Source organism: Lutjanus erythropterus, chromosome 23 (genome assembly GCF_056507025.1).
Source record: "Lutjanus erythropterus isolate fLutEry1 chromosome 23, fLutEry1.hap2, whole genome shotgun sequence".
NCBI lineage: Eukaryota > Metazoa > Chordata > Actinopteri > Lutjaniformes > Lutjanidae > Lutjanus > Lutjanus erythropterus.
This window is the reverse complement of record NC_139339.1, coordinates 7,320,750-7,392,838: the sequence shown is the minus strand read 5'-3', so window position 1 is coordinate 7,392,838 and position 72,089 is coordinate 7,320,750. Positions and strand designations below refer to the sequence as shown.

The window sequence follows — 72,089 nt, the reverse complement described above, 5'->3', positions numbered from 1 at the left end:
TGTTTCAAATTATGCCACCTGTCTATGAATAGACAGACAAATAGACTTGGCATGCTATACAACCTGGCTGAGCCAACATCTGACTTATTTCTTTGTCTGAAAAGACCTATCCAGTCAAGTAGAAATTCACTATAAAAATACTGAGCAAGTTTATCCAAAATCAGAGCACCGTCCAAACTCCAGCACTTGTAAGAACCCTGGGTTTGTCCATTCTGGGCTCCTGTAGAAACTCTGAAATTCAAATCATCAGTTGGAGACTCATACACAAGATGTGTGGCCTCAAGTCAAGCAGTCGATTTTTTCTTTTTCCTTTGTCAGTCAGTTTGCATTGAAATGACAGGATAAATCAGAAGCTTACAAAAATGCACAGGGAGAAATTTCAATGAGGAATTATAAATAAGGGGAATCATAAATATATTTTATATTAGCTGGCGCACTTATTTAAAAAAGTCCTCACGACAGCATGCACTGATGAGAGAAGGTGAAATGAATGGTTGGCAATCAAGTTTCAGCTCTTGTTTCTCAGATGCGTCACTGTACACAGAGCAATGCAACAGCATGGCAGGCTGTAAACTTTACAACCCGAGTCTCTAAATCACCACAAACCACAAAACTAACTGTGATGGACGCAGAGCAGAGTGATAGAAACTGAGCGCAGGCGACGCGCTACAGTGGCTGACACGCAGCGGTGAGGTGGGATTTTATACCTGAAGTATGCCTGAAGGATGCACATTTTTTTACTTTTTCTGACTGTGTGGAAATCTGATGTTTTCACATCATAAGAGAGGAAGAAAGCCATTAAAGCAAACTCACAGGGTTAAATAATAGATGTTAGATATTTTGAAGTGATACAGAATGCCTGAGAGTCTTAATGCATTATGTTCCAATATAGTTTGAATTGACCGGGCACCTGAATTTTGTGTTTTTCTGTATTTGACATGACACTACATATTCCACAGCAATACAGGAACACTATTGTACGCCTTTAAGTACGGCAGCTGTGCTGGAACATGTAAGTTGGCTGGATGAAGCAAATGCATTTGGACATTTCGCAGCATCAAACAGCTTGTTACATTTTCCCCCCAGTACAACATTAGGACTGTGTTTCCTGGGGAATATAAGTATCAAAGTAGGCTGTCCATTTGCAATGTGTATTACCCTCGAGATCCATAATACGATTTATCTTTACGCCATCTCATTTCGTCACTTTACTGTGTGATCATTCGGCGGATTGGCCTTGAATTTTTCAGCATCTTTTCCCTCTGCTGTGCTAATTTAGCCACATTAAAATACACAGAGAAGGTACTGTTCTGACTAATTGTTATTCTGTTATCCTCAAAGCTCACTGGCACCGGGAGGTTCATATTTACATTCGCCAAGCTTGTAAAGTGTAAGTCTTAAGCACACCGTTGACAGAAAGCTGACAACTTTAGAAAAAGAGAAATGGAAAGGACTTCGACTTTGTTTGCAGTTTTTCTGCAGCTATTTTAGTTGGAACGTGTCTGCATCATGACAACAAATGATGGTGGTGCAGTTTTTGGTGTTTGTGGAGGTGGAGGGTGGGGTGGGGTGGCTGCTTTTTCCCTCTGACTGGCTGTCACTGCAGCTCTAAATCAGGCGTCATAGCCTCTTCTCATTAAAAACCATCCATTAGACACATGGCACTGAAAGCCATCCAAACAGAGCTTGTTTTGACCCTTTTACATCCCTTTTTCTTCATGTGCCAGCGAGACGAGCAGAAAACTAGTCTGCAGCTGGTACCCGATTGACAAGGTAATTTTAGATGCTCTACTAAGGGACCTTCTGCAGTATTTTCTCTCCGTGGAAAAATACGAGCATATACATATATTTGAGATTTTTCTAATCCCTGCAATTTTCGTCTCTGAGCTCAATCCTACAGACTGGCTCTAATGCAGCGTTTCAGTCTCAATTACATTTAATGGATGGATTAGACATCTAGCCTATTCAGTTTGTATGTTATGCAGTTGAGCATGTGAATTGGGTTGGAACTGCAGGGGAACACTGCTTGTTTTCTTGGGACCAGCCTCTGAGGTGTACTAGGTCTGGCTGCCAAAACAGGCGATGTTTGCCTCCATCAAAATTCCCTGAAGTTAACCTTGTAGCAAGTAAGGTGGAAAAAACGACATGTCTTGCATCTCTGCACAACAGCACAAGACATGTCATACTGCTTTCCCCTCTGCTTCGATGTTCTTAGCTTCTTGAAGAGAAATTTTACAAAAAGCAATGCTGCCAAAGTGCTGAAGTTATGAGTCCTTTTGTGCCTGAAGATGAAAGACCGTCTCATTTTCCCATTATACCCTCAAAAGCAGAACAACTCTGTGTTTCAGGAAAGTCAAAATTTTGGGTCATAAAATTAATAAACCCTTGATGTGGACGTTACTTCTGAATGTTAAGGGTGCACCATCCTATTTTTGACACAATAGTAATCTATAAATAATGAAATTTTGCATTTTACTCAATTTTGTTTGAATAAAATCAGCTTTGAATCACTCAGTAGAATTTAATTGTATTTTATTTAAAAAAATCAAGTGACACATTACTCATTTGGAGATGCGGAAACAAATCCAAACATTTTTTGACTTAGAGAATTAGTAAATATAAATCATTTTGGTGAAAATAATTAGTAAGTTTAAATCCATTTCAACCAGATATTTAGGAAATTCAAATTACTTTTCAGCAGGCTATTACTAAATCCAACACATTTCAACTGTGGATTTTATTGCCATGTATTTATTGTGTGTGTGTTTTTTTAATTAAGTTAATTTATTTTATAACTTTTAATCAAACTTGTGGTTCTTAAAATCTATTCAATTGTATTTTGTGTCACTTTCTTGCCATAATTTTTTAAAGTAACCGTTGGTCACAGTATTTGATTAAAGGCACAGTTTGACATTTTTGGAAATATTCGTATTTGCTTTCTTGCCAAGAGTTGCGTGAAAAGAGCAACACAACTCTCATGTCAGTACAGTAAATATGAATATACAGTTGTCCATTTGTTATTTTTTAACAGAGGGCACGGCCCAATGGAAGCAAAGACCAGTTCTTTTAAGTAATGTCGTTCTTTTCATTCATCCACCAAGAACACGGGAAAAAAGCATAATAAACTGTTAATAAGTGCACAATAAAGTATGTATTAATCTTAATAATAGCAGTTACAAGAAGTAGAAATTTATAGACGTTTTGTTGCTTTATTAACATAATGTTAATAATTATCTTATAAGGACTTATAAGGGCCTTATTCCCTATTAATTAACACTTGTTACAAGGACCTTAAAATAAACCCCTACCGTTGCTCAAACCTCAGTCAGATGAAGGATCAATGAGTCGGGCAGATGAGACTAACCGAACAGAATCTGCCTACCAGCACCTCTAAAGCTCAGTGAGTAACACACCGTATTGTTTGTCTTTAATCCATGCAAACACCCAAGTGTTAAAATGACAATTTGCATTGTCCAGGGGCTTATGTGTCCGACTATTTCTTGGCTGGGACCAGTAAGTTCCTGGAGACTCAACTGGCTGCCCGGCTCGAGCCAAGAAATAGTTTGGCACGGAACCACCTATAAAACACCCAACTGCCAGTTTAACAGTTCAGTTTTGGACCATATAGACATAAGAACTGTATCAATATTTTATCTTACTGTCAGGAAGACAGTGAATAAGTGCATTTTCCAAAATGTCAAACTATTCCTTTGTGAGTCATTCATAATAAAATCATCAGGTGTGGGAGGCTGGAGCCACTTCTGCTCATAGCAACATTAGAGATGTGACTGATTTAATCCAATGTATCAGGAGCCAATATTGATGTAATTTACTTGTCCAAAGTCATACACGTTTAGTTTTGATAGATGCACATGTAAACTCTATGCTATTTGCTTTGCATATCAAAGCTACATTTATGTTTATCATAGGGGAATGGCATTCTAAATTACTGTTTAAAAATGCAGCTGGAGTAAGAAAAAATGTACTCACTCATGATTACAATAAACCAGCACAGAAATGACAACAAACAAACCACCAATAAAAACGAACTCTGTAAAAGTTGCATTTCAGAACATAAAAGAGCAAACTTAACCCCTCAGCAATGCATCATGGGAAATGAGCGCTGCCTATCAGCACTGCACAGGATCAATCAGCGGCAATCATCGCACAGCGCATGCCGGTTAGATTTGTGTCCAATTTGCTCTGACATCACGCATGGGCAACAATAACCTCACAAGATCAAGGCGGCCAACTGTGAATGCATAGTTGTCACCTGTTTGATGAGCTGACAGGCTCTGATTGGCTCATAATTTTGACAACAAACACCACGTTGCATAAAATACTAATTTTTTGTCACCGCCTCCTGCCGCGGCCGCCTGATCTCGTCTGCTCTCCTGGCGAGGCACAGTTCATCTCAAATGAGCCTATTATCTGCAGCATGTGAATGTCACAACCCACAATCCTACAGCGCCCCACACTGGTCGGAGGATAACATTACAGATGTTCAAGGATCTGAAGCATGAATAATAATAAAATAACAATGATAAAAATAAAAAGAGCTCTAGTATCTGTATGGTATTGATATCAACAGATCCATATTCAGGTATTGGATTCAGCTCAGTACTGACAAAAGTGGACTGGTGCATCTGTAAATAATATGGTTTATCATCAGTCACCGCAGTGTGTGAGTCACCGCTGTGTTGGACAGCTAGCTTCATGGAACATCTCTGGCTAAATAACAAAGAGAGTCAAAGCATCACGATGCTCAGTCATGCAAAAGCAGTCAAAGTTTGCAAACAAACCAGTTTGTTTACTTCCACTGATAACTAATGTCTACAACTTGCAGAAAATTGAAAAAGCAACTGACATCTCTTTTTAGGCTGCATATGATCAAAGCTCAGCACCATTTTGAACATCAAATGGAAAATCTTAAAAGGCTGGGTAATGAACAGTCAGGTTTTTTTTTTTTTTCTTTTGGGCCATTTTTGGTGCGGACACATATTCATTACGTTGCGTGGTGAGAGACGTGCTGCAGGACATGCGACAGGGTCCTCTGTCTGCAAATAGACTGAATACACATATTACTCACACTCTGTCTTTTCTAATCAGTCTTTGTGTGTGTTTGAGTTTTATCACAGTCATGGCCACCCTGGCCCATGTTGGTAAATTCCACATGAAACAAGAAAGAATTTCAAACACTGGGAGTGAATTATGAACAAATACAACAGTGGCAGATATGCAACATGGCATGACAACGAAATGAGGCTTTCCTCGACAAAAAAAAAATGAGGTGACTTTCAGTGTAACCCTTTTAATTTGTTTCATTCTGCGATGGGAGGGGTGGTTGTTATCATTCCAATTCAAGTAATTAAAACATCACTCTGCATGTGCCAAAGAACTGCTGTTTTTCCCTTTTTTTTTGCCTCTGCACAGGGTCTCCAAAGCATCAGCACATTACAAACCAATTTCCCTATATCAGCTTATATTCACATTTGATTCTGTCGCAGTGCTGATGGGAGTTGGAACACGGGTCTCTGTACACAGGAATCTAAATAACGTTATGAAGCCTGGCGCAGACCTCATTTATAATCCAATGCCTTGGCTGAATTCCATTATGAGTTTTTCCCCTCCTTTATTTGTGGGAAAATAAGGGAAAACTGAGATTATAAAAATGGCATCAACATACAGTAGCTGCTTGGAAGCGGTGGCTCCAGTGTAAAAAGTGACTATGTGCACAAAAGGTAGCAGAGGACAAGGTTTTATAAATTATCCTCCCTTTGGGGACAGCAACAATATATCAGCTTTGCTTGCTGAACTTTTATCACGGGCTATTGATACTTGATACCCACAGGTCCTATTTTGAACTTGGGTCTAACTGCCTCATGTAAGATAGAGAGGCTGTGTGGGTGCGCCAAAAAAAAAAAAGAAGAAAAAAGCTGAAATTACATCTTTCTCTATGGTATAAGAAAGAGCTGCAACAAGAGCTGCAACAACTGATCAATTATCAAATCACTTGCCAAATATGTTGAAAGGTTTGAGACATTTTTCAGCAAAAAATGTCAAAAGTCTCTGATTTAAGTTCATCAAATGTGAATATTTTATAATTTATTTTGTCCTCTATGACAGTAAACTAAAGGTCTTTGGCCTGTGGACAAAACAAGACTTTGAGGACGTCATCTTCGAGCTTTGGGAAACAGTCTTCAGCATTTTTCTCCATTTTCTGGCATTTTATGGACCAAATAACGATCAAGTAATCAAGAAAACGAACAACAGATTAATCAATGATGAATATAATAGGTAGTTGCAGCCCTACCTACAACTAATGATTATTTTCAGTATCAATTAATCTGCCATTTTGTCACATTTAATGGAATAATTGTCTATAAAATGTCAAAACATTGTGACAAATGTTTTTCGTAATGCCCAAGAGCTCAAAGTGATGTCTTCAAATTGCAACAAACAATCCAAAAACCCAAAAATCAATGACTGAATGGTAAAGAAAAGCAGAAGATACTTCCATCTATGAAGCCGGAACTAACAAATATTTGACATTTTGTCTGAAAAAAAATAACTGAAAGGATTAATCACTGACTAAAATAGTAACTAATTTTCTTTTGATAGTCTAAACTATAAAAAAAAAAAAAAAAAAAGGCATACAGAAATTTAGTGGATCAACAACAAAATCTTAAGCTTAATGAACATCTTTTCTCAAGTGCAGCTGAATTAATAGAAAGTTTATTTGACCAGAAAGGTTTGATTCATTTTGAATCATTACATAATTACTTCAGTTTCTCTTTTCAAATTTCAACTGAACATTTTAAGGCAGCTGGACACTAAATTTCTTTGAGGTTTAAAAAAAAAAAAAACTTAATTTTTACAGTGTAATTGTTTAAGTGACTAATTTAGAGATGTGCTGCAGTTCTAAACCAAACTGAGGAAGCTAAAAACACAAATTCATCTCAAACCAAACCATCATCACAGGCAGCTGCCTTTATCACAAAAACGCCTCGAACACCTGCGAGCCAAATCAACATCTGGAACAAAACTGATAAAGCGTTTCCTGCTGGCGAAAACTGCTTTGATACACTCTGAACTTTGCAGCAAAGTTATCCAAGAGACTCAGGTGTCACAAACACAATGTCAGGATAGTGATTTTGGCGACAGTGACCCCTGCACCGCGTACGGAAACCTTGGAACATCTGGAAAATCCCTTGGTGAGCGGGGCTGGCAGCCGGGCTGGGAGAAGGTGTCAGACCTGAGTGACACACAGATGTGTGGCCTCTTGCCCGTCCGAGGCTACGAGGCTGGGATAACTCATTAATCAGAGGATGCTGCCAGCCGGAGGGCGCTACCGCCGCCAAGTGTTTCCCTGCACACTGGCTCCACAGCTCACAGATATAAACACATTATGGCCTGCAATGCATACTGTATATTAATTGACATACTGCGTATATTTCCTCTTCTTTTCTGTCACATTCTCGGCCTGAAACTCTTCAATAATTGGCACAAATGACCACGGTTGACAAATACTAATGCAATCCTCTGCTGCAACCACAAAATATGATCCATTCCCTTTATAGTATCAGACACAAAACAACAAGCTCTGCGCTGTATATCATCATTACAGAGCTACTCCACACAGGGGGGGATGACAAAGAGTTACCTGTCACCTTGTCTTGGGTAAAGGCTATTTAATTACTTATCAAATAGCCTTCAATGTCAACAGACTAAATCTGTTTCATAAATGTGCAAGTAACAATTTTTGACTTTTTCCACTTCCCAAGGGGAGGAAAATCAATTTTAATCTAAAGTCCTCAAGCCGTTCCATATGTATGTCCCAGTGCAGCATACTGTACATCATCTGAGGCAATAAATGGCTGTGTGACAGAAGAGGAGGAGGGGGGAGAGGGGAAAAAAACATAATTGAAGTTGTTGTTTGCATTGCTTAGTGAGGCACTTTTTGCTGAGCGCTGCCACAGTCGTGTTATATTGTATTGTCAACATTCCTAATGATTTGCGCTCATAATTTAGGAGCTGGGCAGCTGATGAAAGATGGGAGAAAAAGGTGGAAAAAAGAAGAAAAAAAAAAAAGAAACCATCATAGTTTATTTTACAGTACACTAATAAGATGTACTTTGTATCAAATTAGGCAAAAACTAGAAATAATATGTTCTTTATTAGACAGTATTATAAACTTATTAGACTTTCGAGGGTAATTAGGGAAAAAAGAGCTGTACTGTAAACTAAAATGTATTGATGTAGAGGTTAGACCCTTATTAGAATTTCTTAAAGGGTAAAGTGAGACACATTACAAAAGAACTGTACTGTAAACTAAAGTAATTTTTTAGTTTTTGTCTTATTTGTATTTGATACAAAGTACTACCTGTTACATCTTACTGGTGTACCATTAGGTGTATGGTGTCTAATAGGGTACAGCTCTGTTTGTTTACTGATAATAAAAAACATATGATCAGTGATGGAAAGAGTACTGAAAATCTGTACTCAAGTAAAAGTACTGTTACATTGCTAAAATAATACTCACAAGTAAAAGTGCTGGTGTTAGAAATATAAGTAAAAGTACAAAGTGTCCGTCGCAAAAACTACTCAGAATATTGGTTACTTTTAACTGTTGATGTCACGTCTCCACAGTAGGGAGACGCAAATTTTGTGCATTTTCCCCACCTCATAATTCAAAATGCTAATACATTCATATATTTTTAATTGGTTAAATTCTAAATGGCAATTAATCAATTAATGATTGATCATTAACACCCGTACTCCAAATGTGAATGCCACAGCATTTGGTTTTGTTTTTTCGTCTGTATGTCCTGGTTTTCATTGGCCCATCTGTGATCGGATCACCTGATTGGTTACTAAAATGCATATGACAGGTTTGGATATTAATTCTATGATTTTAAAGGTAACTAAGTAGATTACATCTTGTAATGCATACTTAAGTACAGGTAAGTGCATGTACCCTCAAAAAAACTACGTAATTACAGTAATTTGAGTATTTGTAATAAGTTACTTCCACCCCTGCATATTATGTATAGTTTTTGTCTGATTTAATACAAAGTACGGCTTGTTACATCTTGTTAGCGGACTGTAAAATAAAGTGTGGCCAAAAATATCTTTGTGTTCCCCCATCTGCCATGTTCCTGGATGATTACAGCGACTGCACCCCCTCTTTTTGCTTTGAAACAACCCACTCGTTCTGATGCATTTCTGTACATCACTTAGTCACTCCAAAAGCTCTCCACAACACTTGATTTATATATAGGAACGTTATGCAAATGCAAGAATGCTAATGCTCTTTTTTTCTTTTTCTTTTTGAGAGTGTGTGTGCTCTCTGCGAGTATGACACTGAGGTTGCTTTCCTTAATTCAACTCAGATTGCATTTTCTGACCCTTAATCCTGACAATGGCATTCGGAGGGAGGATTTCACATCCAGTTAAAATACATATATATTAATAGAGAGTATGAATTTGTTTATTTCTGTCTAAATGCTAAAGGGGCTGACTCCTTTCATCACCAGTTGGACTCTTGGCAGGCAAAATCCCAACAAATTAGCTGGAATGACAACTCCGCCTTAAGCATCGGAGGAAACTCGTTTGAGGCCACCATCTAGAGACTAATCTATTTATCACACTTGGCATTAACTCGACCGAACGGCTCAGACCAATGCATCAAAACATTTGTTGGTTGTTACGTATTGAATCACGGCGCTACACAAAGCTTTTTTTTTTTTTTTTGCATTTTCATTTTTTTTCCTCCCCCCGGTGATAGAAAGTCAGGCATGTTTATACATGAAATGCCCAGAGAATATTTGCTCTGAAGGGTTTCCTCCGTGAATCACAATAGCCTTCTTAGGGAGGAGGGGGAGAGGAGAGAGAGAGGAGAGGATGGACAAATCTGCTTACTTTGGAGCTTATTGAGCAGAATGAGTCATGCACAGAGATGAAACGTGACTGCAAAGCAAAAGGTAAAGGAAAGCCTGACGAGAACAGAGGAGCGAGGAGATGAGACGGAGTGGGAGAGGAGGGTACGGAGAGGTGAGACAGACAGGAGAGAAACATAGACACATGGAGACAAAAAGGGGGGGGGAGGCATGAGAGGTAGTGGGAGTAAAGACAAGGAGGCATAAATATGTGTACACGTGTGCGCAAGAGTGTGTGTGTGTGTGTGTGGCGGGTGGAGGGGGGGATTGGGATGTGTGAGTGAACGAAGGGAGGGACGGGAACATTAAAGGCCAGATGAAATTAGTTCCATCAGGCCACTCTGATTGTTCTTTTTATAGTGTGACCTGCCACCGGGGGAGCCGCTGCCTTCTGGGAGTGTCACCGGCAGGGTTGCTGACACACAGCACTTTCAATATCACTGACTGAATTGTTCAAGGTGTCACTATTGATAGTGACACAGCCCACTGAAAAGGAGCCAGCCTTCACATTTTGTTTTTTGCTCCCTCCGTCTCTGCCTCCGCCGCTTTCGCTCCCGCTTCTTCTACCGAGGACGATGGAGCTGTTTTCTCTCTCTCTCTCTCTCTCTCCGTTTTAGGAATGACTGTAAACAGGGTTCCCACGATATTTCAGGAAATTGTTTTCCAGGACTTTTCCAGGACATGCTCAGTGATTATCTGGTTGCACCGTGCATTAATATGTTCCTCTCACTGTCTTCCCATAGGGGACAAGTGTTATGGAGACTTTTCAGTATATCAGCATAACATTAAGATGATTTTGCGATGATGATCCTGAATATAATGACAATATTTTCCATTTTGGGGCACCCTGATAGATAGCCAAATAGTCTCAGCTAAAAGAAAATAGGTGAATGATTAAATAATTTTCAGGACAACACAAGATGTTTTCCAGGATGCTTGGGAACGCTGTGTAAAGTCAGGCGGTGAGGTGGGGCTGTCTGAGAAGGTGGCGTCCTCTCTTTAAGCTTTTTACGTGCGGACGGTGTCAGCGTGGCAGCAAATCATCCAGCCCCCCTCCACCTGTCAATGTCATGACCCGACCGTGGCAAACCTCAAACCCTGCATTGGATTTCCTCTCATTCAGAAGGAACAATGCTAAGGGGTTTCCAGGCTACTTGAACATTAATGACTCAGGGGCCTTTAATTGTCAATGGGGACCAAGTCTCAGGCACAATAGACCGGGGACGGGGGAGCTCTTCTTAATGCTATCGATTATTTATCCTGACCTTCAGCCATGAAAAGAGGAGAAGGCAACGGAGAAAGGGAATGTTTCCTGAGCAACCGAACACCTCCTTCTCTCTGTTTCTCCATCTTTTATACACTGCTACACCCCCCCGTTTTATCCTGTCCTTAAGCCCAGCTGCCTCTCCCTCTCTCCTCTTCCCACTGTAGTCTTTAAAGCTCGTCCAAAAGAGTAATCCCCATAACTAAACCAAAAAATAAAAAAGTCCAAGTCCAACAGGATGAGGTAGCCAAAGCACTGGCTTGATAGCAAACAACAGCCCTTCTTTCTTCAGGACCACTGTGTGGGATTATCATGCACATGAAAATGATTATCGCTTAATATTTCCTGAATAGCAACTAGAAACAAAGCTATTGCATTGCACTGGTCCACTGCGTTAACCCTTTCCAAAAAGAACCGACTGAGTTTTTATTTCCTATATCATTCAGTAAGTCAGTTGTTCTTAAATTAGCTTGTCTTTGATTAACAGAAATAAGTTTTCCTTCCTTTTTGTTTTCACCCTTTCACTGATTAAAAATGGCCCATAGTCTTTGCCTGTTAGTTTATAAATGCAGGGTGTTTCTTTGCTATATATAATAAATGTCTTTTATCATTTAATAGTCCAGATAAATATTAAATATCCTGTTTTTGATTATCAAAAAGCATTATTTTTGGCACTCAGTAGCCCACAATGCTAGACTGCCTTGACCTTTGACCTCAAAAGTCTAATCAGTTCATCCTCGAGCCCAAGTGGACTTTCATGGCAAATCTGAAGGAATCCCCTCCCAGAGTTCCTGACATGAGGTCACAGTGAACTTGACTTTTGACCACCAAAATATAGCCAGTTCATCATTGAGTCAAAGTGAATGGTTGTGCCAAGTTTGAAGAAATTCCATCAAGGCATTCTTGAGATATTGAGATGTCGCTGCCTTGGAGGCATAAAAGCTATTTTTGTTCATAATATAAGAAAGGAAAAATAAAATTGATCTGTGGCAATCCCAAATAAGATCTATTATGAATACTTGGAATATTTAATGATGAAATACATTGATTTCAAGAGATACGGCAAAGAAACAAGGCATGAAATAACAGAAAATGAATACAGCTTGTGCATTTAAGGGTCTAACAGAAGAAACCGTTGAGTTTCAGTCACGTTGGGACAAGGATCAAAATTTCAAAAGCAACATTAATCAGGTGTTATTTTCATTAAATCGATCTTCTGCGTTGAGGTTACACGTTGGAAAAAGGCCAGCGCTATCATGTAAAGGACTGCACGTATCATTGTGTGAACCATATGCTTAAGAAAATGGAAATTCACCAACCATCAGGGGAATTACAAAGGCAGAGAGGCAAGTTTCAAAGCCAGCAGTTAAGCTTGTTGACACATTTTAATCTAGGAAAGCCAGACGTGCGCCTCCCAACCCATGACTTTGTGGGGAGATGTAAAGGCTGGAGTGTGCTTGAAACAGATGTCAGGCTCTTTTTTTTCCCCGTCCCTCTGAGTGTGATATGGATGCCATCAACATCACGGGCTGCATTCATAACAGCGTTATTGTACCTGGGTTCGGCTCAATTGGAATTCACCGCCACGCCACGCTGTTAAGGCTCTATCTTAAAACATGCACCTGGCTACGTATGGAAAATAAGCTTGTTACCCGCTGGAGGGAGATGAGGAACCCCACTGGCTCTCAGCAAACTCACCTTGATGGCCAAAAGGCTTTTTCGGAAACAAAGTCTCTATATTTCCTGGAAAACATGGAAATGCAATTGATCTTTAATTTGCATAATCCATTTGTGATTACAAGGCTAATTTTCACCTCAGGTTTATCGTAACTCTGCCAAACTTTGATATGACCAAACATGAGCACATAAATATTTATCAAACTAAGCAAAGTCCAATTTCAAATTAAAAGTTCTTATTGCATTATGCTGGAATAGAAAAATCATTGAAACAGACCCAGAAACTCTACATTTACAGTGAGGCAACTCACAACAAGAAACTATCTGTTATGTTTTGTTATTATCTAGTCAAATAATTCCTTCCTGAGCGCACACAAAGGGAAGCTATGAAGCTGAGAGAAAATAACAAAGAGCCCCAGCACATTGGCAAATATAAAAATATCAGTACATCTAAGTGGGACAGTGTGTGACTCAAAAGGTGACACTACAGGAATCTACATCAAACCCTGGCGTGTTTGTTCGTCTGAATTATTTGTAGTCGCGCATCCCTCAAATGACTGCTGTGAACCAACCTCAAATCAACAGCTAAATTAGCATCCTGTCAATTAAGAGAAAATGATCAAAGTTGATTTTCATAACAGTCTACATGGGTAGGACAGTTCCTGCCTAATTGTCTTGGTGGCTGCTGGGATTGAGTGTTCCCTTATGTAACAACTACGATGACTAACACAGCGATATTACTGTAGGGGGATAAAAAACAAACCAGGAAAACCAACAGAGCTCTGTGTGGAAGTTCCAGTCTGGAGATTACACAAGCAGTTCAAGTAATATGTCGGTTAAATTAAAGTTGAAATGAAATGTTGTGTGCCAACGACTTTAGAGAAGGATGGAGGTTTGCTTGTGGAGTGAATAAAATGCTGCTGAGGGTTAATATTGTGCTGCAGCATCAGTGATCTTAGGGCAAACTGGAGTTGGGCAGTTGAACGGATATATTGGTGATCGGCTAAATGCATCGTTGTCGTTTTCTAGGCGTTTTATTTTCCTGATTTATTGCCCTGGACAAGTGAGAGCCGCCGCTGCAGGGACAGACACTTAAAGCCCATTTATGCCCTCTCTACGTAGGAAAATACGTATGTCCATATCAAACGATTAACCGTCACTCCCCAGGTACTGCCTTGTGTCCTTCACATTGCCTCTTGGGAAAGAGTTAAAACTGGAGACGCCGTTCCGATCTAAATTCCAACTCCATGTGCTTTCTATTTGCAACTAGCACGTTTACTGTCTATTGAGCATTATTACAAAGGAAATGCGTTCCAAGTTCCAACTTGAAAATACAGCTGGAGTGAAGAAATGTACTAGCAACTAACCCGCCATGCATCATGGGAAATGAGGCCCGTCTCTCAGAGCTACATGCAGCATATGTGAATGTTACAAGCCACAATGACACACAGAAGTTGGAGGGTGCCATTACACAACTTACATTACACAAACTAAACAAGCTTTCCAGATGAGTTAGGGTTGTGCATCAACATAAACTGACAATTAACTTTTCGCTACTTAACTGAAGTTAAGTTTCAGCCTCATGTAATCTTAACAACAACATGATAAAGGAAAAAAGAGCACTGGTATCTGTATTGGTAATAACCAAATTCAGGTACTGTATCAGTGAAAATCTCAGAACAACGGGTACAATAAATTCATCCTCAGAACATCATAGATCTCTGAATTTTTTTTCCCCCCATCAAAATTAAGACTAGAACCCACCTGACAATGACCTGAAACAATATCGGTCACTTTTTTTCAAAAAGGGTCAGTTAAGTCTTCTGTTAAGTCGTCTCCCAGCTTGCTCCATAATCAAAAACCAATTCAGAAATTGAACTGTCACACTGGAGCTTATGCAGCGCACATCTCCGCACCGCTTAAGTTATACATAAACATTGCTGCCATGGAGCCAGATAAGCAATAGGCATGCCTGGGGGAGATAGTGGAGGTCAGTTCCCCTTGTCCATTCATATTCTCCTCTCCCTCCCTCCCCCCCTGCTGGCCTTTCATGCTAATTATAAGATTTAGCTGTAATCCCGCACAAAGCCACAATCTGCCATATAGGAAATATTTATACTCCTCTCTTACCTACTGTACATTCCCTTCACTTAATGGTTTACAGGATCTCTTCTCACCTCTGCTTGGCAGGGGTCGCACACTTACACAGTTACACGGACTTATGCAAATATGGTCAGCTCACCTGTGGTGTTTGCGTGTGAGGCGACTCGTGTAGTGTGGAATCAGTGGCATAGCAGGGGGGCTAAAGAATCACAGTGGAGGTTTAACTCCCAGCAGGACAGGTTAACTGAGTAACACAGCCTGAAGGTCAATCACTCCGACTCATTTGTTTGTTTAGGGCTGAGTGGTTCTGCTTTATCAAGGCTAGCCTTGACATACTTGGATATTTGCCCTCTTAACGGTGCATGCAAGGTAGCTTTCTCTCAACAATTGATTGAACACACACCTGTGCTTACTGAGTAGATGCTGATCACTCAAAAAAAAACATTGGCTCGTCTTCACAGGAAGACCGTGGCCATGCTGTGGATAATTCATCAGAGGGTTTCCACTGTCTTTCACACAGAGGAGGATAACTGTCCGGTGCCTGCCAGCCAAGGTCCGGGTCCACTAGCTAATGGCACGGCGCTCCAATTAGAGGTGACAGAGAGGAAGGTCCTGACCCCCATAAACCTTGTCAGAGGAGAGCTGTCAATCAGAGCACAGCAAAGGGGAGGACCCATCGCCTGGCAGTTATTGGCATGATGGGCGAAACTAGGTCCGTTGTGATGAGGTCGACATTGACCTGCGTGCTTATCTCCGATCAAACATCTGCTGCTGATACAGGCGCGGGAGGGAGGTGCCGGGGCGGAGCTGAATGAAACCTGCATCAGTTATAGGTTAAGAACGCGATGGCAGGGATGAATGGATGGCTGTTCAATTAGAGGTCACCTGGACACTTCCCATTGTCATGCACATGTGAGATTCAATTTCCTGATTGCCTCAGTCTTTCCTCGTGTGTCCGTACACTCTTAGAAACAAGGGTTGCAAACGGGCTGAGGAAAAAGTAATGGTTCTATTAAGAAACCTTTTTCTTCCAAAAACTATCTGGCTGAAAAGTTCTTCAAGGGCTGTTGAAATCCTTTAAACATACTGTGCACTGTTAGGGAGTGTGGGCTAGTGAACCAGCCTACACAAAAAAAAAAAAAAAAAGGTTTGAGGGTGCTGCACAATCCCCAACAACCTTTAAAATATGACACTAACTGTGGTTCCCAAGGGAAAACCTGCTATTGTTTGGTTCCTGCTGGGAACCAACTTTTCAGGATCCAAACCAGGTAATGTTTGGTGTAAATGGTCAGAATGGTTAAAAATCAGTTCTTGTTGGCACCACTGCAAAGCAGAAAGATTCTGAATATAACCCCAAGAGAGGGTTCTGGGAGGAACCATTACACCATAGACAGATTCTCCTTTAGAATCTCCCATAGGGGATTCTGGAAGGTTCACAGATGGTATCTTCTTGGTATGGCCCTTTATGTTGGGTTCTAGGTAGAGCTCTCTGAAAGGGTTCCAACCTTTATAAAAGGTTCTGTAAATAACTAAAAAGGGTTTTCCTATGGGGACATGGTGAACAACCTCATATGGTTCTAGTTAGCGCCTTTATTTCTAAGAGTGTAAAGTGGCAGCATCACACTTCTCTGTTCATTTCATCTAAGTTAAAGTCAATTTGGGTAGTTTTGCAAATTTGTCCCCAGTGTTTTGAAACGGTTTCATGAAAAAGTGTTGAGCAGAAGGTATTACATCAGTCTTTGAAGGAGTTGTCATTTATTCAGACTACATTTTAAAATGTATGAGATGCAGGAACAAACAACAAATCTAAATGGAGATGATTTTCCTCTGCTCTGAGACGTTTTGACAGCAATAAGGCGATTTCACATATAACATGAGACAATCAGGAAAACATGAAATGCTGTGCGGTGGGATTAAGCTGCGTTTCTGCAGATCTTTCTTTGTGAAGAGAAAAAGTTGGAAGAGAAATCAACCACAGAGGACTAGTGGGTCAAGCGAATATGTGATCACTCAAATCACACAATGACAATGAAAGGCAAGAAAGTTTTTTTCCCCATCCCTTATGCTGCTGAAAGACTGATCGAGAGACACCAGAGGCAAAGTCCCTCCCCTTCCAGCGCCATGGGACCTCGCTTTGGAAAAACTATGAATTGTAGTCAATATGACAGACTGAACTGTGTCACAACTTGCACATGCAGCCCCTGGTCCTTTTATTAGCTGGGAAGTGGAAGAATGAGCAAGACCCGTTGAACTGTACGACTACATCACGGTACAAAATCATACAAGCATTGTAGCTTCAGCAGAGTCCTGTACTTCAACAGTTTTACCACAAACGGTGATTTTCTTGACTTGTAAACTTGTCAATCATGAAGCAATTTAAACAATCAAAAAGCTATCTGTCTCTCGCCGGTGACTACTGTTCATATTTTTTCTGAAGTTTGGTCCAGTTGTGGTCCACCTGAAGAGGAGAGACTTTTTATTAAATCCTGCTCTGTGGCAGTTGTTTGTTTCCATGTTGTGATAATTTATGCTCAATCAGAACACTACAACTTTATAGCTTTAAAATTGATATAAAAGACACTATCTGACACTATGATTCTGGTGTAAAAGTCTAAAACTATTTTGAATTATATGTTCAGAGTGCATATACTGATCAATAAAATTCAATTCTGAGCTTTAAATCTGAATTGAATGTGCCAGATTGTAATTTGACTAGTACTCGTTGCTCTCATGTCTCTAAATTTGGTAAAAACATCATTAATATTTATTTGATCCTTTAAAATTCAGATCACATCAGCTCTTTTTCAAACATTATTTCAATTTAGTAACTGTAGATCAAAGGTTCAAAAAATCAACATATGCAGTAAATGTAGTCAAAGTGAGTCTGTGTACAACTTTTCAAAAACCACAGTTTCCAAGACAGCCCTCACAAATCTTTCATGTTGTGCCAGGATAAGGATACGTAGGAAAAACTAGGCTGCAGTAAACACAGTCACCGTTGCAACACAGTCACAGAAGCGGAGAACAGTGCCAGTAAAACAAATGTACTTCAAGCTCTCCCTGCCCACTGACCTGCATTTCCCGCTTTCCCTGTGCACCTGGATTCTGGCACAATCTGCTTTTTTTTTCGAGAGTTGAATCTGAGAGTGTGGCTCTTTGAAAGGCTCAATGCATGTGATGTTAATTTGGAAAATGTTTTTAAATTCAACCCGAGTCCTGAGGGGGAGAAAGGTATTTTCAAATATACAAATTAAATTCTACACTCAAAGTCAAAGCCACAATCACCGTCTTGCACACATATTTAAGGCTTCAAATTGCTGGAGAGGTTTTGCTGACAATACTGTCCACTACTGACCTGAGTACAATCCCTATGTGCAGAATTACCATGTTAACAATTTGGGAACAATTTTTTTTCTACTGATTTACACCTGCCAATATGATCACTGTGCAGAAGGAGCCGTGCATCTACTCATGGAAGAGAGGTTACAGGTTACAGACTTCCATCCTGCGCTGTCATGAGCATGCAACCCTTTCTCCTAAAAATTACATTTGTATATTTCTAAACCGTTTTCATAATGTGGCGACAGCCTAACTGCTGCCTAAATTATATTCACAGACAACATTTTTCTTGGAAAAATACATTTATACAACAAGCTGGATTCACAAGGAGGTGGTTGGGCTGGTTGGCATACAAAGTGAAGGACCTAAACACCACAGTCTACAGTTTATGCCTAGACTGTTGCAACAAAAGCACTTTGGTGGGAAGAAAAGTACCGCCATTTTGTCACACACTGCTGATTTTGAATAATGCTGTAATCACTACAAGTGGATACTTTCTGGCAAGATTGCCTTTTTTGGCGGAAAACAAATTAAATACTTTGTCAGTGACATTTTTACTGATTTATTCAGGATTTTGCAACCTGCCAGGTTCATCAATTAATACAATTTCCTGATTATGTTGATATAAACTAAGGCTGCCCCCAATAGTCGACTTAACCGTTGATGCCAAGAGTTTTAGTCAATGTCAAGTCATGGGGGGGAAAAAAACACCTAAAATTCCAGTTCTGGGGGACTGCTGCAACACAAACCTGTTTTTTTTTTTCCCCAGCGTACTGCTGTTAACTGTGCCGCAGCTGCCATTAGCAAGTTAGCTGAGTTAGTGGTCCTATGGGATACAGCCTCTGAAATTAATGGAGCTGAGGGGATTTAATGTTACAGCCGCTCAGACTGGACTCTGACTCCAGGGACGGTGAAGACACGGTGGGTTCAGGTGGGGACAGAAGGTGTGAAGCCATCAAGGAGTTAGTTTTTAACTTTGCAAATTAATCTCTAAGTACACATCATCGATCATATTGATGCGTCTGTGAATATTTGTTTTTGAGAAGTTGGAAGTTTTTTTTATATGTTTTAAACAGACTTGTGTGATGTTATGCTGTGGCGAAACAAAATATAATGTTAATTCTTTCTGCTGGTTGTTCCAATACATTCAGCGTAATTTCCCTTGGCTGAAACTGACAATTTCTGGTCAACTAGGAAAATCTTTAGTTGAGTGCAGCCAATATAAGATTATCAGATTATGTTTCCCTCAAAACATATTTGATGTTATAACTATGCTGTACTTCAGGCAGACATCTCTACGGCAAATATCTTCAAAACTCTGCAACTCTCACCAGAAAAATTGGTATTTTTGACTTTGGGGTTACTGTACTTTTAACATAAAGTTCAAATTACTTGGGACACATTTGTTGCCTTGTTTAATTCGGACCGGAGGTAAAGAGACGGCATGAAAAAACACAAAGGAGTGCACTGAGGCCCGTCTTATTACCGGATTGGCGTCGCAGTTTCTCGACGTTACCAAGAATGATCTCACACTCATTTCAGACATTTGATCACACTGATTATCATCCCGCCTGGGCCGCGTTGTGACTCTCAGCTCCTGCAATATTGTTCGGTCTCACATCCTGGGATAACTCAGACAAGGTGTTGTCACTGACAACACAAACTATCCTCTCCACATTCTCCACCCCAGACATGTGGAGATTCCTTGACACTGACAACCATGCGGCAGCGCTATGACAACCTGTTAGCAAGGTAACGTGTGTGTGTGTGTGTGTGTGTGTGTGTGAACACTCGTAAGGGGGTGTTTGATGGAAAGATGATTGAGGGGATGGAACATGGCAAAAGACATGCAGTCCTAGTCGCTGTCATTTTGAGAGGTGTGTGATGAAGTTGGTGTGTCTTCGAGCGACTTGTTTTTCTTGCCGTCTTTAACTCCTAACCGAGCACGCCCTCCCATCCTCTCCCTGCTCCACTTCTCCTTCTCCTCCTCCTCCTCCTCCTCCTCCTCCACCGCCTCCTCACCTCGCCTTGTCCCAAAGCCCAGCACAATACATCAACGGGTGTCCAGACCGCCGCTCTGTAATAACTCTGCAATCTCTGGAGGAAATACTCCGTCACAATGCATGAGACAACATCTTTTTTTAATCAATTGAGCGAAACAAACAATGCACACTGACAAACGCTGCCAACAACCACCAAAAACACGCTGAATGAAGAGTGATACACAAATGGAAAACTAAATTACCGCCACCATTTATCTGAGCACAGTATTGGAGAAGGGTGAAAAAGGAAGACAGTGGGGGGATGGAGAGAAAGAGAAAAAGAAAGAAATGAACACTCAATCATTAAATTATGCCCATTCTAATTTTGTTCCCTTCCATCACTTTCAATTATTAAACACCGCCTTTAAGAATGAGTTACTTTATAACTACAGAAAGACCAATAGTCCCTAAAGCTGCATGTTACATTAGCGGACTATGTGGAGAGCAAACGACTTTCATTTAGCTTTACAGCTGACTAGCTTTTATGTCCCTCTGAAAACTATCCTCACAGCCAAACGTGGTCACGTGGAAGAGAATGAGAGTTGGAGGGGGGGAGACGGGGGGTTTAAAGATGGATGTGAGGAGGTAGTATATCACTCCACACGCACAATGGCTATAATTAATCATCGGCTGTGTTATTTCTTATCAGGGGATTATTTAGGGGAGGAGAGGTTGCGAGATGGGAGGGAAAAGGCAAAGGTGCACGTGGGATGTGGTGCGGTTGTTGGCTGCTGGCTGTCAGGTGTGGTTGCTTTCAACAGCATCATCCAGTGATCCAAGTCAACAAAGACATTCTCCAGTCAGTATCTTTAGACTCTTTTGAATAGAATCAGCAGGTGGGATTAAAATTAATTTTGACAAGAGGAAACAGGCATCTTGTCCTCCATCCTATTTTCAGTTGTTCATCCGAACTAAACAACAAAATAAAATTTCCAGTATGAACCATCGGGGGATTTATTTGCAGAATATGGCAGAAATTGAATAAAATGTTTCTAAGCATGTTTTCATTAGTGTATAAACACTTGAAAATGAGAATCACTGTGTTTTTGTGGGGATTGTGAAGCGATATCAGCAGTATTCACTTAGTCACAATCTACAAGTTCACCACTAGATGCCACTAAATCCTACACATTGGTCCTTCAAGCCTGAGACCACTACAGGCTAAACATCAAGGCTTGAAAAAGGAAGAGAGTCCAGGGGCGAGTGGGGCATCCAGATGTATCTGCTGTCTAAAGACTTCACCACCGTTTGGTCTTCTCTGCCTTCCTCTTATCACAAAAATTCTGGCTAAAAAGTTAACTTAAGGAGAAAGTCTTGTTCAGTACTATGGATATGGACAAAACCAAGTTGTGACAATTATTCTATACTTCTTCTCTTCTATACTTCTGTGGAAGCTAACAGAATGATCGTCTACATTTGCTGAAATCAGCAAGGCTTTCATTTCTAATAACAAGTGTTGTAGTGGATGATTTGTCTTTGAATATCGTTAATTTTGTCAGGTAGACCGATGACAGAGAGGCTGAATGAGAAACTGCATTGAATAAGAAAGCAAATGGAACAGAGGTCAGCCCTGATACGACTTCAGGACCTCTGCTCTCTATTGACCATAAGTGCTCTGGAAATCTCTGTTTGAACTTTCCATATACACTATAAGTGAGAACACATTGAATTATGTAGACTGACTGCAGTTCGTGATCACATTGTGCCCACATTTTAGCAAACATCTGCAGGGTTTTATCTTATAACTTACGGTGTGAAGGACCGACAGAGCTGGAAGAAAATAAGAGACTTTCTTACTGTTTAATTTAATTGTCAGGGTGCCTGGTCAGAATGTGTTGGTATGTGTGTTTAATTATGTGGAACAATATGATATAACAGAATAAGTTGTCTGATTGCATGCAAATCCAATATTTCTTCATCCAAAAACCCAGAGCGTCTAGGGACTTACGTGGTTAGTTACACTTTTAAACTTTTAATTTAATATAATTAAATATAAATATACATTATGTTACTTAGTTGGGTGAAAAGATGAGTTCCCTCATGTTGATAAATCATCTTCGACACAAGCAAAGTAAATGTCATCTGCTTTAGTTATTGTTTCATAAGAATGCAAACAATATTAATGAAGAATTAATAACTCTTCTATATTAAGAAGAAATAACCTCTTCTTTTCTTTCTGATGCATTACTATTACATACATACATACTATACATTACTTTAAACCTTTAAAAAACTACCCAGGTTGAATTTTATCTCGAACCAAGAGCCACAAGTTGATTTTAGGTACATAATGCCTCCAGGGGATGCAGTGTTGCTGCTGGCAACTCACTTTTGGGTAAACAAAATTTCTAAAATCAAGTTGTATGAGTGTAAGAAGCTGTGGCCCTCCTAGATTATTTTATTTAGTCATTTTTACAGAGCAGAAGCTGTTTGCATAAGGTGGTTTCTAAATGACACAAAACTGACCATGATATATTTATTGGACACTCCAGACATAATCAAGTCTCCTGAGGTCTCAGACCAAAACCTCATAGAAGAAATGTTTCATTTTGCACTGAAAAACTAAAATCAATACAAAGCATACCTACTAAGACCCAGGGAGCTGCTGATGAGTGCCTGTCACCTTTAACTGACCTTTAAGCAGGCTTTAATTTGTTGCTTCTATCAAGAGTAGGATTTGCAGCAGGATGACATGTATCAAACAGCTAAGAGGAAGTAATGATTGCAGAATTATAATCCTGCTGTGGTCACATTTAAAATCCACATAAATATGAGAGTGAAGGTAAAGAAATATTAGGTTTTTAAGTGTAGGTGGATCCTGGACTGGCAGTCATGGCTTGTCATTTAATTTCTCATCCCCCCCAATATAAAAAATCAGTGCAGAAGTAACACCAGAGCCTGAGAATCTTTTGGCTAGGTGGCACTTGACTGTTTCACCATCAATATGGGATCAAGTACCCTCTCTAATGACTCTAATATCGATGCCCTGCACTTACAGAGGCACCGAGCCTCCAAAATGTCAACAGTGGCATTTTATGTGCTAATGCCATATGGGTGCAGTGGGCTGGTAAAAAGCTTTTCCTCCTGCACGCTACGCTCAAATGCTAATACCTCGGCACTCTCTGGTCTGCTTCATTTTCAGTCCCTGTTATGCTAGATTAGCGGCTGACGTCTCACAGCGAGCGGCCAGCTTGCGTTGATACAGAGGAAGTTGCTCGTGGGTGGCCGTTCTGACTCAACCCCAACAGATTGGTGTGCCGTACAAAGCGAGTACACTCAGTGCTCTCGGCCCGGGCCCCTTCCAGTTCGGTTTCTGCAATGGTGGCAAGGTGAAGGGGCCCGGGTGCAACCTGTGCAACTTGTTCCACAGAAAGAAAAAATTATGTAACATCCATATTTTGCACCCAGAAATAGCAGCGCGGGCCTGGCACGGTGTTGGGGAGCCACGCATGACAGCACCCGAGAAGTGTGACAAAACAAAAGCAGCGGGAGGTGTCACTCAACCTCAGATTTGGCATCCTGCTTTTCAAATTTAGACCTTTATTATCATAATAAAGAATCAATATATAGTTGACAAATAAGTTGGCAGAAAAACGGGACAAATATTTGGCAATGATCTTTAGAGCTACAGCACTGAAATTAATCACATGCAAGTGGTATCAAACACAGAAGCCACAAATACAGACATAGAGGGATCTGATCAACCAAATACAAACTATGGAAAGAATAACATATAATAAGAATTCAAAGACAAACCGCTGATAACAGACGGAGAAAATAGACTGAATACTGCAACTATGTGATCTAAAAAGAAATTTCAAACATGTTTTATGTACTTGCAGGTGTGACACTTTTATATATTGCAGATTTGTTTATTTTTAGGGCTACAAGATGTTCCCTATTAATTAACATGTTGATTATTATCTCAATCAGTTAGTTGTTTGGTCCATAAAATTTCAGAAAATGGTAAAAAAAAAAAAAAAAAGATGCCCAAGTGTTTCCCAAGATGACATCTTAAAATGCCTTGTTTTGTCTACAGCCCAAATATATTCAGTTTACTGTCATAGAGGAGTAAAGAAACAAGAAAATATTCAACTTTTAGAAGCTGAAAACAGAGAATTTGGACATTTTTTTTTTACTCAAAACACTCGAGACATTTTCACAATCAGCTTGTATTCATCTTCCAATTAGTGTGTGCTTAACACATGATAAGATTTATTTTCCTTTAGTATGATTTCATTATCATCATCATTACTTTACTGAATTCCAATTTATTATTATTATAATTATTATCATCCCTGCCAGGTGCAAGTCTGGAGGGGATCATGGGATCGCTTGCATGTGTGTGCGTCATCAACAGACCTGGAGCTTGTCTGTAGTTAATCTTGAATACTACTGTACTGGATCAGCCAATTTTTTTTGTGCACATCCATGAGTGTTTGCTGAGGGACCCAGGTGGCAAACAAGTTTTGCAAAATCTTTCTTATGCCTTTAAGGAACTATGTTTTCAGGTCATCCCATTCTTGCAAACGTGATATCTGAAGAACACCTGCAGGAATATCTTCAATCTTGGCACAAATGTTTGTTTTGATTGTGAGTCTGTACAGACATGGATGTAAACTGTAACTATTATACGACCACTGACAGCTGACATCTCACTCCTCTTAACCAGCCACTAGGGGCTGCAAGTGATCAACAACCGCTTCAGCTTAAAATCTTGTTTCAGCTCAGGACAGTGTATATGGCAGTTGTGGTGGCACTGCAGTAGGTGCCTCACTGTCTGTTGCCTGTTGGGGGTTGCCAGTAGTATTTGAGATTAGCTATGGACAAGCTTCAAGTCCGCTGATGACTCAAACACACAAACACACACATGCACACTTGCAAGTGGTTGCATGATCTCCTATAGGCTTACACCTGGCGGATAATCTATCACAAAGAAAAGGAAATTCTGCTACAAAAGGACTATCTCAGGGGAAGAACAGGAATGTTTATTTTTGAAATATCAAAATTTTAGACCACATCTCACCATGTAAGACGTCTCACACAAACATGCTCTTTGTCCCACGTTTGGTTTGTCGGAATCTGGTCACCCTGTAGAACGAGATTTGGTCTAATGGCTTTCCTCTTTGACAGGCCTACAGCCTCTTTGTTCCTCATCACAGTCCATAACCCAACTGACGGCCATGACTCATTTTGTCACTCATCTCCCACACAAAGGCTGTCCTTGCCTTTTTGCCCTGTCAACTGACTCGCTCTAAATCTTTCTGTAAAGATGGGAATAGCGCCCAGGCTTTCCTCCCAGAATGGATTTGAAATTAGGTAGATAACCCCTGGAGCGCTTACTCTTTCTGCCATGCCTTGCACACTTGTCACGACCTGCAGGTGTGTGCAAACGCCTCCTCACCCCCTCCCGCTCCGCCCCACACACTCGTTCCCCCATTCGGCCTGTGATGTGACAGGAACAGAGCATACTGGTTCTCTGCAAATTGCAGAATGTAAAAAGCGCTGAGGCCCGGAGAACGGCAGTGTTTATCTGCTCCGAGATCTGCAGATGAGCTGACTGATCTAAAGCAAGCAGGGCTCGGGGCAAAATGAGATTTCTAATCCTAAACAAATTCTGAGGCAAGGCGGAACAGAAGAGCAGAGCTCCCTTATTTACATAGGCTGGTATCACAAACACAAAGCGACAGGGAGGCGATCCAGGCAGGCAAAATGTCAACCTTGTTTGAGTGACCTCATAATGCAGATTAATAGTGACATAACTTGCCATTTAGACGGGATCGAGTAATCCTGCAGGTTAAGATTATTTGAGTATCAATAGCTTGTAGGCCCGTTCGCAGATTCATTAGGGTGACCAGCCCTTTAGAGGAGTGAGAATTCATTTTGTGATGCCCGAAAGCGCTGCTGAAATGTCAGTCTAGCTGTCAGTGAGATTTGATCAGTTTCAGGGCAGCAGTGTGCTGACATACAGTACTTAAGCCAAATAAATTCCTGTTACAGCTGTGGAATCCGAGGCCCTATCTAGATAATGTGTACAGTTTGTTTGTTTGGTTGGTTTTCTTATTGACAACAATAAAGCGCTGCAGGGATGACGGATTTTTGTGGGCCAACCTATAAGTTAGCATCACTCCGGTTCCCTCTGCAAAAAGCCAATGGATTAGATTTTCAATTAATTTAAATCTCATGGCTTTGAAACTTAAAAACATTTTGCTTCTTTATTTTGTATGCACTCTCAAGGCCCACCCACAAAGGCCCTCGTGACCCACTTTGGAAATCACTGGTCTCCTACAACCTCTGTAGTCTAGTTTAGCTACTTATTAGCAACCACCTTTTTTAAGACACACAAAAGCCTTGAAATTAATTTTATGACACGGTATAAAACATGAAAGTCATGAAAATAACAAAAACACATTTAAAAAGCCCACTTTGGGAATGGCTCATCTATAGGACACCACACAGGTAAACAGGTAAAGACTTAGCAGCACATGTAAATCTAGCTCAAATGACAAAACCATTCAAATGGTCTGAAAAAGAAGACTTGCAGTGATAATGGCTCACGAAACGTTGTTTTGTTTGGCAGGACCATTTGTTAAATAAGCACAGGTGGACACGAGCAGCAGTTTCAAATGAGAGCTTTAATGTTTTATTATTTTGTTCCTTTAAATTGTTTGTGCTTCAAGAATGTGTTTTCAACTGCTTATACATGAAAGCCTATGGTTATTTTTGTTGTTTACTACTGAATGATTTAAAAAGAGAAAATGTGCAAACCTGCATATAAAATAATGACGTTAATCAAGTATTCAAGAGAGGGCTGTAACTAGTGATTATTTTCATCATCAATTAGTCAGTCAGTCATTTTCATGATTAATCAATTAGTCGTTTGCTCCATAAATTGTTAGAAAATGGTGATCAGCCCAAGATGACGTCCTCGAATGTCTCGTTTCCTCCACAACCCCAAAATATTCAACTTACTACGACATTTTTTCTTTCAAAAAAAGACTCATTCTATGGTTTTGGTGTCTCAATGATTAATCATTAATAAAAAAAAATGCTGATTAATCTAATAGTTGACAACTAATCAATTAATTGTTGCCAATGTAAATCAAGAGCACCATCATCTGGATAGAAACAAATAATATCTTTAAGATTAAAAGACATACTAAAAAGTGAGACTGTATCTGTCTAGAATTTGGGGAATATTTCATAATCAAACAATGAATGAAGAGACTGTTTCTACCTTGTGTTTACAAAACGTACAGGAAACACTGGTGTATATAAACTGAGGAATAAAAGAATTAGTGGGGTTTATTTTATGCTAAGTGTTCTTCCTTAGCTTTGTTTGAGATACAGTACTTACAGAGTAAGTTATGTGTACAGATTATAAACTTTAGTGTGCAGTTTATTCAGTCATTGCTCCTCAGTAATCTGCAAAAACCCTCCTCTCCGCTGTTTCTCCATCTGTATTAGATAACATACAGTATAATTGTATTCATCCACTGTGATTGTACATCTGCCATTAAACGGTAAAGATAACGCCTACTTAAACTCGCTGTGTGCATCCAAGCATATCCGTCCACTGAGAACAATTTGGAAACAGTCTAATTCACATTTTAGAGCAACATTAATTACTAAAAAGAAAAAAAAAAAAAGAATCTGATCTATACCAAATTAATTAGGCCCGGGTGAGTGAATGTAGTGAATGCTGGGGGAGCAACTTGGTAATCAAACATGGTCTTAAATCATCAGTTGCTCTACAATACCCCCACGGCGAGCCCGATGAAAGACTATTGCAAATTAAAAAATGACCACCGCTTGAAGCCAGCTGCCAGAGCAGAGGCCCGATAGCTGTTCCCCGGCCTGTCTGGACCCACGTCCTCACAGTTCCCCTACAGCCGCGCCGAGATTAACAGCTGACTTTTCTCATAAAAAAAAAAAAAAAAAAAAAAATTACTGGGGGAATACCACAGATGTCCGTTTTAAATAAAAACAAAAGATGGACGTGAAGATGCCAGACTATAAGACAGTCATATTCATTTATTTAAAGTTACACCCTGAAGTATTCTCCTTAAGGTTTTCTTAAAATATTCAATCAATATTTAGGGTTTTCCCCTTATTTCGGTCCTATACTTAAGGAATCCCTTAAAGCTAGTTAAACATTGCACAAAAACCTTAGCAACCAAAGGTAAGGGGAAAAAAACCCACCAACTATCTTAACCACAACAAGTCTGAGCTTGCTTCATGTTAGCTAATATTAGCTTAGCTATAACGTTAGCTAAAGTTATCATCACAGTCTAGTTTACAAGCACTGCTTAATACTTTGCAGTCTAAATGAGAGGGCTAGTTATGTCATTTACCCTGCTTCTTTATAGTAAATGTTAGCTTAGCTATAACGTTAGGTAAAGTTAAAGTCACAGTCTAGTTTATATCTGTTGCTCTTTATAATTAAATCAATAATAAATAACTGGTTAGAAGAAGATGTCTTCTTATTAGAAATGACTTAAAAACAGAGGATTCTTTCATTGTCAGCCTTGTAGGCTAACAGTTATATCTGTCATAGTTTCTTAAAACCTCTTGGATGGAGGTGTTAACAGGTGTCACAAGAGCCAGTGTAAGAAACAAAGGGTCTACAAGGAAACTTTGTAAAATCTCTTTCGACGCAGTAAATGCCTTAAGGATTTTCCATGAATTTTTAAAGATCCAACGTTTTGCCAGTACCGGTATACTGCGACACCCTGAGGTTCAACCCATTTTTACATCATAGCCTAACTTGCATTAAATCTGCTGCTGTGACATTACATCACCACCATCACGTGACACGGTGCCGATACAAATGCCCCAACATGGCGAGCTTTATCCGAGAGAGCATGCACAGTCGGTTGCTTAGGAAAACAGCTGTCTTCACCAGAGATCAACAGTCCAGTTCAGCTGACTCGACCTCGTGACCCGCATGAAAAAAACGCCGCCACTTTTCATTTACATGGAGGGGAGTCAGCTGGCACCGCTCTCACACCATGAGACCTTGGCACGGGCTGCAGGAGCTTCACGCGCTCGCCAGAGCTGGCATCAGTCCCCCCACCCCTCCAAAAGCTATGTAAAGGTCCAGCCGTGACGCAAGGCAGGAGTATTTTGGGATGAGTTGCGTGGGTTCCCAGAGAGTGACTGGAGATAATTTTAACTGGATGAACACAATTCCTTCCTATTCCAGCATTCCAGTGGAGAAGTTATTTTTGGGCGATGCTTTACAAGGCACCAGGCACAGCAGAAAGAAATACCACACAGTTGGAAGAAACGGGGGAATGACACATCTGACACCATATGAGGTCCTGCAGCCGGAGAAAGGTGCTGAAACAGGTGTATCCCGCACACAGTCACAGTCAAGCTTTTGGCTGGAGAACAAGTCTAATTTTGTGGGTGTAATATTGTTCAGTGCTTCTAAAAACGGATCAGGTTCACAGCTTCTGACATGTCAGAGTCTTCCAAAACAATCCATAGTATTATTACATTACAAACCTCCTCTAATGTTGTGATAAGTGTGCCTATCTGGTTTATTTATACCGAGGAATTAGATAAGGGACGGCTTCATAACACTTTTTTCATGGCCGATACTGATACAGCAACCTCGAGTATCTGCCAGCACAGACAACGACGACAAACAACTAAACTGTTAATAATACATTTGTATGGATTTGCTTAACCTTGCCATCTAAAAGCATCATTGCTCAAACCGTGAAACAAATATTCTCGCATGATGGAAGCAATGAATATCACGCGGTTATGTAAAACTACTGCTTCTTTTTATTCAGTTTCCACACAGAACTTTCAGCTGCATGTCAACACCATTCAAACATTCAAAACTAATGCATATTTCATTTGTTTTCACTTTTATCTCGATAACATGTCACTTAAAGTTTAGTTAGACCTCAGCTTTTAGGTCATTTTAGGCTAATGGATTGTATAAGATTATACTTTTTCTTCTATTCTGATATATACGGTAATTTTAACCAGCGCTGGACTGATGCCAACACCGAATATCGCATCTGTACATCTCCAATTTACATTCAGTTCAACTAGAGATGGAAATGATTAATTATTTATGGATTAATCACTGTTAAGAATTTAACCAATTAAAAATGTATTTTAAACAGAGAAAACCAAGAATCCGTCATAGTTTAGGAGCATTTTCTGCCATTTTTTCCATTAAACATCACTTTAAAGTTTAATCAGCTATCAACATAGTATCCTGGCCTGGTCAGGCAAATAAGTTGCTAGATCTACTTGCCCGACATGGCATCCCACATGCCCTGGGCAACTGGGCAATCATTGCTGAGCTCTGGATTATGCCTGTTTTTAGATTGTACGCGTTTTTGCACCTTCTGCATGCAGTGAGGAATAACACGGTGAAAGAATCCATGTGAAGTGAACAAATAGCAGATTCTGGCTCAGGAACACGTTGCACATTGCAAATATAGTTGGACACCTTTTTTTTCCACTCTCTAATTCATATCTTCTTCTGCACAGAGAGACTCATTACATTATCAACGCCTTCCTGGGCGTATTGCCATGTCCTAGATTTACACAGCACACCTTGCACACTTCACTCATGTACTCGGAACAAAGAGGGAAAAAAATAGAAAAAAGGTGATCGTTCCTATAAAAAGGAGCAAACCCGAGTTTTGTCTGTGGTTCACAAGCGACCAGTTTCCGGGTTTCCTGTTGCAGTGCTTTGTGCGGACATTGCATTTTCTCTGTTCCTGGGTTTCGTGTAAAGCGATCCTGGCATGCCACTGTTCCGGACCGTCTCGAGTGATCCATTACTCAGCCGTGCCAACTGCACCCTTTTTAGTCGTCCAGCTTTGGCAGCTTGTAGAACAGGCACACAATCAGAAATTTCATCCCGGGTGCTTCTCGCGGCCCATGTTTCTATTGCAAATCAGTGATTTTATTCTTTCTAAGTGCCCTTATAAACCCCACAAGAAAAAAAAACCCTACTCTTTAAGTCTCCATCTCAGTTTTAAAGCCTTTTGAGGTTCTGTTCAAGGCTGCAGCAGTGGCCTGTGTGCATCACTCACAATAACCTGTGAGCTAAACAGGTGAATTTATTCAGATTTATTTGGCCCCGGGCTTTGTGGAACCAAGCCGATGGAGAGTCTGATTGTATTCAGACAAGGACAAATGGGCATGCTGCATTCATTGAAGCTTGTGCAATAATTAGCTCCCGTCAGGCCCGAGAAAGGTTGATGGTTGAGTGGCTGACACATTAAAGTTATAAAGGAGAAAGAGGTGAGGGCCAAGTGTGAAGCATGACACAGCTGCATGTAGTCTAATAGTCTCCTGCCGCTGACATGCTGCTTGTTCAGCGATTAGTCGAGAGGTGGCATGAGGTGATGAGAGTTTGGGTGGGTTGTAGCAATAGTTGAAGGCTAACCTAGCCTACTTTTTTCCCTGCAGTGTGTGTCAGTGTGTGTGTGTGTGTGTGTGTGTGTGTGTGTGTGTGTGTGTGTGTGTGTCTGTGTGTGTGTGTGTGTGTGTGTGTGTTGGAGTGCGGTAAGGCCCGGTGCTCCACAGCTCGTTCTCCTAATCGTGCGGAAACTCAGACTACTTACAGGAGCAATGAGGGAGGTAATGAGAAAGTAATTTTTACTAATTTCAGCTAGCTCCGCTTCCATTCTGTATGACTGTGTGTGCCGTCTGCATCATTACGGGCAACATCTGCAACGACTTGCCATGCGTACGCCACCAAGAAGGCGGGGGGGGGGGGGGGGGGGCAGAGGAGGAGAGAGAGTTTCGACGTGCCTCGAAGAAAACAAAGCCTGCCAATCCTCCATGCTCATACTGCCTCCTGTTGTCGGGATTCTTGCTCATCAAGGTGGTTGTGGTCTGAGACAATGAAACCCTTTGCCGAGATCTGTTTTCTTTTTTTTTTTTTCTCCCACCACCAAGTCTGTCGCCAAGCAGCTGCCGCTAATCTCTGTTAGCAGAGCCCCACTAAACAGCTGACTACAGCCTTTAATCTGGTCCCACCACAATCATTACCTCTGGAGCCAGGAGGAAAGGGGGGGGGGGGGGGGGTGTAACACAATTGCAGAAGAGTAAACAAATGAAACCCGATTTGTGTCCATTTGTCTGTCATTCCTCTGGCTTTCATGTAATCTCATTTGAATATTTGTTGAGGAGCCAAAGTCGCTATCGTTTCATCGGGCTGTCGCGTGCGTCGCTCGTGGCTCGGGCCCGTGTTTGCCCAGTCTGCCTGATTGTCACAGCCATCTTTCATTAAGCGTTGGAAAAACTTTGAACTCGTTGAGCTTCATGTACTGCAGGGGCCTGAAACTGAAATTGGTTTGGGGCCGCTGGTGGTACTTCCATCTCATAGGAGGGGGCACTTCAATGTTCAAGTTTGAAAATGTACTCTTGTTTCCATCGCTAACACATTTTCGTCAAACAATTCTTTTGGTTTGACAAGGTGATTCAACGTAACAGACTCTGAGTTCATTCCTGTGGTTTGAACAAGGTATAAAAAACTAAACTATTCAGTCTTCTTCTTGGGTATATAAGTATTCAAACAATTAAAGTAATATCATAAACATGCACGGGCCACTAATATCATAATGTCGCGGGCCAGAGGGAGGGGAGGGTAGGCCTTGTTGAGCTCCAAAGTTGAACTGCTGATCCAAATGAACTGTGGACACCCAGAAAACTTTTGTTGTTAAGTGTCAAGATATTTGCTGCAGCGACAACAAAAGTCAGGCTTTTACTGATACGCAGACTGCAGTTAGAATCACTGCAGTTAATCCTAATAAATATTAACATTCTGATTAATAGTGGATGGATCGCGGGTGGGAACGAGGAGCATCTCCCTAGTGAGAGAGAGAGAGACTGTCTGTGTCTTTATGCACAATGAGACAGGAGCTGTAACGTCTTTGATCATTTGATTCTGTGCCCTGTAGAGAGTTTCCTCTGTCCTGTCAGGTTTATAACTACTGTTTTTAGTTCTGCTGCTTGAATATTTCTGCATATTTCCTGCAGTGATATTACTGCACGTGCATGCATATAAACAAAGGTGAAAGCAGCCTCTCTAATCAGTAAACTATTAAAGGTGCAGGTGGGCGGCATCACATACATGCACATGCATCACGACTACCTGAGACAAATTGTGTAACACAATAACAAATCACAGTGAAAGGTAACTGAGTGATGTCTTACTGTCCGACATCATCCCTGATGCACTGTATTTAGCTTTATTCCACCTTTGACTTCCAGGAGATCCAAGACGGATGTACGCACACTCTTTCTACAACCTCATCAAGCCATCTGTGGCCCCTGTAGGTCCCACAGCGGACCCAGACCTCTCATAGACTCGTGTTTGCTTTATCATTTTCATGTCATGGCTGCACGTCAAACTCACACACTGGAGGCGGCCACTTCAGATGACAAACACCGGTGCAAATTTGTCTTTGTGAAACCCGGCACCACATGTCACCACCAGACAAGCTCGTCATATAGCACGCATTTCTTTTCTCTCCTCGGATCACAAGTCCCGGCGCTTATATGAAAGTCTTGTGATTCGACTCCTCCGCCACGACCACATGAGGGAACAGGTGCCCGTGAAATGAAAGTCAGGGGAGGTTTTCAGAAGCGTGGAAGGAAATGCAGAGGAGTCCCTGTGCTGCAGACTGCAGATTACCTCTATATGGCGAGAGGGCCGCTGGAGAGCTGAGGCAGCCCCCTGTGAGGAGCCCGCAGGGAACACGTTACCAGCAACTTGACAATGACATCTGGACATTTTGTTCTTTGCTCCTCGGAGGGGGAAAAACTGGACTTGTTTGGTGATCACAGGGGTTTTGATGCTTGCTGTGTTATCAGAAGATGCAGTGCTTTGCCATTATTGTGCCCCTGCGCTTATTATAGATTCCATTAAGATGGCAGTTAAATTGGATGTCCCCATCAGCTCTGGAGCATGTTGTTTGTTTTAGAGAACGGAGTGCTGAGTCACAGAAGTATTATTAAGTCTTTCAGAAGATAACAGATGAATTAAAGTGACAAAGCGAGCAAGAGGCTGCTGTCTTTTTTTTTTTTCCCCCGCTACCAGCTTTATTAAGAAAACAAGAAATCAAAACACTGTTAAGCTACAATCCATATTTAAGATAAATTAGTGTTATTCAAATGTTTTGTGTTTTACTTTTTTTTAGTTTAGCGGAAGTGTCTCAAAGCTTGAAACATCAATGACTTGAATATGTGATGTCAAGTTACACAGCAGAGCAAAAATGCCACTGATAACGGGCACCAGACTGACGATGTGGACGCTGACAGTAGTTGAGTGATTGGGGATATGAGCACATTAGTTCTGTCACACTAAAGGCTTAAAAATAAATCAGTTCTCAAAGTCTTAAAGTCAACAGAGCAGGCACAGAGTGTGTTGCTCGGGGGACTTCAGAAGATAAGTTTAGATAAGTTACAGTTCTACTCAGAGCTATAATAAATGGATCAAATGACTACTTGTATGTGAAAGAGGTGACGCCCACAGAGAGTCATCCCACCAACTCTGCAGTTCTCTGCAGAGCAGCTCAGTGTCTTTAGTGCATCGTTTTACTTTCACAGCCCGCAACTTTGCTTTCCAGCTGTTTTCAGAAAAAAAAAAAAAGTCTGATAAATTGACAGACATGTGATGGACATAACAGTAAAGTGAAATAACCCAACTGCAATCCTCCCTGCAATAATTCACTGTATACAATTTTTCAAGATATATAGTATTCTTATTTATATATACATATTTGCTGCTGCATATTTTTTTTTCTTTGTTTTTGTTTGTTTTGTTTTGCTTTACTTGATCAAGAGTCTACAGGACGGGGGTGTTGCACACTGTACAGATGGCAAAGCCCCCTGCGTCGCATTGTGTTTTTGGATTGAATTTGATTAGCTCGTGAACATGGTGGAGCCTTTCTTAGCTAAAGAAGCAGATATTTCCCTCAGGAAGTGGTGAGCACCAAAACAGAGCTAAAAGGTGAGTAATTATTAATACTATAAAACAATAAAAATATAATATTAATACTAATACAAATGTATTATATTAAAATATTAATGTTGTGCTCTTTATGCTGCCCTAAAGTGGCCTAAAATATCAATAAATGCAGTGTTAAATGACTTTAACTCCCAGACCATATACTGTATTTTTATTCAGTTCTTTTAAACTATTTATTTAGTATTCTATTCAGTATGTGTATCTTTTTTAATATCTGCCATGTAACTATACATGTAACAAGTTTTTAATTCTTAAAGCTTACCAAATTATTTTTTAAGTGTGTTTTGTCTTCATTTCATTGTACTTGTCTTTTATCCTGCACTCTGATTTTATATTTATTTGAAAACTGAATAATAGCTTGTCATACCACTTGTTATCTTTTGTATTACATCCCTGGAAATTCAATAAATAAAGATTTGATGAGGAATTTACTTGTGGCAGTCTGGCTGGAACATGATGTTCTCTGCAAATCAAATATACAGATATGAATCTCTATATCAACCTCTTCAGGATTGCATCAAAATGTACATTCTACGTTACATTAAACTTAAAAACACTCAAAAAAACAAATGAGGCAAAATACAACTAATTTGATGCACAAACAAAAACTGAAGTGAGCTCTAATATTGACAATGAAGAGTCTCATGCACACACCCTGCAAGATGCGAATAATTTCCTATGATATCTATGATGATTTTAAGATATAATAAGGCTCTTCCTTCCAGATATTTTACTTTTCCTGCTTTGAAACTGGTACCAGACTAAAAGGTTAAAACAATCCTGCACTATCCTCCAAAGTGACAGTTCAAATGACAAGCAGCTAAAAATCTCTCTTACGTTATTTTCTTTAACATATAAAATATTTCTTTTTATGACGCACAACAACAACTCCCAACACAAAGTAATCTCGTGGAACTCCCATGCAACCAATCTGGTTTTTCCACGGCAGCCACTTTGGGCTTTTAAGACATTTTCCTTGCATGGCTGAGGAAGGAGCACATTGTAAATGAAAGATTAGTGCGATTGTGTTACATTATTGTGAGGTTCCCCTCTCAGCTTAGGCTGATTTGTGAGCCTGTTCAGCGATGTTTCCGGCACACTCCCTTTGTAATAGATTCACTGGGCCTTGAATTGTTGTGCAGTAGAAGCAGTTCAATTAATACAGCACCACCATAAAATAACTATTGAAATGACAAACGGGTAAATGAATAAGCATTCGCCTCTGCAGGCGCCGGGAAGGATGTGTGTCTGCTGAAATTTATGCCGGCAAATCAGGCGCTTTTGGGGACGACGATGCAGTCAACTAAATATATCCTGCTGTCGCACACAAGAAGGGGCAGGTAAAAGATGGACCCGTTATCGCTCACACCATCGACTGATGATGGCTCATTTGAATATTTACAGCAGCATCTAAGGTAGATAGAATGATCTCCCATCATTAGGCCACAGCCCTTCAGTGTAACATAAAGATGCATCAAAGATAGCAGCAAACGCGAGGGGAAAAATAAAGTCTGCACAGGATTGGGTGCAGATACTTTTATGGCACTGGCCTTGTCTTTTGATACCAAACTTCAATACCTAAGGAGTAAATCTCAGTAGAGCCAGTAAGGATGCTGCACACAGGTACCAAGATCTAATAATGCTGGTGATTGGCTGTCTAACGTTACATGTTGAAGAAGCATGCAGGAGAAACACTGCACCACACCCTTTCCTTTTCTTTTCTTTCCTCCCTTAAAGTGACTAATTGTACCATAAAACATGGGCTTTCAACAGGGGGTCCGCAACCCCTCAGGAGTCTGAGGGGATCTGGAGACAATCGTAATTATTATCCAAAGTGATTTTGACATAGGTCAAAAATACTCAATGCAGTATATATAGTAATGGTTCCTCTTCCGTGTCTCTATCAGCTGAGGGGTCCTTGGCCTGAAAATCAATGAAGACCCCTGCCATGAAGTGTCATTTTCTTTTTTATTAAAATGGATTTAGTAAAAACAACAACAAGGTACTGTTTAGGAAGCAGTATCAAAGCCAAGGTATTGCACCGGTATTGAAAATTTTGTAACTATACCAAGCCTGCGTGTTTTCTGCTCAGCTCTCACACACAGTCAGGGAAGGAAAGGCCTCAGCGTTGACCGTGTGGTGGGATGGAGAACGCCCTCACAGTGTTGTCAATATTCATTTCCAGCAGCATTGACAAAAGCTGCAAGGATAAATATGCATGAAGGCTGAAGGAGGTGGAAGGAGGGAGAGTAAGAACTCTGGTTTTAGTCGACGAGCCCACAGTGTTCACTGCATGCTGATTAAACTCTCAAGTGCAGGATGACTAAGTCATGTCTGACAACTGCGGGGTGAATTTTTAATTTACACTTTGCCACATCCAGGAGGTTGTCTAGTATTAGTCATGGTTGCTGTTTTTACTCGCTGTAATTGGACTAAGATGCTTCCGACTTTCCAAAGCTGGTTATTTTTGGTGTTGGGTGTCACCGCTGGTTCTATATAAGTATATTTGGTTGTGGTTGTCTCCTGACATTTTCAAGCGAGGCTTAATTTTGGCTTAGTGGCTATCATGCGCAAGGCTGGGAATTGCTCAAAAAAGAATAGATGCAAATTCAAAAAAGGGAAAATTATCTAATTCAAGGTGAGTTAAAGGAGAAATATGGAATATATTTACTGTAATAAATCATCAGATATTAAGGAAACACGCTAAATTGAAATACTTAATTCTCTGACAACAACACTACATTCATTGTGTCCTGTTTTTAAATTTCTATTCTGATCCATAACTAGGGGTAGGTACCGAAATCCAGCACCAACGTGGCACTGGTTCCCATATAACCAATACCTACTGGACTGAATCACAACACAAATGATGGTGCCTGATTTCAGTGCCACTCGCCTGAGCCATCTTTTGAAATAGTCGCCCTCTGGTGCAGACTTACAGACACATCACCATCACATGCCTAGTTGACAGCACAGCAAAACTCACTCAGGCAGCCTTCCACCAGGTAGTAGCATCAGTGAACATGTTTAAAATGCAGAGCCAAACGGTCTGAACTGTGGTTATATTTCACATGCAACAACTCCAACAGCAGATGGGACGTCCAGCGTTTAAAAACAATTGTGTATCAGCAGGAGAAGCACCTGGCAACATAACGGGCGAGATTTTTTTTTCCCCTGGATGGCCAAGTCATGACCCATATAACTTTACTTTGCCATCCTGGGAAAATATCTTGCACATGGGACAGTAAGCAAAGAGATGGCCCCGGAGATGCAAAGCACAGATATGAAACACTAGACGAGTCATAATTTAAGTATATTTTAAACTGTTTACAGCCAATATATTGTTCAATTCCAAGTTCAAATTTTCCTTAAGTATCGTTTTAGCACTGGTATCGGATAAAACCTGCCATAGCTTCCTCGACTCTGGGGAGGAGGGGACAGGGGGAAACAACTCATCTATGGCTCCAACTCACTATTTGGTACATGCAATTGCTACATATTGCTCCTTTAATTTTGTATTAGCGGCCATCATGTGCAGGGCTGGGAGTTGCTAAAAAAAAATGGAAAAATGCAAATTCAAGTAAGGGAAATGATCTGGTTCAAGGTGAGTTAATCCTGGCATCGGTTTCAAAAATTTGATCAAAATCACACACACAAACACACACACACACACACACACACACACACACTTCGCCTTTCAGCGTTGGCTTGCAGGAAAATGGATGGTGTCCAGAGTGTAGTTCACATGGGTTTCAATTAGCAGTGTCTAAATGAATTAAGAGGTTTAAAGCCATTGCTGTTCTAGTGGTGGTATTAACCTGGTGCTTCTCATTAGCCACCCCTGGCTGATAAAGAGAGTAAGGGGAGCGGCGGTGCAGACAGACACCTCTTGCTGACAACGGGTGACAGAGTGGATCACACTGCCTCATGAATAGTAATGGCCGCCAACATGTCCCACTCTCCCCCGTGTGAGGAGTGACGGATTCCTGTGTCAACAGGGCCCATGGCTAGGGAAAAAGGACTGACAACTGACTGAGACATTCTGGAGGGAGGAAGAATGGAGAGGAGGGAGAGGGAAAGGGAAAAAAAAATCCAGTCCTGACATGAAGGCTGCATCATAAGATTGTTTGTCTGTCAGCGCTGCCTTCATTGCCTCCCTGAGAGTGAGTAAATAAACACTGTTTGCAGGGAAAGGAAGTGAGACTGGATTGTTACCCGGTGCCCTTTGGGTGCGCAGAGAGGTGCTGGCGCGTCTCAATAAATCAGGCTGAGCAGCCACTCTTAATGCACTCCCCAAACTATCGATAAGGGAAAGGAGAGGCGAACGCTGCTTTTCCGAGGAGTGATGTCACTGATAACCTGGCGGGCGCACACTCATCCTGACTGACCAGGTCTTGGCCAATCAATAGCGGCACAATGTCTCGCTTGGCACACGCACAGGTGAGCAGAATGTCAAATAAGCAGCCAGAGACCCAGTTGAACAAAGACCAACTTTCTAATGGAGCCAGAAGTGGCAGCGCTGGCTGTGATGTCCAGTGCTTCAGACAGGAACCACAAAAAGCCATTCTGAGCGCAGCGGTTGGATATCACACTTTAGCCAAGTCTACAGCCTTGAAACAGGGATGGGGTGGAATGGCACCTCTGCTCCCAGTAGTGTAGATGGAGCTTCTTTTGGTCAAAATCGCTTGTTTTTCTGTCATTTCGCGCCAGCGGGGTGGAGCAGGGAGCTGTTGACTGAAATCTGAGCACAGCTGGGTCCATGAATTGTTCATTTGTTCCTTGTGAACTCCCCTGGCCCTAGATAGAGTTTAGAGCAAGTTGGTACAAAGAAAAGGTTATAGGTTACACAGGCAGACACTAATCGAATCTGTCCACAGAGGCCAATTACAGAAAAATCCTGTGCAACATGTCTTGGGCCTTTTAATACAACAGAGCATGACAACTTTAAAACAGGATGAACGACTGTGGGATGGAGAGGTTTTCAAACTGCTCCTGTCCACACAGCTACCATGTGTATTTCTCATACTCGGCACTAAATTATCTTAATGGCCCTGGCTTTTAATTCACTCAGAAATTCTCATATTCATATCTAGCACACAAGAGGGAGCTGTTAAGTCAAAGTCAGGCCAATTCAGCAGATGCCAAACTGTGCAGGATTAAGAATGGGGATGCTATCTTCCTGCATAGATTGCTAGCTACATTCAGGATCTGTTTAACATTACACTTAATACCCAAGTGGATCTGAGAGGATCCAGCCGTGATCAGACAGAGCTGATCGTGATGGAAGTGCTGCGTGTGTGAAATAACAGAAAAGAGGATGGATTATGTGTCACAGCTAAGCACAAGGGAGGAGGCTGCTAATGACACATTAGGTGCGACACAAAGTTTTGTCCTGCCAACTTGTAAATTATCACTAATTTGGTAATAGCAAATCATGTCAACAGGGACTGCGTCGCCAGGCCGAGTTTGGGTCCTGCATTTCTCGTTTCACTTCTGCTGTCCAAACTTTCAAATAATATAAGGACCCATGAAGACCTGTACTCTCTGTAGTCTGCTTGATGGACAGGTTCCACATATGCGCAGTAGATTGGCATTTACAGGATTGGTGTAGTGGCCACGTAGACAAGCCTGCAGCGAAGTGTGCACGGTCACAACAAATTTGGGATGTTGATAGAGAGCCTCAGCGTACACCCACTGATGAAATTTATGTCACATGGACCCTAGAGGACCTTCTCACAATAATTAGTTATGTAGCAACTCTTGACTTATCAGAAAAAAAAGTACCACATGATTATTTTTGTATTTTGTATTTTACTCAGTATTTCACAATCTAAAGGCCAATTTGAGGACCTTGCTGGGCAAACTTGGTCCAGAGCCCAAAACAGCAAACCAGTGATATTTCACATCTTGCTATGGCTGCCAGGGATGTCACATCCAAAAAGATCTCTTTTGTGAAAGAAACCACTGTTGTTAATATTGGATCTCCCTCCCTCTAGATTTGTCTTATCACACACAAAATGTGCAGCGAGGCTGACATGTCATGGTGCTGTTTGTCAGACAGCCCTCAGATGGAACGCCTTTTTCTCCTGATCAAACTGAAACGAACTATATTTTCAGGCTATTTGTTGTCACAAATTCAGCCATTCCTCACATGGATGTCATATGTGTCTTGTGCCAGCTGTCAGAGGCTTACTAGTGGCAGAACGTTTTCAAGTCTTAAATGAATGATAAAGTACACCGCAACAGCTCAGAACTCGTGCCATTTGGTAAATAAAATGGTTTCAATAGTTAAAGAACTGCAGCTATTGAGCAACACGCTTATATAAAGCTTGTGACAAACTGCGCTGACGCACGCTCCATTAGATAATCTTTGACTCAATTTGTTTCTATATTTATGTTTCTAGTCATTTCAGTCAGCGGAATGGAAGGAAAATGTTCCTTTGAATTTGATTTTCACAGCAGAAAAATGAGGGGATGCTAATCTAAAATCTTAAAGACCATATTAAAAGCAATGCTAAGACATTTACTCGGCAGTGTAATTCATCATATGCCATTAATGTTGGATTTTTTTTTATTATTTCTGCATTAATGTGATCACCGCACCCAAGCAAGTGAGTCACAGCAGTTTATGGTAGGTGTTTGTACACAAATTGAATATTTCGGGGTGTGTGTGTGTGTGTGTGTGTGTGTGTGTGTGTGTGTGTGTGAGAAAGAGACTGTGTGTGTGCATGTGTGTGTTGGGGTAAAGGATAAGGAGGGGCATCATTATGAATTCCGAAAAGCTGAGCACGATTTCCGGCATCAATTATTCAAGTGTACAGCCTGTTTCTGTAATCACTCTCCTATTGTCCGCTAAACGTCCCAAATCACCACAGAGTCGACATGGAAGAAGACTGAGTGTGTGCTCAGCAGGAAATGATGGGATGGGGTTTCCACAGCCACCATTCTTGGGCAGGTTTTTTTTAGGTGGTATGAATAACATCACACTTATCTGATTCAAATCATAGTCAAATCACTGCTGAGGACTGAAGAGAGACATGCAAGGTTCAAGAGTGCGATGGTTAAGGTTAGAGGTCGAGTTATGACTTTTTTTTGCAGATGCCGATGTTTAGAGAGCAGGGTGGAAAATGGCTGATATATTATGCTGAAATCAAAACAAAGAAGAGTGCATGTGATGATGTGAAAGCCGAGAAATCAGGATACAGGATAATGAGTTTCTTTTGCAAAAACAACCATGTACTCGATGGCAATATCAGAGAAAACAACATGTTTTTTTCTGTATTCATGTTGTATTTGTGCATAAATGTTTTGCAATTTGAGCATAGAACAAATTCACATGGTAAGGTTGGTGTCAGTTGCAAGTGACAAAATACAGTTACCATTACCATGGCTAAAAAGAGCTGTAACTTATAAGCGAAAAGTCACACATGTTGATATAAATTTCTAAAAAATGATGAATGCTCAGACCAAATTGCACAACTAATATCTCCATACTTCAAGTGTGTGCATTAAATGTCAGTTTTTGGTTGTAAATATAATTTGCTTTTTGTTCTGGAGATATAATCCATGAAGGACTGAGAGTAAAACAATTATAATACCAGAATCATTCGTCACGGGGACTCGACAGCATCAATCCTCAGTTGTTCCATTTTATCACATTTAATCAATCACTTCTGCGATCACTTTTAATCTTGTTTTTATGTCACCCACTTTGTTTTGCAGTTGGATATTTGGCCATCGACAGTCACCAGTCCTATCATTTATTGTCTGGTTTACAGCAAACACAGAGGTTGATGTTCTTTTCAGGGGGGTTTTACTCTTCTCTGGGAGCTGGACGGCTCCTGGTTAAGGAATCAATTTGACTGGACAGCCTTACAAATTGCATAAAGAGACAAAGTTGTCCTTGGAGTGCGCCACAATTGATTGATGGCTCAACACACTCGCACCGTAAATCCTCCCGACAGAACGGAGGCAAATCAGTCGCCTCCTCCTGCTCCCCACACCCCCCCCCCCCCGTGCTATTTACCTACCTCTCCTATCTCCCCACACTCTGCCTCTTTTCACACAAAATGCCACATGATTCAAATTTATTCAAAACAAAGTCAAATTTCTTCCAACCTTTAAGTTTTTCCACAAATTGCGCAAACGTGCATTGGCAACACACAAACGTGCTTATCAGACACTTTATATGTAAATTTGCGGTGACAATTGAATGACAGCGAGTTTATGTTGTGAGGCAAAATTAAAAAAGCCATCCTCTGTGTAGACTAGATTAAGCTGAATCCAACACACCTTTTTTTTTCTTTTTTTTTTTTTTTTTTTAAATCAGCTCTGTCGCCATCCTGCGTGATATCATCATCTTGTGATGTGAAAAACAAGGCATCTGCAAGCGCACAGTTTAAAGCCCAAAGTTAACAGCACTTGGGAGATAAAACAACTTCTCTCGGGGGTTGTGCTGTGCCAAGGAAATGGCAGTCTTCCCTGGGGAGGCCACACCACTGTTTGTTTCTGGAGAAAAACACTACAGGCGTCTTTATAAAGCATCCCCACTAATCAGAAGTGATCCGTTCACATGTGCTATCCACTTTCCCTCGGGAAGGACTGCAGAAAAAAAGGAAAAGAAGTGCAGGCTGGTCACACACACACAAGAGAACAAAGTTGGAAATAAACATCCAGAGAGGGAAGAGGGGTTGAAACTAGAAGGAAGATTTGGCAGTAAAATTGCCCCAAAACAGCATACCGTGTATATTTAATTTATTTGTGCATGCATATGTGTACAGCGGTGCAAAAATGTGTTCTGCAAACATGGTTTTGCAGAATTTCACGCAGGTGGAATGTAAAAGATGGCCTGGAGAGGAAACCAAACAACCTCAAAACCATCCAGCAGTACTATTCAATTAAAAAAAAAGATTTAAAGGAGAAATATGTAATATATTGGCTGTAAATCATGAAATGACCACAATATGTCATCAGAGATACAGGAAACATGTTGAGTGTGTTACTTAAAAACATTAATTAGAGCTCAAATTAAAGCGGAATGAGTGTCTGTTAATGAGTTGAAAGAAATAATCATCTTTTAGTAGGAGTACATGTTTATAACGGTTAATATTAACATATAATAACATGTTAAGTCGGTCTGGCCGGCAGTAAGGCCGGCAGTCACTGACCTCAAACTCCAAAGTGCGTATTTTTCGGAGCAGTGGGCTTTTGTCTTTGCTTTACACACTATTTGGACTCCTTTTTTTTTAGATGCACAGCTGTTACTTATTTCTACTTTAACTGTTTCTTTGCACACGTGAGGGCGGAGTGGACAATGAACACACTTCAACTGGATACCACTAGTGCCATGAGTTTGTGGGTGGGTATATACTGTAGTTTTAATGTGTTTTTTTTAAAGTATGTTCATGTTGGTGCGTAGGTATGAGCAGGTACAACACAAATTAAGCCATCTGTTCAGGATTCAACCGAATGCTACCGTTCCCCAACCACTGCTACCAGACAGAGTGAAGGATTTGGTCGGAGTTAAAGTCTAAACTCGACACTCAAGGGGGGAATATTAGATTCCTTCTGTTGTATGCATGTTGGTGTCCTCCCGATTTTCATGCCATAACAGATAGGTATAAATAATTAAGCAGCCTGTTGCCCTGAATAGCCGGAGAGCAAAAAGAGAAGAGGGAGGACAGAGGAAAATTAACAGCGATCAGCCCCGCTTGCGGCATTTTAAAGTACCACAACATTGTCATAATTAGGTCCTCTCTCTAGGAATCACCAGGAATTTCTCCTACTAGGACAAACGCCTTCTACACTCTCCCTCTCCGTTTCATAATTAAAATACAGCCTCCTCTGCTGCTTACATGAAGACGTGGTGCGCACCATATTCTCTGTCACTTTAATGAGAGGGATAAATGCTATGCTAGCTTTGGCTATTTATAAATTTTATGGCACAAATTGTGGCATAAAGGGCACAAATCAGATGAATGACAGACGAAGGACAGCTGCAGCATCGTCCCTCCATTAAAACGCTGCAAATGGCCAACTGTGGCCCGAGCAGTTAATTAGCCAGAGAGGGCCTAATCAGAGTTTTGGAGCCGCGGTCCTCCCCAGGTAACACACTAATAGGAGAAGCTTGTGGAGACACAGATGGAGCAAAGAGCGTGGAAACAGGGTAACTATTGGCTTTGGGCTTCACATGAGAAAGTTGTGAATTTGGCTGAAATGGTCAGTTTTATTATGATATATTTTTAATCAATGAAGCTGTTTTGTTTGAGGCAGTGGTCCCCAACCTGGGTGTCAGCCATGTATCACAGCATAAATGGTGGATTGTGTGCATCTCACTTTTTTCATTGCTAAAACAAGGTGATGTTTTTTTTAAAAAAAAAAAACCATTTTACAGCAGTACATTTACTCAATACCATTTTATGATATTTTATACTTCCAGTCTAATACTTCTCAGGGGGAAATACTGTACTTTCTACTCTCCTAGATTTATTTCACAGCTTTAGTTACTAGATTTTACGTCAGGCCTGGAGTTTCATCATTTCAGGGGCAGGATCACACACACGGCCAAATGCCGGGGCAATAAGGCCATCAAACAAAACAATGATTTTGGTAATGAATCTAACTTAAGGGCTAACAAGGATTTTATCTCTATTCAAATTTTTCCTAATTTGTTACTGTTAAGTACAGGGACACTGGCAGTCTGACTGAAGTCAGTCTATATAACAGTATACTAAATACTGTAAAATATAATTAGATAACGTCTCAAAATAAGAAATTTTCTCAAAACAGTGATTAAATAGTGATGAGAACGTTTCTCATTACAGTATTGCAGTGCAATGAAGAGGAGATGAGCGTCTATAACGCGGATCCAGTCTGCAGTGTAAACCACAAAACTGTAGAGTAACACCAGGCTTCATGATGAATGAAGGTTTATATCACGTCAACACTTTTGTCCATATTTGCTCGTCCTGAGTGCTCTGTCTCTCGCTCTCTCCGTCTCCCCTAAATAGTCTTGCAGCTGTTTCCACCAGGTTCCATATCTAACCCAACACCGGCTATGTGCACAGCGTTTCACTTAAAGATGCCCAATCAGAATTTAAACAAAAATGAGGAAAAGCTGCATCGACTAGAAAGAGGCAGAGGAGAAAAAGGTGAAATCAGCTGGGGCAGTGAGGGCGGGGCATTAAGGCCAGTGTGGCTGCAGGGCATATCAATTTTTGAGGGGCATGAGGCCAAACTGCTCTGTATTACACAACGGATAACACAAAAAGTCTTTAAAATACACAATGTTAAAGAATAAACCAGCGGTTTCCAATCTTTTTGGTTCTTACAAAAAGCAGTGTGTAGTCGGGGTCACATTTCGATGTCTATAAGCTTTTCACAGCTCAACCAAATAGTGATTTTTCTCCACCCTCTAAATCTTTAATAAAAGTTCAAATGATCCGAGATCTCACCAAAAAAACAAAATTAGAGCAAAGTACAAAAACGCATGTGTATGAGGACTGTTTTTCCTTCTTTCCTCTTTCATTAATCATGTCACAACCCCTCAGATTTATCTGGTGATCCAGTATATAAAACTGTAAAGTAATTCAAAGTAAGTACATCTGAAGCAATAGTAACATGATGATGATGTCATATACAATAATACATCGGTCAGCAAGGCAAAACCAGTTCTGTGATACTTTAACTACATTTTGCTGCTAATATTTATTAACTTATAGTTCAAATTATGCATAGATCCCAGATCCTAGTGGCCAAATAACAATTTTAACTAAAAAAAATAAACTACTTTTACTGAAAACAGAAGAGGAAATTCTCCAGTTGTTTCAATCAGTGGTTCCCAAACAGTGTGCTGAGGCATTCTGGAGTGCCTTGACAACTATGTGACAACTATAAATAATATATGAATATACAACTATACAAAACCTTAGAGGCAAATTCTTTACCCCTCGAAAAAAAACACCTTTAAAACCTCCCTCCTTTCAGTTTAATTTTTGTGACCTTGTCTGGTTTAAATGGGTGTCTTGTTGCTTTGGTGTAATTTTGCAAAGTCTCAAATTAATTCTTAAATTACTTTTTAAATTGTACAAATTTATTTGGTATCATCAAATAAAAATTTAATTTTAATTAATTTAATAAACATGTAACTCGTGTTAAAGAGGCTACTTTACACAGATATGAATACAGGCGTGCCTTGAGATCTTGGCTCACCCTTTGGTGTGGCTTGGGTACAAAAAGTTTGAAAACCACAATTTTAAACCAAGATTTGATCATTAAAAAGTACCAGGCTCTTCATTTTCAGGTAAACTTCATATGCATTTTTTTTTTTAAAAATCATTCAGAACACACTTAACAACAAACAAAGTGGGACTTTGGGTGAACTATCTACAAATTCTTGACATCATACAACCTGTCTGGGTCTGCAGTAGGTATTACTTGGTTATAAAAGGTCATAAAAAAAAATAGATAGCCTGCAGTGTGCAGGACTGCTGTGAGATCCAGATAGAGACAGGAACCACCTGCCTCCCTCCCTCAGCACACAGCAAGCAGTGGAGCAGTTGCATCTTGAAGTCAACAGAGGACAGAAGCGAGCACATGTCCTCTGTTAGTACGAGACAACAGTGGAGGAGCTCTCACTGAGGCAAACATTCAGCGAGATAAGACACGCAAATGCCTTAAGCACCCTGAAGTTAATCAGAAAAGCTTTCTGTATACATATCAAACAGGTCCCCCAAAATAAAATCCAGCCAGCTCCCGTTACGTAATCCAAACAATCAGCCAGCTAGCACATCCCACAGAGGGGAGAGAAGCGTCGGAGAAGGAGGAAGAGACGAGGAGGATGAGAGGAAAAGGCAAAAATAAATGAAAGTCAGGCTGTCCTGACTGATGATGTGATGCTGTAAACAGGGAAGCTTTTTTCTAACAATTAAAGAGCAGAGGCTTATTGATTTCCAATGGTGCTCTCCAGTGACTTGCTGGCTGTCACAATGAGGCCCGCGGTAAGGTGACCATGTCTCTGCTCAACGTGATAAACCTTGCATGTCATCAGGTAGGGAGGACGCTGTGTCCCCGCCCCCCCCCCCCCCCCCCCCCACTCACCACCACCTCCCTTACTTGCCCCCACCTTTGCTGCCTCACAGACTGCTGCTACAGCATTTATCACAGAGGCGATGTGGAATTATGGGGCCGCTTCATTTAGTAATGAAGTCACCAAGGAGTTGGCGAGTGCAGCCGGCACATACCAACATACCAACACCGAAGAGAGGGAGTCAAAGTTAAGATCTACGGAGTATAAACGTTTAAAAGTTCAGTGCCTGTGCCTGGTTGCATAAAGGCATAAAGTTTCCCTTAACGTTTCATCTAAGGAAGATTTTTTCAGGTCAGAGAAAACCTACTGGAGAGTGCAGCTTTGACGTTAGCACTAGCTGCTTTGTAGCTCACTAGCCAACACAGTTAGCCTGTGTTAGTTAGCTTCTGCAATAAAAGAGAGAAAAGGAAAATGAGAATCTTGTTGTCCTCGAATAATATGGAAAATCCAAGCACACAATCCAAACTAAGTTTAATCAAGCAGCCATAACAAATATATACAAGCAAATGTTGCAGCAAGAAGTAATCTAACTGACAAATGAATGCGAGAAATCTGATTTGAAATGAACCGCAGATGAATCAATGAAAAAATCTAAACATATTATGACCAAAACATCAAAAGGGGTCAACAAAACCTGGTGAGTTTCGATAAAACTAATATGACATAATATAAGCACCCAGATTCTTAATGAAATATGAATTTTTGGTGGGTGTTTTTTTTTTTCCAGATGACACCTTGGCCGACAATCATGCAACTCAATGTGTGGCTTTACAGGCATCATGGGAAGTGGTGGCAGCCTAGACGAGGGGTCAACTCCAGTCTTACTCCGGCGATAAACAACCATAAATCAGAAGACGAGCTGTCACTCGAGTAGATCCATCATGGGCTGACCCACGCCGCCTCACGCACATGCACACACACAAATGCTTGTAACACGAGGGGGAAAATAGAGAAAAGGCCCACGCAGATTGATTGGCTCTTTTAAATGAGTGGCAGTGGGGTTATGTTGATCGATTCCATGGATAATTGACTGATTCTGGTGTTGTTAGAAGTGGAGTAACGACTACATGTCAGCGCCGTGATGTGACACAGCCCGTAGGCATCATAAGTTCTAGACATGGCTTGGAAACTGAGAAAGGAAGTTGATCACATGCGGACAAATTGTCCTCAGTTTTTGCTCAATGCTGAGAGCTGCAGACTGTGTTAAAGGGACAGTTCGGATTATTTAATGTGGGGACCTATGACGTATTCATGGAAAGTCAGCAACAAAACATCCTTTAGCCATTTAAAAAAAAGGTCCTTCTAAATAGATCACATCAGTTTAAGTGTATGCTATGTTTAGAATATTTTCACCACTTTACCTTGTCGTCAGGCCTGTCTGACAGCAAAGTAAAGTACAGAAAATGTCCACAGCAGTACGGTGCTTAGCTTCCTCTCTGCTTCTCCAAATTGGGAGAATGGCAACCGCCGCCTTCTGTAGATAGTACTCTCACTGTTGATAACCAACTCATAAGCCACACTTTAAATAATTCAAATTGTCCCTTTAAAACAGAATTAGCAGACAGATGGTGCCAAGATGTCATAACAACGTGCTTGATAAAAACACTTGAAGCTACAGAAAGCCATAGAGAACGTGAAAATTTGGAAACCATCACCCAAAGCCGAAATCCACAAAAATGATCTTGTTTGCCAAGCTCATTTGTGTCGTATTTTAGTATCAAGTCCTGGAAGAAATGCATGCTGCATATAAATACCCCCTTTTATTGTCACTTGAAGTAAAAGTTGATTGGAATTTTTATGGTTGAGAATTCAGCCAAATGGAGAGCCCTCTCATCTAATATTCCTACACCTCCGCCGGCAAGTCTTCATTCTCTCAAGACTAGACCAATCAATGAATGAACTTGTTACTCAGGCATTAAAAGGCAAAGCCATGCAGGAGTAGTAGTCCGTATTTGGAAACTGTCCCGCTTTGTGACACAGCAATTCACAGCTGTTCAGAATTGTCAGTTGGCACCGGGAAAATGAGAGAGAAAAACAGAAAAGGAGAAAACAGCAAACTACAAATTCAAGATTATGGGTTTTCTATAGATTCATGACAAGATACAAGCGAGAAAAAGGTCCAGAAAATGCCAAATCACTTTGGAGTGAAGGAGCCCTCCCCTATGGTAAAATACAGCCAGCTTTATTATGCCAAGAGGTGGCCACTGAGTGGAGGAAAGGACACTGATGCATAGAATGCAAAGCGACTTTTAATTATTCTTGGGAAAAGAGCACAAGCCCTTGGCTTGTTTACCACTTTACCGGAAACAGCTTATGATTGCTTTGTAATTATCTCCTTGATAATGTAAAATTTACCCCCCACCTCCTCTCCGTCCACTCCTTTCCGTACACCACGCAAAAGTGATCAAGCATTCATCATTTAGCCCAAATGTTTTAACTTTTATTTGGGGGAGGTGGAGGGAGGGCTAATAGATTATGGGTAATGAAGCAGCTCCAGCAGTAACACAAATAGGACTTGTTGTGAAAGACACAGGCTAAGGCACGCCTGCGCTGCAATAATCAGTCTCTCTTTTGTCTCATGATAAGCCGAGAGCCTAACCTTCACCCAAAGAGCACATCATTTCCCCTATGAGAGACTTAATGAGACATTAGCCATACTAACAAATGGTGGACGAGAAAGTGAAAGTGACTTTCCAGGTAAAGGCCGTTTGCTTGACCATAATCAGTCCCCAAGTGCAGCTAAAAGATGGAAACAACTCTGAGTCTCCGTCTCAACAGCTTGCTGTGGCTTTTATGACGGGCCTCCCAGGGCCCATCGAATGGCATGTAACATCTTAATATCCCTCAAATAGCACAGGTAATCTGCTTTTGTTGTCGGCTCGTCTGCTGTGATACAGACAATGCAGTTTTGTCCATTTGGGCTTGTAATTCTGTTTGGGTGTAGCAAAGAACTCAAAAACAATTGCCATTCAGCTTGGGCATGTTTGTGAACACTTCTGGTTTTCTTATTGTGTTGAGGGTTATTTAAAGCCTCTGGAGATGTGGCTTTAAAAAAGTAAAATTTTGCACATATGATATCAAAGTTTTTAGCATCAGCAAAATCTATTTGAGAAAAAAAAGAATATCAGTTCAAGTGTACACTATATTTAGAAGATTTTCACTGCTTTACTTTGCCATCAGGCAGCCTTTTCCGACGGGGAGCTGAAGCCACCATCTATGCCGTCTTCAAAGCTGCAGTCATCTTCCCTGGCAGAACACAGGGGCTGCTGGACTACCACTGCCTCGATTTGTCAGTTTATTTGTGCAAAGGTAAAATCACTGTTCTTTCAAAGGAGTTTTGGTGGCTATGAAGAAAGCACAGACACACTTTTTTCACCTCAGATCTGATTCTGGTACCTGAAGTTGGATAAGTGACTGATACCAGTGCTCTTTTTCCTTGATTATCATCATTATCAATATTACTATTATAATTATCAGTAGTAGTAGTAGTAGTAGGAGTAGTAGCACACATGCACATTCAGCCCACCTGAAAAGCCTGTGTAGTTTGTGTAATGTAATTAGTGCATTGGTGTTCTTCCACCATTGTGGGGCACTGTAAGATCCTGGCTCATGACATTCACATGAGCAGTTGATGGGCTGGCATAGCCCTCATTTGCATAATTTCCCCCATTATGCATTGCTGAGAGTTTAAGTTCACTATTTTATGTTCCAGACTACAACTGTTACTGTTTGTAGGCACATTTGTAATGTGACTGTCATGCTTTTGTTATGTGTTTACTCAGAACATGGCGGTTTATGTTGTTTGTGCTGGTTTAATGTCGCCACATGAGCAATGTGTCTAGGTCATTTCAAAATTACTCAAAGCTTCAAAAAGCAACACAGAACACTGCGATCGTTTACCATAAAGCGTGGAGTTTGCAATGCATTTAAATCCTATTTCAGATCACATCATTATGCGTCTGGCATTATTGAAACGTTGGATCGTGCATTGAAAATACTTTTTCTTTTGTGCAGCACAGAGTGGTTTGGAGATGTGGGACTAAAGACACAGTGGTGGATGGATAAAGAAAGGAAGTGACGAGCTGGTGCGTGAAGGGGCCCTGTTCCCCCGCCGGGCCTCCCAGCTCAATTAGCTCAGCTCATCCCTGCTTTCTGCTGATGGGGAAAATCAGCAACACCACACTGTACCGTACAGTCCAGGGAGTCTGGCCTGTTAGTGAGTGAATGAGTGAGTCAGTGTGCACATTATGCGTCTGTTCATGTCTCACATGCAGATTTTGCATTTGTGTATCCGCGTGTGTATGTGTGGGCTGTCTCATCTCCGTTAGACTGGAGCCCCACAGTGCTCTCTGTATCAAAACACCTGAACCAATTAGGCTACACTCTCAAAAAAAATTATCCCTAAAGCCACTTACAGTAATGTCATAAACAGTCATGCAAAACTGAAGTTATAAGTGAAGTTTGTCTGGATTTACTTATTGAGATAAAAAAAAAAAAAATCAACTGGAGGGAGACCAAGACCATAAAAGTCTGAGTTATGGATTATGAAGCTCCCGCCAGAGACTAGAAAGGTTATATTCCAAACACTTTTCTGCCAACAACTCTAGGCTAAGAAACAAACTTCTTCATGTCTAAATGTTGAACTCTCAGTCAGCACCAGCAACAGGGGGAAAAAAAAAAATAAACGATTAAAACTTTTGCTTCACTCCTGTGGTAATCAAACTCCTCTGAGAACATTTTAGCACAGTTCTGTCCTAACTGTGAAGGTACTTCAGGTCAGAGGTTCTAGTTTGTTTGTTTGTTTGCTTTTTAAAAATCAGCCAAGGGCCCCTTACAAGATGAAAAATATATTAGGGACCCCCTCATGTAGGTCTTTTTTTTACACCTTTAGTTATGTAAAAAAACACCCCAATATTTGCACCATGTCTAAACAAAATACCAATAACATACATACATGTACGTTAAGAGAGTGTATTTGTGTTTCATTCTTAGTGCATACATAATATAATGATTGATTATTGTAAATAATATACAATAAAAAAAAGTAAAATTGCCTATAAAATTGAAGGAAAGAACTAGAACTAGTTGAACTAGTTGTCAGTAAGTAACAATTGCTAAAAGTAGGGCTGTGATGATAACCACAGTACCACAGTCGTGTGATGCCTACTGCAGGGTTGAGCTTATTACAGTCTTCGCTGCAAATTTTATTTTCAAAAGGTCAATCTCATGTCACACACACACACACACACACACACACACACACATATACACACACACATCAGGAATACAGCCTCCGATTGGTTGACAGATTCAACCCAGGGCATCTTGGGATTGCCGGAGGGTGGCTAACAACATGCTGACAACAACCGTTTTCATCACGGAAAAATGGATAAATAACTACAGAAGACATTCAGTGTTGGGTTTATCATCATGGATTTATTTTACCACATCTCCAAAAACATGATGCTGCTCTTCAAGGCTGGATTACAACATTTCTGACAGGGATACGATCGCACGGTCAAGACCATCAGACTTTTCTTGGTGTTGAGAAGCTGCAGTGTTTCTTAACTGACAGACCTGCACTGTACATTTGCTGCCAGACTGACAGCTTACTACCAAGTTTAAGTTTCTGCTCCACTTTGAGCTGCTCCGTCACTCAGTCTGCTGATCACTCACCTATGTTTATGAAAGTTTGCTTCATTATCATTATTTTTATAACCGACTGGAAGTGTGTGGTGGTGTCTGTATCTGCAGAAGCTCTGCCCTCTGCCTGTATTTCCTTATTTTGCTGTGCTTGGAATACTAAGCCAACCCAAAACACTGCTACATGATGTCCTGGCATCTTTCTGGTGCATTTACGAACAGCTCGGACAAATCCTACCGATTCTACCTTTAAATGAATCAATCTGAAAACTTTTCACAGATCCCCTGGCAGAGTGTCCCAGACCCCTATTTGAGAACCACTGCTGTAGATGGTCTGCATGTGTGATTTAGCGCATAAATCATTGAGATGGTCCCTGGATGTGCTTTCGGGGTGTTCTGAAGAAAAAAAAAAAAAAAAAAAAAAAAAAAGAAGGCCAAGGTCTGAAGGAGGCAATCCATTGCTTTATGACAGTGTTCGGAGGCAGGGGCTGGGACCTTTTCGGAGACGTGATACACATGCATGTCTCAAAGGCAAAGTGAGATGGAAAAGAGCGCTCAGTGTTGGAAAAAAAAAAATTACTGAAATTGCTTGGCCAGCACAACTCAAGGCCAAAATCTCCTTAATCATGGAATAAGGATGGTTCCGAAAAAGACAGCGTAATATTCCTGCATAAAAACTGCCCTCCTCTGCCTCGCTTGGTGACCCACTCGCACAATACATTCACCTGACGACACACACTCATCTCATCCTCTGCTGTAAGTCTTCCCAGAAATTAATACACCCCTCACACATGCTCAGTCTGCCTTAAAAATACAGCCAAGAATGCTGCAGTGCGCCAAGTAACTAGCTAAACAAACAAAGTAAATACACTGATAATGCCGATGATAACATCCAAGGCGAAATGAAAGGATGAAGGTCAGTAATTGAGAGAAGGTGGGGAGATAGAAGCATGGTGTGGTTTGTTTTTCTCCTGGCAGGGGTCCATCTGGGCGCGTGCGGCGGGCTCCGGGGCGGTGTAGGAGCACGTCTGTGCAGAGGTTAAGAAAAGCAATTAATCCACAGCGGAGATAATCAAAGGAACCTCCCCCTCTAGACACCTTGGTGGGGGAGGAAGAGACAGAGAGAGAGAAGGGAGGAGAGAGAAACGGAGAGACAGACAGAGAGGAAGATGGGAAAATACTTGTTTACAGGCACTGCTGGCACGATCAAAAGCACAGGGGTTCAGCTCTGCCACCGGGGCCCTCCGTTTCAGGTGGAATTGATAACACTTCAGATGTACAATTCAATGTTTGTGAGAGTACTTTTACCTCCCGGTGAGAAGGCAAGGATTTTTCACAGTCTAAGCTGCATTTCCTTTCATCTCAGATTTTGCAAGGTATCAACAGATTGTCAATGTGAGGAAGACATTTTTCCCACACATAATCAAAGAATGTAGTCTGGTAGTGCCGGCGCTCCCTCTGCGAGAAGGCTAGAAAACAAGATTAATATCTCTGGAAACTAATATTGTGATTACGTTAATTTATCTGTGAAACAAGCACCTCACAGGGACATGACAAAGACTGGAAATTAAACTGAAAGATATTCCATCAAAGTACACCAACACTATTTATATTCTCTCTCTCTCTAAACTAATGTACAGTGTGTATTCCTCTGTGGTAGTGCGGTAAAAAGGCCTCTCCTGCTGAAAATATTAGATTTAACTAATGACATGACTAATTTTATAATTCAACGGGAAATCAAAGCTTGTTGCTCCCTCTGGTGGTTCACATCCCCCACTGGAATTGAAATAAAGTATTATCTGAGAACATGCATTTATATTTATGATGTGATCAACAACCCTGCTTTAGTGTAAGGCTGTTAAAAATATCAATACTTTTTCAATACATATTTAGAACAATACTAACATTTGATAGTACTGACAGTATCCAAGCTACAAAAAACAAGATATACAAGGGCTCATTTACATGACAAAACATGAAAAGCATATAAGATAATAAAGTATTACATATATAAAAACAAATAGGACATTAAGTTCATCAGTTTAGTCTTTACTGTTCTGCCTGAAATTTGTACTGCAACAGAACCAAGAAGTGTTCAGCACTGTGTGCAGATTGCTATTTTAAAACAAAAGCAGGAAATTATTCTCATTTGGGCGCCTACTAGGACCTTTTTCTTTTTGCAGCGGTATCAAAAGCAGTATCAGTTATCATTCTTTTATACTAGTATTGTATCAAAGTTTGAAAAGCCAGTATTGTGACAACCCTGCTTTAGTCTCGGCCGAGACACCCTGCCCATCTCCTCTCCTTTGTGCTCCTACTGCGCCGTTAAATCTTTAAAAATGACCAAGGAGAGCGACAACCAAAGACAGCATCACACTCGGGCACTGGCATGTTGGTATATATGTTGGTATGATGCTGTTGTTTGAATTATTTAAAATCATGTCAAAGTCATGATTGGCTGAAAAAAACCTGTTGTCCTTCCTCTCTATTCTCTCTAATTCAATGCCTATACTTTGTCATAATTTTACCAAAATGGATATCAATAAAATTACAATATTTACAAAACGTATAGGTAATTTGCAAGAGAGTTGCTGGAATCAAATACAGAATGAGTGTATTTACAAAATATCAGTCATTAAATATATTTTCTTTGCACTGTATTCAATTAAATATTACATTTATTTTTTTAACACAATGTCCCAACTTTTGTGAAACTGGGGTTGGAACTTTCAGGGTCTGTTGTTTCTAAGGTTCTCAGTTACTTGACACAAGTGGCGCATCTTGTAATATTGCATTTCATATTTTTATCTGCAGGTGAAAAGTAAAACGTCACATCACGTTTTCAATTACATACAATAAAGTCACAAGTCTGATGCAGAAGTGTGTGACTGTCTACAGCTACACATTCTTTAATGTGTCAAGGGTTTCCACCATCGTGCGACACTAAATACAATTTTCAAAAGTCAGGGCTGTTTATTGGCACAAATATTATATAAAATAACTGAAACAGTTTGGAGGTGATGCAAGACATTTTGTATTTATGTAACGGCCCATCGTCTCTGTGTGACACATACGACAGTAACCCATTAAAACACTGCATTTGAGAACTAAAGCACCAAGAGCACTAACACTTTAACAAGAGCCAAAATGCAGCTATATGTTGACTTTAGACTATGTAAACATCATGCAGCAAAAACTCACTGGCAGACGGTTAGCAGGTCAGCAGTGAATAAGTGGCGCCACTTTCACAAAGTCTTGATTAGATAATTACCCATCCATATCTTGGCAATATGTTGCAGGGGAACAACACGCTTCTCATTAAAGCGCCGACAGGCCCTGCTCCTGCGGGCTGCTATCAAAAGCAAGGTGTTCAGCAGGCACACACTTGTTGATTGAAAACAAAGAGATGTGCCAACATGGAAATTAGATATAGTCCTTTGGGGGTAGTTGTGAGAGGTGGGAGCGGTTTTAGGTACACAGAGAAGATCACGGACTGAAGCCATGACAAACAGTAAGTGAGTTTCTGGGACATGGAAAAAGTAATTTGAGTTTCCTGCATTGAATGAGCAGCTCACCTTTTGGAGAAAACCATCAGTCTAAAAATCATGGCATAACTCAACCCACAGTCAATCACAACTTTTTATATCCGGCGCCACCTCAGAAAATACTGAGCTCTTTAAAGCGCCACCTTACTGCTTTGTGGCGTTCAGTGGTAGCAGGTGCTGTGGACACTTCGCAGACGCTTCTTAACTAGCCACTATATCAGTTGTGCTTGATTCACTCTTGTGCACTTCATTTTTAACACAGCTGCCTGAAATATTCTCCTCCTGATCTACATGTCTCCTCGTAATAGGTTTCCATGTGATGCCACTCTTGCAGTGTTTTTGAGGTATTTATTTTCAGTCTCCTTATTTTTACCTGCTTACCATCTTGCTGTTAGTTTAGCTCATAACTACTGGCAGTCATGGATGATGTACGCAGCCTGTGCATGACTGTAACTACATAGCAGGCTGATACTGAAACCTAAATACAGGAAAGACAAATCGCACTGTTTATTTTTACTTTTAGTACAAACTGCAGCTGCTCTTACAAAGTGTGTACGGTTGCATACAGCACACATACAATTGGGACGTACTACTTCCTCCTAACACTGTGCCTTGAACTTTGACCCTCTTGCTCACACACCCGTCACAGGGGATTGTGGGTCAGAGTAGCCACAAAAGCATGCTGGCTTGCAGAATGCAAAATGTGACATCCTGCTACTTTTTGCATACTGCATTTGACATACTATTTATAATAAATCTTATTTGGACGTGCCACAACAGAAGTAGTATGGTAGTATGGGTACTAGAACACACAGCTGGGGATTATATCATATGTTGCTGATAGTCAGGATAGTATCAGACATGACACTGATAAAATGCCACTTCATAACACCTGTGGGATGATTCAATTCTGCTATGAAGGTTGTCATGACTGTCACACGTTAGTTTGGTCAACTATACAAAAGACTCACTAATTACTTATAGTATTACAAGAATGAATAGTAGACCGAATTATGTCAAACACATCTTGAAACACCAGAAGCATCATGACAAGGGCAAAAAAAAAAAAAATCACGATCCCTCACATGCTTCCAACTCAGAATATCAGTAAAAGTGCAAAAATTAGCTGATTAATGGAAAGATAAATAATTGCCAACTATTGATTGACTGATTTATCACTTTTCAAGAAAAAATATGAAACAGTTTCTGGTTCCAGCTTCTTTTATTTTATAAAATTTAAGGATTTGTTGCTTTTCTTTATCATCTGTGATTAGTATATGAAGAGTCTGCGTTTGTCTGTTGGTTGGACAAAAAAAAAAAAACAATTACAAGACAGCGGTCTCTGTGAAATTTTGCTGAGCATTTCTCACAGTTTGCTGTCATGTTATAGACCAGTGATTAATAAGGAACATTAATTGATTACAAAAACAACAGTCTGTTGCCGCCTTCACCCAGAGTCACTGCAGTGGTGTCTGAGAGCCAAGTTTCAATTAATGATTGTTTTCTCAATTATGCAACTTTTTTTTTTTTTTTGAACAGTTGGTCAATCATCTGGTGTCTAGGACATCAGAAAACAGTGACAACTGCTAAACAGTTTCCTTCAAATGTCTTGTTTTGTCTGACCAACAGTCCAAACGGCAGGATTTTCAGCTTCTTAACGATATTGACAAAAACTGCTGTTTTGGCTTGAAAAAAATGCCGCAATTATTTATGAATATAATTTTCTTAATTTTAATTTAAATCGGGATGGAGATGATTGAAAGGACAAAACTTCCAATGACTACTTTTGCAATTCAACTAAAACTTTTTTACTCTCCTCTAAAAAATATGAAATCCATCATACAGAACTAAAAACTAACAACAGATTCTACCTCTCTGCTGAATCTGGACTCTGAAGAGAAGTCACACACTCCCAAAAAAAACTATAATATTTAAATGTTTCATCCCTTCCTCGCTGTAAAGTGTGCTTCCACTAAAACCATTCAGGCTCCTGACTCATTACACAGAAAAAGAAGTGACTCGCACGGATCAAATACTGTACATAAGAGCGCACACAAAAGAGCTTTCATTTAACCAAGCCACTGAGTGAGCGGTAACGTAACTTGAGCCTTGCTGTGATGAAACATGCTGTAGGCAGAAGCAGACACATAAAAAAAAATGCATTAGTCCTTACTGCTTGTGAGTGCACGCTGTGTTACCTGCAGCTTTTTCCAAACGTCTTGAATGATAGGGCTTCACCCTTTTTTTTTTTTTTTTTTTTTTTTGAGCCGGACTGCCAAGTGCTGGCACGCTTTTTGTCGAGACAAACTGAATACATTGCTTTTGAAGAGCAGCGAGGGCCGGGCAGGGATTGGAGCCTGGAATTTCTAAAAAGACATGCACAAAATGTGTGATGAAACTTTCAGCACCATGGACAGCAGCCCTCAAGAAGCCTGACGAGAGGGGAGCGTGTGAGCGATGCAGAGAGTGGGGAAAAAAAGAAAAGAGGGATGGAGTGAAGTGGGAGGCAATGAGTTCATTTGATAATTAAGCACAGACGTCGTCTTCCCCACCCCGTGCATTTCAGCTATCCCCATGTCTGCTCTTTCAAAAAGTGGATGCGCCAACCCCAAAACACACAAACATACACACACACACACACGCACTCCTGCGGCAAGACCCAGCTTTTCCACAGTTTTTCCCCCCCATCTCTGTGTCTTAGGCTGAATAATGCAGGGCCTTTACCCAGCGCTCAAGCATGAGTGGATAATCTGGCCACAAGGACAGGCTGTGTCAACATTTCCCTTTACTTCCTTATTTATTTATTTACCCACCCGCCGTAGGACTTGGGGAGGGCGAGGGAGGATATGTGCATGGCTAACAACACGCTGGTCGAGCAGATGACCTGCTTTCACTTTTCTTTTTTTCTTTTTTTTTAAACCACGAAGGATTTTTAAGGGGAAGAGTGCGGACTGTACCAAACACGCAGGCTTTTTGGGGAGACAGCAATTTTGGTTTTAATTATGTGTACGACAGAAATGTACGGCCACCTGCAACGAACAATCATGTTCTTAATCGCTTTATTCACCAATTATGTGTTCTATTAACCGATTAATCATTTAGTCAGTGTGAAATATGGTCAGAGTTTGTCAGAAGTCATGCTTCCCAAATTTATTTTTATTTCTAAAAAGTTGCATTATTTTGGAAAAAATACTAGCTTCAGTGTAATGGCAGAAATGTTTAAAGGCAAACTAAGCAGCATACAAAATAATCCCTCTCAACCATCACTTAATGACCCTGCCCTCATGTTGTACCTTGTTGTTTTATCATTTTTGCTGTTCTCAGGACACTTTATTGAGCCAAAAAAGTTTGCTATCGATATCCTGGCATTTACAATGATATATAACTGATAAAAGCAAAAAAAACAAAAAAAAAAAACAAACAAGAACAACGACAACAACACGTTTTTGCACTTTTTGACAAGAATATGCATAGTTGTTTACAAGTGCAGTGACAGCAAAGTTTACTAAAGAGAGATGACTGGTTGCTCGGTATATTCAACTATAGATGAACAAAGTGTCAGAACAGGACATTCAGTAAGGCAGTTGAGAAAATACAAAAAATAATGGCTTCAAAGCCCTGAAGGAGGCCTGTAGTGGTTGGAACATGTCGTTTTAAATGACTGACCACATATTTTTGAAGTCTGGACTGCCTTCCTGACAAAAAAAGTTTAATTGAGTTCAAACTGCTTTTTTTTCCAACCAATACCAGTCATTGTTTGGTATCGTTGCTTGATAACTGACTTAAGGGACATGTCAACCTAAAATCAAAAAATACATATTTTTATCCTGGCCTGTAGTGCTATTTCTCCATCTAGACTTTTTTTTCCTATCAAAAGAGATGTCTGCCTTTTAAATGGAACTTGCACGACTCAAAGCATCAAAACAAAACATTCGAAAAATTCAAAACCAGTGTCTCTTTCCAAAAATCATGACCCAGTTACTCAAGATAATCCACACGGTTTCATGAAGGAACTACTTTCTTTCTGCAGTAGAATTGATGGGAACCACTTTACAATCTACCAGAATGACTTTTTCCCCCCACCACAAGCCAAGTGCCATTTAGTCCGCATATACTGGAGAGAAGACAGACATCACTGGTCTGATAACTCTGCAGCTCACACAAAAAAGTAAAGATGGATAAATAGCACTAAAGAAAAGAGGAGAAATATGCATTTTTGATTTGGGGGTGAACTCTTCATTTAAAGGTGCACTATTGATTCTAGGGAGTTTATGGAGTCTCATTCTCAGGTTGTCAAATACTCACATTCTGGGCATGAGACTCAACAATCAACCATCTTACAGACCTGCTGTGATTGGCCAAACTCTCCTGTCACAGGCCAGATTTTCTAAAGTCTAAAAAACAGAGCTAAGAGGAGAACAGCAGACGTCTAGATGACATTATCCTACAGCTTGATGAAGATGAAATGATCAAAATAACTGAATCATTAAATGTATAAAATGCTGTCATGGTTGCAACTGAATTTAAGGGAGAATATGTAACATATTTACTGTACAAAATCCTAAAATACCCATGATATATCATTACAGATTAAGGAAACAACCTGCCTGAGTTTAGAGTGTGGGACGGAGAGGGCAGGAGGAAATAACTCACTTCAGTCATAGATCATACATTAAAACAGAGCTTCAACAACTCACTAGTTGAACAGCAGTACTCAGAGTTTTACATGATGGTCGTTTCTTATGGAATCCAATGATGCAAAAAACCTGTACCCCAGCTGTAAAATCATTGGACGAAATGTAGAAAATGCTGCCATGTTTTCAATCGAATTAAGGCACCTTTTCACATATTTAAGAATCATGAAGTAAAGGTTTGAACCTTTATTTTTATACCCCCTGTGTTCAAGCCGAACAGCAGAGATGTGCGTGTATCTAACTAAAATCTACTCTGCTTAGTCAATTCTTCATTGTGGATTTAAGTGTCTTAAATTTGTAAATGTGCAGCTCCAAACTGATGTGCCAAAAATCCATTTTACAGCAGAAGCTGCTGAGGCTTAATTGTTGCACATTTAAACTGCCATTCACAATGACTTTGCAATCCTGAATCATGTTTGGGGTGGCTTTTGTTTCCCATGCCTAAATAACTGTTACAATATGACTCTTAGCACAGCCAATCGCGAGCTCGGGCTTTAAGAGCCTAATCCTCTTTAATTTGTGATTACTTGTAATTCAAAATGGTAGCCCACTAAACCACGGGAGATTTATTGTTTAAATGTCCTCCGTCACTGTATTGCAACCTGGATGCTGATAACAGAGAAATAAATATCCTGTATATATATCCTGAGCTCTCATGGTGGCATTCAAGTAAATTACCATAAAAATCACTGTACAAATATTTTGGCATCAATCATTGAGCATAAATTGCTAAATAGCTGGGAGCCCTCTTAGCATTCATAGAGAATGATTTCATTGGCATTCTTGTGGCAGATGACTTTAGCCTCACACACGTTCCTCGCACAAATTAGAATGTGAGAATTAAGAGGGATTTCATACAGCACGATAAGTGTATTTTAAAGGCAGAACTGATTAAGCTTGAGGGAAGAGGGAGGAATTAGGTAATTATCTCCAAACAGACACCACTGCTGCTCTGCTGTGTGAGAACAGGCCCAGCACTCAAGGATCAAAGTGCTCGGCAGCATCAAGTCTATTCTCAACTACAAACTTGGCCCAATCAGAGTTGCCGTTACCCGATTTTAGCAGCCTACCTGGCAGCCCACGGGTCTCAGGACATAGAGATGTCACCTTTGCATTCCTGTGTTGACCATTTGAACTCTGCCGACCTCTCTACATACACCTACTTACAGCTTACAACTTGTTCTACCTTCGCAATTTTGCACAGAAGTGAACGTTTACATTTACAGCACCTCAACTTTTTTCAACAGTCTATAAACTTTGCATTCTGTGATGTTTTTGCACCACACAGTAATCTTTGCACGATCTTGTGCTGTCTGTACATCACTATGTGAGTCCTCTGAACCAGTTTTCACATATTTTGACAGATGCTATTTGCACCCAGGGTAGTACAATCAATGTGGCCATTTGCACCCGTGGTGGAGTAGCTAATGTGGCTATTTGCACCCAGATGTATATAGCCTAGCATGGCAGAAACAATCACCCAGGTGTCTGTAGCCAACAAAGCCATTTGCACCCAGGGCTTAAATGGCTAATGTGGCTATTTACACTTGCATGGCAGAGACAGACCATGATCTTTTCCCAAATAACCTACAGTAGTTTCGTTTCATAACCTCAAGTAGTTTTGTTGCCTAAACCTAGCCAAACTAGGACTGGAAGCTGAAAACAATAATCAAAGCCTCCCAGTGAAGAACTTTAATCCCGTTCTCCGTAGTAAAGCCTGACACATAACCTGTTCATCCACCACAGCTTCTCATCAACACTGAATGTGTTGCTCTTTATAACAAAAATAAAGGGTCAGCGTGAAAAGCCAAACAGCTACCATGTGCTTATTGGCACCAGGGTACAAATACAAACTCTGTTATTTACATTTTTCTATTTTATTTTAAGACATTTTTGTTTGTTGTCGTTTTTCATACTTGCTCTGGCAGTGTAAACTTGTTTCACATGCCAATAAAGCTCTTTTTTGAATTTGCACTGATAGGAAAGAGCCTGTTTGATATGAACTCAGCTGTGAGAAGCATCACTCAGGCCACATAATAACACTGAAGATGACGCATCTCACTTACTTCAAAGGAATGCTAAGTTTGTGTTCGCCTCTTATTTATTAATAGAATTCCTGCCATAAGATTTATGTTGTCTACTTGGTTAATTCATTATTGATTTCAAGGGCAGGATGTTTGAGCCCCTTCCTTACAGAGAGATGTGGAAGTTCGGGAAGGCAACCCCTCAGAAAAAAAAAAAAAAAAGTAGTTTGGAGACACTTTGACGCCCGGATTTCTGTTTAATTACAGCTGTGACGTCGAGAAGCAGAAGTTTACTGGTGAAAGAGGAGGAGGTGGTTCATCAATTAAAGTTGAATAGAAGTTGCCACCTGCACCCACCTCATGTGCTGACTCACTCAGACTATCCTTAACAACTTATTTGACTATTTTGTGCCACAGCATGGTGATGAAACACAGCATTTCGGCTCATTTCTTTTAGCTGGGTAGAGTCGTGTCCTACCTGCTCGTAGCAATTCTCCCAGGTGAGGTTCAGGAGGCAGGAAGAGAACAGCTCGTCTTCGGTCCGGGCATAACCGTCCATGGTGTGTCTGTCTTGTGCGCCAGCCGTCTCGGTTCGAGGACTCTGCGGAGTTCTTACGTTTCAACCGGAGGTTTTAGTCTTTTGTTTGTTTTTTCACGCGTCTTCCCTCGACGACTCCGTCTCTTTCTCCGTCTGCGCGCTGAGCGTCTCTGCCCCGCTCGCTTCTCCGTCCGGCGCCGTGGAGGCTGTCAAACGAGCAGCGGCGGTGTGCTCGGCTGCTGCTTCCCTACATCACGTGGTGGGCGGCTTCTCTCCCCCCCTCCAAAAAATAAAGAGTGGGATGCTTGGTTTCCAATGTGGGGTCCGCGGACCGTCTGTGGGTGTCAGCTGCAGGGTCAGGAGTGCCCCCCAACATGATGGAGAATACTTTGACAGTAATTTCACTGCAAAATGACTGCTGTTGTTATCTCTCTCTCAACACCTGGTCTAGATATAAACTAGCTGATTTGTTAATTAAATTCACCTGGTGCTGCAGCTGCAATTAGCCTCAATGGCCACAATTAAAGGGATAGTTCGGAAGTGGGACTGTATGAGGTATTTATCCATAATCAGTGCATTACCTGGCACACAGCATGGATGCTAAGCAATGAACTGCTGTGGACAGGCCAGCAACTTTAACCCCATAAAAAAAGGTTCACCTAAAAAGTAAAGTGTATGCTATATTTAGAATATGTTCACCCTTTTACCTACGTTCGGTTGGTTTGGGGAGAATGATATTTGGCTGAACTGACAGCGGTTTCCTGTAAGAAAAGGCTCTCTGACCAAAATAAAAGCTGTGAAAATATTCAAAATACAAAGTGATATTGACTTTTTTAAGTGGTGAAAATAAATTTGGTTGCTGCCTCTGTCCACAGCAGTTCATTGCTTAGTTTCCTTGCTGGTACCCAGGGCGTACCGACTGTCATCTACTGTAGCTAATATACTGACCGTACAACAACAGCTCAAATAATCCGAACTATACCTTTAAAATAAGACTGTCCTGGACTAGTCTGCAGTCGCTCCCTTGTTCACTCTTTCATTATTCCCTGCCTCATTTAATAGTTCATAATACTGCACAGACTTTTGGACACTTTTAAGTCATTACCATTTTGCGTTGCATTGTGGGATTTCTAGCAACAACATGGGAAAAGTTAGCCTTTAGGACATTCTGCCAGAAAGCTTTCTGTCAGAAAGCCCAGAAAGGTTAAAGGCTTTAAGAAGTCAGGTGGTCAGGTGACGTAGTATAAAAAGTGACAAACACCATGCAAAGAGCAGGTTGGGGTGAGTTAATGGATTGTGCATAGTATTTCTACTTAGGAGAGAATGATTTAACTCCCATGTGAAGATAATCATTGACTTGTTATTTTTAACTTTATTAACTTATTTTCCTTTTTAAATTATTGTTGGGTATATTATTTTCAGTTATCCGTTGCAGTCTGGTTAGGTGCAGGCAACACAATTACTTAGTTTTGTTTTGGAAAAGTTCATGGTCTGGGTTGAAAAAGACTGTTTATCACATGCTAGAATTGATTTCTCTAAGAAAGCTCTGAAGGCTAACTTCTCCAGCGCGTGTAGCACTTTTGTTTCATTGCAGGAATTTTTAGGGCACTTAAGGGCATCTGGGCTTGAGTGACTTTGGTTCAAATAAGTGTAATTACTTTAAACTTGACTTTACAAAATAAGAAAGGCTTCAAATTTTCTTTGACAGTAACACCAATGACTCATGAATTTTACTTGGACTTCAGCCTTTTAATTTGGCATGACTTCCCAAAACAAAAAAAAAGACATGAAAAACAAAATAGTGCAGTGAATTATCTCTTGATTTTCCTGACAATAAATACACCTTCAATCAAACCTGTTGTGGCGTCAAAGGCACAGATGTAATCAGGACTGTGTGGGCAGGTACACAGTTTTTGATTGACATCTTCCTCACTCTCTTGCTAGTTTTGATGCACCTGTTACTGCAGGGCAGCACCTTTATCAGTCATACTGTTAATACAAAGAGACAGGTGACATCATGCAATTCCCCGCATAGCTCCAACCTGATCAGAGGTCTAATCAGACAGAAGTGAGAACACCTGTGTGAGTGTACAGGGCATTTAATCGAGACTAGATTAGATTACATTTATTTAGCTGACACTTTTATCCAAAGCGACTTACAATAAATGCATTTAACCATGTGGATGAAGAACATAAAATTCATCAAATATGTCAAACTGCTTCAAGTGTTACATTTTAAATGGTAACAAATAGAGAATGAGTGTTTTTTTTTCAGGGTTTCTGCAGGTTTCAACAAGTTAAAGACTTTTTAGGATCAGTGAATGCATGTTTTAGTCACAGCTGTAGCCTAGGGTGGTGCTACATGGCAACATAGGTGTGGGCATCAAAAAGCATGCGTGCAATGCATCCTGGTACATGTAGGCAGTGCTGGCATGACTCCATGAGCAGTTTTTCTTGGTCAGTATAGCACACTCTAAGGACTCTAAGGACATCTGCATAAAAAGCGGTTACATTTCCGTGTAGGACTTTTTAAGAACCTGTGGAAACCTGTGTTTTTATGGTTCGTGCTGCAGTCTGAACAGTCTGCAGATGTGCTGAGTTTCTGTCCTGTTGTCCACGGGGAGCTCATTCCACCACTGTGGAGCCAGGCAAACAGCAAACACTGGTTTTGTCGAGCAGTACCTGGGTGTCCCTTGTACCGAGGGAGCGGCAAGCTAATTGGCAGTGGCAGAGTGAAGTGGAAGAGCTGGGGTGTGTGGTTTGACCATGTCCTGGATGAAGGATGGGCACGGGCCAATGTGGAGGAACCTGGGAAGGTTAAAGTCTAGCTGGTGGGCTGCATTCTCAGTGAGCAGCAGAAAGCAGATGGCACATATGTGGAGGAAGATGACATACTCAAACTGAAATTAAAATGTTAGACCTACAATTTAGTATACTAAAACCTCCTATCACATTCTGAAAGCCACTATAATAATAATTTGTATCTCATTCTCTTCTCACTTTACTTACCTACATTATTTACCAGCACAAAACATAGCACAGCCCATTACACCAGAGATGCATACAGCCCAAGGCTAATTTACATCAGGTTATCCCCAATTCAGGTGCCACTGAAAAAGAACTATACAAAGCACAGCAAGCAAACAAATTAGTGGCGGGTGACTGCTAACCTGTAAAATGCAAAGTTCAGTCACATCATGCATTTTGACATGGTCAGAGTCTGATGTCACGCTCATGGTTAGAAGCTCAAATGCTGTTTTCAGAAGGATAATGTTTTACTGTGGAGTTCCAGGTCGTCATAAGTTATACAAAGTCTGACAAATGAATATTTCACTAACTCTTGACTGGTCAGCAACTGAAAAGACAATGGATCTGGAGGAAAATCTGGAGGGACATGGGGCCATATTTCAAGGTAAAACAGCAGCAGCTAACAGTAGCATTAACCACCTTCTAGCTAAAATACAACAAAAGGACAGAGGTGTCCGATCTGGAGGAAGTTTTCACTGGGTTGAAGAAACGGGTGAAGCGGTTGCTCTGTGCTACATGTTTACGTCCATTCGTCATCAGTCTGAAATACTTGAAAGTGCTTCCACATTGGCCTCTTTTCGTGATTTAAAACATCTCATTAAGTCCTCTACAAGTTGTTTTTTGGAGAGTTTTCTGCTTTTGACTTGCAGTAATGGCAGAACAGAAGATGAAACAGAATCATGCTGGGGCGGGATAATTCTCATTGTTGGGAAAAAGAGGAAAATAAGTTTGAATTCTCAGGGTGAAATAAGAGCCATCTTCAGAGATACAAATCTGGGTCAAGTGTATGGCTGCAACTAATGATTATTTTCATTGCTGATTAATTTGTTCATTATTTTCTTGATTAAATTATGATATTTTGGTCTATGAAATGTCAAAAAATGGTGAGAAATATCTATCAGTGTTTCCCGATCCCAAGATTGCATCCTCAAACAACTTTTTTTTGTCCACAACCCAAAGATAATCAGCTTACTGTCATAGAGGAGTAAAGAAACCAGAAAATATTCACATATAAGAAACTGGAATCAGAATATTAACAAATAACTCAAACTAAAAATAGTTGACGATTAATTTAATTGTTGACAACTAATTGATTAATTGTTGCAGCTCCAGTCAGGTGACCTAAAAAACTATCAAACTAGAGATCCCAGCCAGACTGGGACCAAACACAGCCTTCAAGGACAACAGTGTCTAGTTTGACGATAGGTAATACAGTACTGAGGTGGTTTTCTTGTTGGGTTTGGCTCCTGGCTCCTGGCTGACTCAGGGCACTTCACTTAAAGCCTTGAAAATTATTAATGATGCCATTACCTGTGTATTAAACTAGTCCAAAATGTACCACTTTACCTGAAGTTAAGGAAAATCTTCATGACATGCTTGACACAGAGTGTTAAAATCAACCACATATGACAGTATAATGTCGTGTTGAAACACCAAGCAAACAGTTCCTTTGAGTTTGATAATGTCAAGTTGTCATAACAAAGAAATGATTGGCTTGAATGATGTTAAGTTTAAGTTAAACATTCATAAAGATTCCAGTTGTTATGATATGGTTATGACAGTGTAATTACAGACTGCTTCAGATAAAATGTTACCAATATGTTTAATGCAAAGCTAATTCAAATGATTTAGTGGCAAAAAGCTTCATACTAAACACCTCAACATTTATTAGTTCACCAGATTTATACTGTTGAGGTTGATACAAGATTTCTCTTGTCTGACTGTAATGCTATTACAGCACTGACTGTGTGCAATGAGGGGCACGAAGTGTCCCTGTATATATACTTACTAAAGCATGACTTTATCGACACTTCATTTGTAATAATGGGGCTCATTTATGAAATAGATTAGAGGCTTATAGCATCATGTAAATATTAAAATCAATACAAGAGAGAGTACGAGGGAGGAAAAATATGCTGTAAATATAATTTTTTTTGCAACATTTCTACATCCACTTTTGCCTTTTAAATTTTGCCTTGAATGGAACGTTTGATTGCATTTGAATTGTTTTATTAGACAATGAGGTGCGAGTTTTAATCAAGCCCATTATGATGGATTATAATGAAAAGCCTGCCTGATTAAAGTTAAATTACATTCATGCAGCTTCAGACAAAAAAAACAGAAGTTTCAGTAGAGTATGTCAACCATTAGAATAATTGCAAAGCACTGTAAAAAACCTTCCTTCTTCAGAACAATACCAGTACAATATTGTACTACAGAATGTGTTATCCACGTGCAGCCATGCTGAGCACAGAACATCTTTCAATTCACTGCAAACTGTACGCTGAGGGCGGCTAGCAGAGCTCATTTGGAGAGCTGTCTTTTAGCACGGTACTTATTGTGACGCGAGACCCGTGCAGTTAGACGGGGCCTTTTGTTCGTCAGTTTGCTTTGCTGGCCTTCTTGTTTGATCAGATGCGTTTGCCACGCATGATCTGCACCCGTTTGAAGTGTGGTCAATTGGCACAGCGCTGTGCATTTTCTTTTTCCTGCAGAAATTGTCAAGGAATCACTGCAGTAGTGAGGGTATAGAAGGCAGGAAATGACAGTGAATGTTCCCACGTCGTGATTGGACATAACACAGCCTGTATATTTCATCTAATTAATTCTCACGAGGCTTGTTAGCTGTGTCAATTCTGCAAATTTTGAAATAAAAATACATAAAAATGGCTTCAAATAGCAATAAAATAAGGAATTTTGCAAGGCTTTCCATGACAGTTGCAGGACTGGGGGATTATTGTGCTGCCAAGGATGGGCCCAAATACATCAATAAGTATCTTGTACAAATTCAAATAATTGCTCATCATATGTTTCAAAATAAAATACAAAATCCTGGTATCATGATAATCATGATTCACTTAGATTTAGTCAAACACTGTGATTGGACTAATTGTTTTTTCCACACTTTAAAGGAGTAACGTCCAAAAATGAGTACTGCAGCCCAAATAGTGAGTTGGAGCCACAGATTGTACATTAAATTGGTTAAAATCCTATTTAATATGTGATCTATGGTTGAAGCGAGTTGCTTCCCCCTGCTGCCTCCTCCCCTGACTCCAGGAAGCTCAGGCAGGCTGCAGGAATGCAACATATTACTCAGGTCATCAGTTCCAAACATCTACTCCTTCTAAAAGTTTAGCAAATATTTCTTACGACTCACAAACAGACACTCATTCAGTGAACATCCTGCATTCATTTGAAAAAGGCAAACAAAGTTGTATTTTAATTACTTCAAACACACATCTAATTTTTCTGCCGAGCAAAATACAAGATGTGTGCTGTGTATTTTAATGGAAACGCATTATTGGGGGGGAAGAAATTTGACAAACCAAACTCAGTTCCTTGAAATGAAGCAGGTCCTGATCTGGAGGTAAAGAAAAAGAATGATGCAAGCAAAATGAAGAGCGGTTTGTTCTTTAGCCTTATCTGTCACCATCAACCATAATCTGTCCTGTGCTGTAGATTAATTTAAAGATTATGGAGTGCCATACATTTGCACAGTGCAGGGGAGTGCCAAGGCACGAGCCGAGCGAAATCACGGATTGTGTTGCCGCCTTCTTTCTGAATACATGGCACAGCTCAGCTTGTTCGTATACTTGTGCCTGTAGCTTCCTCTGATCTGCTGCTTCTTCTTCTTCTTCTTCTGCCCAGTGACACATGAAAGCTTTTCACGGAATCAAATCAACAGCCCGAGATAATTCAGTGTGACAATGTAACAATTGTGTTAGTGTGATTTTATGTGGGGGATATTTCTATCATTCACACATATCTCATGAAGGCTGCGGCAGTGAAATTGGGTGAAAGTTCAGGACGGCTCCCGCTGATCGGGCAGCGTTGTGGGAGAAATAAATGAGGTCAAATCAAATATTGCCCCCCCCCCCCTCCTCCTCTTCCTACAGGTAGTGGCTGCACATTTCTGCACAGGTAGCCTTCAGTAGTAGATTCATTTCAAACTGGCAGCCCATTTTAAACATGCAGTCTACATGCCACATCTCCCCTACATAACCAATTTATCAAGCCTAACCCGGCGGTACGTGCATATACTCCCATATCACAGAGAAGGCTGGAAAGCAACTGTCATAGATGGCATGATTGAATTGTTCCCTTGCACTGTCACCAGAGGGGCTATTACTTCAAATTAGCATACAAATTCAA

At 40.6% G+C, this 72,089-nt stretch overlaps 1 long non-coding RNA gene across 1 annotated transcript; it reads right to left on the bottom strand.

Moving 5' to 3' along the window:
* Positions 1–54,549: 54,549 nt before the first annotated feature.
* LOC146305581 (uncharacterized) lies at positions 54,550–65,251 on the bottom strand. The gene is made up of 2 exons (XR_014769155.1): positions 64,851–65,251; positions 54,550–55,137 (listed from the first exon to the last, which is right to left on the bottom strand). It is a non-coding gene; the product is annotated as an uncharacterized LOC146305581 (long non-coding RNA).
* Positions 65,252–72,089: the final 6,838 nt, after the last annotated feature.